The sequence below is a fragment of the Saccopteryx leptura genome, chromosome 13 (genome assembly GCF_036850995.1).
Source record: "Saccopteryx leptura isolate mSacLep1 chromosome 13, mSacLep1_pri_phased_curated, whole genome shotgun sequence".
Taxonomy (NCBI): domain Eukaryota; kingdom Metazoa; phylum Chordata; class Mammalia; order Chiroptera; family Emballonuridae; genus Saccopteryx; species Saccopteryx leptura.
Window position 1 is genome coordinate 8,429,663 of NC_089515.1, and position 54,419 is coordinate 8,484,081.

A 54,419-nucleotide genomic window follows, 5' to 3' on the forward strand; every position below is an offset into this window, starting at 1 on the left:
CCTCCCTCTCCCACCCCCGGTCGGTCCAGCGCTCTCCGGGAAGAGTGAACTGGAATGTGGCAGGAGAACCAGGTCGACTTTTCCAGAGCCTTCCACTGACCCTCGTGCGGGCCATTCTGATGGAAAATCACTCCATGGGCTCCCTGTGCCTTTTCCACTTGGCTGGTTTCTGAGATTTTCCAGCCCAGCGAGCAGGGGACTTGGATGTGCTGCATTTGCGTGACAGGAAGGAAATAGGATCGTGGTGAGCCAGAGAGCCCCTGCAGGGGTGCGAGAAGCCGCCCCAACCACGAGGGGGGGGGGCCAGAGCTGAGACCTGAGTGACGAGCAGAGGTCATCTGTGTGAGGGTCGGGGAGGTCCGTTCCAGGAGGAGGAACAGAAAGTGCGAGGGCTCAGCACAGGTGTGGGGTGGGGGGAGTGTTTCGTGTGGTTAAGCAGCAGGATGCAGCTTGACCTTGTGGGGTGTGTGGAGCAAGTGAGACCATACTTTGAGGACCACAAGGTGGCAGAGGGGGGACCCCGGACCTTGTTGGCCAAGGTGAGGCGTCGGGATCGCGTTCATCATGCTCCATTCAGGTTGCCGGGTAAAAACAGGATGCCCGGTGAAATCTGAATTTCAGATAAGTTTTGGGACATGCTTATTCTTAAAAAAAAGTATTCATGGATTATCTGGAATTCAGATTTCACCAGGCATCACGTATTGGTATTTGCTGAATGAACCCCCAAGTCCCCTGTGGGATGCAGCGGAGGCTAGAGCACCGAGTGACAATTTGCTCTGACTGGACACCCTGTTTGGGTTGCTTGGCGGCCGCCGTGTGGGGCGCGGGCGGCACTGGAGCAGGAGGAGGAGGGTGGCACCAGAGAAGGAGACAGAGGCCGCTGAGCCAGGCCCGTAGCCGCTGGACGCGGCCAAGCAGGGGTGGGACACTCCTCCACGCAGGGCCTGCAGTCCTGCCCGGGCGGCTGGTCAGCACCCCGCTCCTGGGCTCACAGAACTTTGAGACACCTGGGAAGCCTCATGACACCCCGCATCGCGCCTGGCCACCTCGCTTGAGGGCTCCCCAGATGGACTCAGCACGCGCAGGGCAGAGAGGAAGAGGAACCCCAGATTCTCACACAGCAGCTCCAGTGGATGAGCCACGTTACAAAACATGAGGCAAGTCACACTGGTGCAGGGAGGGCAGGTGTCTGTGAACAAGGTCAGTGGACCGTCTAGGGAACAGCTGTCCTGGGGAGAACTTGGGTGGATGCCAACGGGCAGGCCCTGCAGTGGCCCGAGGGTCCCAAGGCCTCATCAGTGAGCTGGCACCATCCCACATTCGTCCAAATGCAGTGGCTTGTGCTTAACCCCTGCCCCTTGTGCGCACGTGCATGTGCGCGCGCGCACACACACACACACACACACACGCTGGCTCGTTGCATTCTTTCTTTGGAGGAGTTTCAGAAAAACTTTGAGTCTTTGGCTTAACCTTCGGTGACACCTGCTGCCTGCAAGGCCCAAGGGACAGAGTCCCTCTACTACCACTTGGGCCAGAGCCTAGGTCAAGGCTGAGGTGGGCCAGTGGTCCTGAGATGCCGCCTTTGGGTGCCAGAGCATGCCTGGCAGTGCCCGCTGAGCTGCCGCCATGCCAGGCTGCATGTAGAAGTGGGGCAAATGCTCCCTGCGCCCTTCTGGGTCCTGCCTGGTCACCAGGCCCCCGGAAGCGCAGCTTCTACCCATAAGGCCATCTGTCCCTTGGAAAACAGTTCCTTCAGCTCTGCCCACTGGGCTGTGGCTCAAACCTGGGTGACCAGGTACACAGCCACTCACAGCCCTCCACGGAGGCACGGTCCATCCCGGCAAACGAGCTCATTCCGACAGACACCTGCCGGCCGCCACCGCGCTGGCTCGTCGGGCACGCGCCCTGCGTCGGCCTCCCTGGCTCTGGACCCTTACAGTCAACTCTTCCACTTTGTCTTTAAAGAGCACCTGGATTCATGTCCTGTGCCTGCTGTCACCAATTACCACAGGCTGAGCGGCCTGAAATAGTACACGTTTCATCATCTTACAGTTCGGGAGGCCAGAAGTCCAAAATCGCTTCACGGGACTAACATCAAGGTGTGGGCAGGGGTGGTCCCTTCGGAGGGCTCTAGAGGAGGGATTGCTCCGTGCCTCCTCTGACCTCTGGAGACGGCTGGCGCTCTCTGGCTCGTGACTGCATCACCCAACCTCTGCTTCCATCGCCTTGTCCCTCCTCTCGGGTCTACGCCTCCCTCTTAGAGGGCACCCTGTGATTCCATTGGGCCCACCTGGATAACCCAGCGCCCCTCCCCGTCTCCAAATCCTTAACCATCACACCTGCAACATCCCCTTTGCCATGTCACGTCACAGGCACAGGTTCTAGGATTGGGACACGGGCATCTTTGGGGCCTCCCCTCCGCCGACCACACATCCCAACTCACCCCTCGTTTCGTTTTCACCGTGGCCAAGAACGGCTGAGAAACCGAGGCTCAGGAGGGCCAGGTGACCTGCTGAAAGTCACTGGCAGGGAAAAGCCGGTGGCATCCAGGTCTGTGTGATTCTAACGGGACTGAACAGACAGACGGAGCACGAGGAGGACCCGGCGTCGGCGACGCGGAGGAGGGCTGCTCTTCTGCGCCGTGGTTTCCGCTCCTCCTCACAGCCCGGCCAGCCTCTGTCCCTCTTCTTTCTTCCCAGGGGTCAGAGTTGAGTGTCTGAGCACAAAGGGAACACCTGCAGGCTGTCCTAGTTCAAGGAGCGAGTGACCCACATGGGAAGAAAGAGCCAGGCAGGCCACAGCTGGGCCCCAGTCTTCACGGCAGCCCCAACATGGCTCATACACCATGCGCCCGTGTTTTGGTAAATGCTTTTCTCAATTAAGCCTAATAAACTTCCTGTTAAGGAGATGCCCCATAGCCTGGGGATCTTCAGTCTTGATTCAGCAGCCAAGAAAAAGGGGAAGACCTGGGACTCACCTCTTGGACTCTTAGCCAATGGAAAAAAGACCCTGGAACCATATTATGTCACCGTAAAGAAGGCGTTGTTGATTCAATATGTAGTTGGTGTCGGAGGGGACAGCAAGCACAATTCACTCCCAGGTTATCTCAGAGGCACATAAAGGAACAGTTGCACCTGTCTGGCATGGAACGAGCTCAGGCCACAGCAAGACACTGAGTGACTCACGCAGAGCTGGCTGGGGAAGCCAAGCTGCTGGCCGTGCTGTGCAGTGATGCCGAGATTAAAGAGAAGTTAATCATTGTGTTCGAGACTCCCTGAGCCCTTCGGGCGTGCCAGGAGGACACATGACAGCTCCCCGGCTGCCCGATGCCAGCCACGCGTGACGCCTGGCTTCCTGCTGGTTTTTCTTGATGCGGCACCAGGACCTCCCCTTTCTGTAAGGGCGGCCAGGGGTAAGCCAGGCCCCTTTGTTTGGGTGAGAAATGGGTCAGGGGAAGATGTCCCTGGGTGGCCAAGAAACCGGGAAAGCCTGTTTGGTGGAAGTGTCTTCGCTGCCACTCACATCAGCTCTGAGTGGATCGACCTGCTTCTCAAATGGGTCAGCAGCTGGCCAGTGGGAAGTGCGGGGACATGGAGGAACAGAAAGGCTCTTTACTGCTGGGAGACAGATAAATTGTGACATCCATTTTTAGAGAACAACATCGAATTGAAGTTGCACATGTCTTTGGACTCATCTATTGCACATTAAAATATATCTAAAATAGGTGTATGTTAACAAGATCATAGAGACTTTGAGAAATTGCTTTGTTTTCTAAATTACCCGTGTATTCTGGAGATCTTGCTGGTAGCGTACTTCGACAGGAACTTAACAATGGCGCAGTGTTACAGATGAACCGTATTTTAATTCCTGCTGTTGGACATCTAAGACCATGTTCATGTTTTGTATTATAAACAACGCCACAGAGAATGCCTTGGTAGCTAAATCATTGGCTATTTCCTGGATTTTGTGGGGGGGGGGGTTTGTTTTATTTTAGTTTTAAATTTTTTTTAGTGAAGTGAGAGGCAGGGAAACAGAGACAGACTCCCACATGTGCCCTGATTGGGATCCACCAGGCAAGCCCCCTACCAGACAATGTTTTGCCCACCTGGGGCCGATGCTCAGCAATCAAGCCTTCTCAGAGCTTGAGGCAAGGCCATGGAGTCATCCTGAACACCCAGGGCCAACTTGTTAGAACCATTCAAGCCATGGCTGCAGGAGAGGAAGAGAGAGAGAGAGAGAGAGAGAGAGAGAGAGGAAGAGAGGTGGAGAAGCAGATGGTTGCTTCTCCTGTGTGCTCTGACTGGGAATCAAACCCAGGCCAGGCCGATGCTCTACCCCTGAGCCAACTGGCCAAGGCCAGGTTTTGTTTTTGTTGGTATAAACACCTAAAGGGGATTTGTTTCATTAAAAGGATCTGTATTTCATTATCTCTTACTGGGCGATACACCGCCCCAAAACTTAGTGGCTTCAAACAACAATTAATTATTTCTTCTGGTTCTAAGCGTTGGCCGCAGAAATCCTTTGCGGTGTAGTCCTCATCTGAAGTCACTTACCCAGTTTCTTCTGCTGAAGGGCCCACTGGGCTGGAGGTTCCAGGTGGCCCGACTCACATTTCTCTGAGCCCACTCAGCGGCGGCCTTTGGTTTTTCTTCTCGTGGCCTCTCAGCCTCGAGCAGGCTGGTCTGGGCCGCTGCCCATCCTGGTCCCACAGTTCTCCAAGGGCAAGAGAGGAAGGTCTGGAAACTCACGTGATGTTACTTTTGCCGCATTCTGTTGCCCCAAGCAAGCCGTAGGGCGGGCCCAGATTCAGGAGGGTGGAGAAGTCAAGCCTGCCTCTTGAAGGGTGCAGCAGCAAGGCCAAGGGGCGTGGACACGGGACGCAGAATCACTGGCGCCATTGTTACAACGACTGGCCTCCCGCAGTGGTTTCTTTCCGAAGCCCTTTTCTAACATGCTGTCCAACTGTCCTCAGAAAGGCGGCCCGGGTTTGCACCGCCGCCCTCCAGGATCCTTCGGGAATATTTATTTTTAAACAAACTGGCGGAGCCACTTCTGGAAGAGTGGATACCATCTGTGGCTAGCAGAGGAGCTTTCTGTCCCAAGCAGCCACTGCGTGGTCCCTGGGGACCGGGCCGCATAGCAGGAAACAGGCCCAGAGAAGGAAAAGAGTTGGCCAAAGGTCACACAGCAGCCATCTTCAACAAGCACTAAATGACTCCAAGCAGCAAGCGAGGAACAGGAATAAATTGCATTAAGCACCTATGATGCATTGGCTCTTTTAAAAATCACACGTCAACTTATTTAACACGTACCACAGGTTTTAGTGCCAATCTCAGTGTAGGCTCCGAAGTGTGAGAGATTAGGTGACGTGCCCAAGACCACGCAGCTTGTCAGGAGCAAAGCTAGGACTCAAATCCCTGAATGCCTGAATTCAAGACCCAAAAGAGTCGCTGTGTGCAGAGCGAATCCTGGGCCATCTCGGGTGGAGGGAGGGTCTGGGGACGTGGGTCAGATGGAGGGTGATGGGAGAGGCACACAGCGAGGGGGTCATGGACACGGCACATGAGATGTCATGCTGGCTGGCCCTTTCGTGGTCACTGCTCTGGGTATTGTGACTGTAGGTTTTAAATTCTAGGCTAAGACATTTTCACTTGTGAGCAGAGCTTGTAAGATCGTCTTAAGAATTTTTGTCTCATCACTTGGACTTCCCAAGTTCAGTGACTTTGTGACGTCAACACGGGATGTTCGAATGACTCAGCCTCCCCTGGAACGTACACAAGTGCCTGCTCAGCCACCAAGCAAGGAGGACGCGCCCAGCTGCCGGATGGCCTTTCAAGTTGCAAATTCCTGCCACGGTCGTCCTGGTTCTCCTTTTTGAGGCGGAGCCCGCCCCCTAGTGATTATAGCAGAATGGTTCACACACAGGAGGGTGCCTCTTTAAGGTTGTATATTTCATACTTTGGAAATCTGGTTTTAAAAATAAAATCAGCCATAGTGGTGAGATAGAGTCACAGGTTTTGTTACTGGATTTTTAAAAATTATTTTTGCACCAGGTAGGGAAGACAGTTCTGTGTGTGCAGTGGAGAAGGGGAATCCTTTTGTGGAACTGACATTTTCAGACTGGAGTACCTTCTGGGTGTGACCGCAGACTGCCTGCCTCCGATTCCTGGTGTGTCCCAGACGGCACATCAGCCTCTTGAAGTTGGGGCCCCAGGCTCTGCTTTGCACCAGCTCCCTCGTGATTTTGGTGAGCCTAGTCCCAGAGCCTGGGGCTAGAGATGAGCCCTCTCTCAGCAGTTTGAACATCACCTGTGCACCGCTGTCCACCTGCAAGGACACTGCCCATCCTCCACGGCCCATGTATGTGCACATCCTTAGTGAGATAACTCTCACCGTGTCCCAGTGTCCCCGTCGGAATCAGATGCGATTTCACGCGTCACAGGCCATCTAGCACAGCCCAGCGTACCGCTGATGCTCAGCGCACAGTTCTGTCGAGTGTATAGTAGGTATTCAACACATACTTGAATTAAGCACCCCAAAACATTGGCCCCAGCTCTGCCACTTGGAGGCACCTTGGACTCCTAAGGGTCTTACTCTCTGGGGAGCAGCATCCCCGCTCAGCAGACACAGATACTACCCGTCCTCATGGGGGACGGAGGAATTCAGTGAGAGGTCCTGTGCCTAATGGCTCAGAGGTGCTTAGTGAGCATCTTCCAAACAGAATCGTCACTCCAGTTTGCCGGGTCCTAGCTTCCCGCCCCATACGAGGAGGAGGTGGGAGTGATGTCCAACGCCCCTCTCCCTGACACCCCAAGTCCCCCGCCTCGTGTGCCTTCCCAGGGCTGGTGAGGAAACAGAGAATGCAGTCCAGTCCTCGGGTCCTTACCCCGTCCTTTCTGGGCGGCCTTCCTCCCTATACTCCAGCTTGGGGGCTGTGGGACCCCTCAAAGTTTTGCTGTTCCCCTTCGGGAGACATTTGTGTTGCTGCTGCTTTGCGAGTTTCTCCCATGCTTGCAACTCTGGGAGCGTGTTCCAGGTAGCTCAGCGAGGCCAGTGGTCCCGCTTGGAAAGTGGGCGATCGTGCAGGTGTCAGCAAAGCTTCCGAAGGGCCTGGGCGCTCTCGGGCATCGGCAGGCTTGTCTTCCAGAAGGTTTTAGTTCTTATCTTCCCTGCCATCACACAGGCTGGGAGGCTGGCCTCTCTCTAGAGCCAGCAACGGGCAGCCCCCGTCTGCGTAGGCACAGGGCCCCGAGGGGCCGTCCCCTGCAGTGGGGCCTGCGGTGCTCACAGCCAGGGGGAGGCGGGGAGGCTGGTTTACGCCCTTCTCCTGGACAAGGAAGCAGCGTTCACAGAGGGCCAGCGACAGTGACTTTTCTGACTTTAAACAGTTTTCCAGTTTGAAGGTGAGGCAAATACATCAACGCCTCCTCTCCTAAACACCATGCTGCTCTGTTAAAGAAAACAGCCTGTTGAACTCTTGTGAAAAGGAAACAAAAGTCAGGTTCTAAGGAAGGACGCACCGCATGATCCCATTTAAAAATGATTCCAGAAGGTCACCTGCCAAACTGCCGAGGAATGGGGGTCCCAGCTAGTTTTATTTTCTTCTTTGCTTTCCCTCGTTTTTTAGTTTGACAAGCCTTTATTATTTTACAGAGGTTAACATTTCATTTAAAAAAAAAAAAGAAACTGTCCTACTTACTTGAAAATAAACTTCAGCTCCCGTGGAGGGCTCTCTGAAACAGGAAGTTGAATAAAGGGTGCAGGCGCAGGCCAGGGCACGCCGTGGGGCTCTGCTTATTAAACGCTTGCACTGAACGCCCTAATTAGCCGTGATGGACATTGGGATAGTGTGTACCTTTGAGAGGTAGGGGCTGGCAGTGGGGGCGGCGAGGTGAGGCGTCGTGGGTGCTGTTCGTGCTTTGTTTTAAATCTGGGTGCTAGTTATATGGGTATGTTCGCCTTATGGTAATTCACTGAGCTACATCATAGATTTTTTTTTTGTACTGATTTTGATTTTTTAAAATATTGCATTGAAATGCCCCATATCTGGATTCCTGAGTATTTTTTTTTTTTTTTTTGTACTTTTCTGAAGCTGGAAACAGGGAGAGACAGTCAGACAGACTCCCGCATGCGCCCGACCGGGATCCACCTGGCATGCCCACCAGGGGTGACTCTCTGCCCACCAGGGGGCGATGCTCTGCCCCTCCGGGGTGTCGCTCTGGTGCGGTGACCAGAGCTACTCTAGCGCCTGGGGCAGAGGCCAAGGAGCCATCCCCAGTGCCCGGGCCATCCTTGCTCCAATGGAGCCTTGGCTGCAGGAGGGGAAGAGAGAGACAGAGAGGAAGGAGGGGGGGTGGAGAAGCAAATGGGCGCTTCTCCTATGTGCCCTGGCTGGGAATCGAACCCGGGTCCCCCGCACGCCAGGCCGATGCTCTACCACTGAGCCAACTGGCCAGGGCCGGATTCCTGAGTATTTTGACCCAAGGGGAGAGCCTCACTTGCGTCTCCCTAAACCTGGCCCTGCGGGGGTGGGAGGAATGACTGAGGCCATGTTTTCCAACAGTTAACACCATCGGGCCACCTTGCCAGCTCATCCAAACCCTTTGTATCAGGGGCTACTCTGGAAAGCAGGAACGACCCCAGGGGTTTTAAACAGAATAACACAGAGAAATGATGACACAGATAAAGGAAAGCCAAGAAGACCAACAGGGGAGAGGGGCCACCCAGGTGGCAGTAGCAGGGAGTCTTCCCCCCAGAGCTGGAGGGACAGGGGAAGGAGCTGGCGTTACAACCTGATGGGCGCTGGAAGGTGACGGGCACTGCCGGTGGGAGCCGGGGCGGCAGAGCGAGCTACAGCCACAGAGGGGGCACAGTTGGTGCTGGGAAATGCCCCCCATGGCCCAGACGGGGGGACTCCCTGTTCCTCCAGGCCCCCTGTGCTCCCGGCACCTGTCACCTCTCCCCACTGGCTGGACCTGGCCAGAAGCAAGATGTTGAGGCTTGCAGGAGCAGGGTGAGGATGCACCTGAGAACAGACCCAACACCCTGCTCCTTTGCTCCAATTCCTCCACTGTGTAACCTTCCACCGGCCTCTCTCCCTCCCGGGTCGCCCTGCACAGGACATCGGTCCTCTGCTAGAAGGGCTGATGCTCCATCGCTTCTCCAGTGACACCGGATAACACTCTGTGGTGGACACACCATAAGGTGACCCTTGTATGAACCTCTACCCTTGGGTGTGGGTGGAACACGTGACTGACTTCAGCCCAGAGACTACGGCCAAGGTGATGGGATGTCACCCCCATGATTACCTTATGTAATACAAGACTCTTCTTAGCAGATGAAGAGTGAGAGACTCTCCTGCTGGCCTGAAGGATAAACAGCCATGCTTGGAAATGTCTCCAGAGGGAGCCATGTGGCCGGGAACCGCAGGGGGCCTTGAGGACCTGGTGGCTTCTCCCCATAGGCTGTCCGCAGGCCCCCAGTCATACAGCTGCAAGGGAGGGCGTCTGCCAACAATCTCGTCAGCCTGAGTGTGGGTTCTCCCTGTCGCATTTTCAGATGAGAGCACAGCCCGGCCGCCACTAGACTGTGGGCTCGTGAGACCGTGAGCAGGGGACCCAGCGACACTGCCTGGACTCCTGACCCACAACAATTATGTAATAGTAAATGTGTTGCTCTAAGCCACTGAACTGTAGCACTTTGTTTCACCGAAATGAAAAACGAATCCGTAAAGTGGGGGAAAAAAGACTCTCTTACTTTTTCCAAACCACAGGGTTCCGTTTAAAACGGTGGACTGGTCAGCAAGGTAAGTCACTCTGAACCTTACCACCGCCTCTTTCCCTTCCTACCTCTTGTCCCGGCTGAGCCCAACGGCAGGGACCATCGCCAGGCTTGTGGGCCTCTCCCCCCACCGCAGTGGGAGGGTTTGGTTACTCCCGGGGCCCCCATCCAAGGGCCCCAAGAATGTGAAGTCAGGGCCGGGTTCCAGGGTCTTCGGGGTCAGTGACGGCCCATGGACTCCGTTCCGGCGCTTTCCACCCTCAAACGATACAAATGCGGTCGCTATGATCAAAACGTGTCCTATGTTGAAACCTACCCCTCAGAAGGGATGGTATTAGGAGGTGGGCCTCTGGGAGGTGTTTGGATCACGAGAGCGGAGTCCTCCCCAGTGGGATGAGCACCTTCATAAAAGAGGCCCCAGCAAGCTCCCCTGCCCCTTCCACCGGGCAGGGACATGGCGAGAGGTCGGCCGGCCGGCCATGAACCGGGACACCACACCACATCGGCCAGCGTCTCCATCTTGGACTTCCAGACTCCAGGACCGTAGGCGATAGATACATTTCTATTGTGTATAAGTCGCAGTAGCTCTGTCCCGAACGGACTACGACAACAAGCAGAACGAACGTGCTGTGGAGACCGTCACTAGCTAGGAAACAGCGGAACACTGCAGCGGCCTCTCTAACGTCACTTTATTTTCTTGTATACAGACCAGCGACAGAAGAAAAATAAAGTAGGAGCCTTCAGGAAATTGTCAAGATGCTGGGAAGATGAATGAAAAGCTGACATAGATCGGGATGCCCACGGTTTTGATTTTCAGGACCTAAACAAAGAAACAGAACACAGCACAGGGGGCTTTTAGGATCCACACAGGTGCCCCCTGAGGGGAAGAGGAGGCCTCACGCCCAGGCAGGGCGTTCGTTCTCAGCTCGGGCTGCACATCGGAACCGCCTAGTGGACTTTCTGGGGTGGCGAACACACGGTACAGCATGCAGAGATGTGTTGTGGAATTGTGCCCCGGAAACCTGGATCATTTGGTTAACCAGTGGCACCCCAATACATTCAATAAAAAGGGGAAAAAAGATGAGCACCAACCCTCTGAAATAAGTGATATGATTAAAATAATTTTTTTTTTTTTTTTTTTTTTTTTTTTACAGAGACACAGAGAGGGACAGACAGACAGGAACGGAGAGAGAGATGAGAAGCATCAATCATCAGTTTTTCATTGCGACACCTTAGTTGTTCATTGATTGCTTTCTCATATGTGCCTTGACCGTGGGCCTTCAGCAGACCAAGTAACCCCTTGCTCAAGCCAGCGACCTTGGGTTCAAGCTGGTGAGCTTTGCTCAAACCAGATGAGCCTGCACTCAAGCTGGCGACCTTCGGGTCTCAAACCTGGGTCCTCTGCATCCCAGTCTGACGCTCTATCCACTGTGCCACCGCCTGGTCAGGCTAATTAAAATAATTTTTAAAAATTAAGTATACCTGCCTGACCTGTGGTGGTGCAGTGGATAAAGTATCAAACTAGAATGCTGAAGTTGCCGGTTTGAAACCTCAGGCTTGCCTGGTCAAGGCACATATGGGAGTTGATGCTTCCTGCTCCTCCCATCCTCTCCCCCTCTTTTCTTCTCTCTCTCTCCCCCCTTTCTAAAATGAATAAAAATAAAATCTTTAAAAAACATCAAGTATAGCTTACATACAATAACGTGCACAGATCTTACGGGGAACACCTGATGAATTTTCACAAGGAAGCACTCCTATGCAGCCCCCACCCTGGTCACCCTGACGCAGAGCATTTCAGTCCCTCAGAACTCCCCTTCCAAAATTCCCGGCCCGCGTCCCGGCCCTCCCCGCTCCTGCCTTCACAAAGGAAATTGCTCTTCTGATTTCCGACATCACAGAGAAGAACTTGGGCAGCCTGCAAAGACACTGATACCTGGGCCCCACCGTGAAATCCCTGGTCTCAGCTGGGTAGCGTGCCGACCTGGGGACCTTGCAAAGGGCCAGTGATTCTGCGGAGCAGCCTGGACTGGGAATGACTCCGTGGTTGGAGACCAAGTCCTACTCCCCACCGGGCAGCAGGGAGGCCCCCACCTCCCAGAATTCATAACCCGGAGCTCCTTCTAGAACTACAGACAAACTCTTGGCAATTTCTGGGCCGCAGCCCGCAGGAGCCAGGCCAGGTACCGAATCTGCCTGGGTGCGGACACGGCCCATGGACGCAGGTGCACGGGGCCCTGGATTTCAGCAGAAGTGACAGGTGCTGTCCGGCCAAGAGTGGAGGCAGCAGCAGCGAAGACACCCCACAAAACCTCCCCTCCTCCAGAAAAACACCCTTTGACATCTATACAGGGGATCGGGTGGGACCCACATCAGACAGGGTGATCTGGGTTACATTTTTGTGTATCCCCAACTTTCTATGCTAGGAGACTGTTCCTTAGAGTTATTTGGGGTGTGATAATCCTTAAGAAACTGAGCAAGCTTTTTCTCTAGGTCCCTGGCGATGAGAAGCCAGTGATCCCCCCAAAAAAGGGGTACAGGAGAGAAAGAGGAAACACGAAATAAGAGAGAAAAGAGAAACACTCACCTCACTTTTGCAGGACAGCCCAGTGAACCGAAACTTCTGCACGACCAGTCTCGTCCGGAACTCCTGCCATCGGCCGTCCACCAGGACCTGGGCTCTGATCTCATACTTGACCAAGCGTTCTGTTCGCAGGCTGACGAGGCCGTGCTCACACACCGAGGAGGGGAATCCCACGTCCGTGGGCCTTAATCTCTGCAAGGAGGGTGATCGCCTTAGGTGGAACTGACACGGGATGACCCAGAGTCAGCGACACCGGGCTCCTGGCACGCTGGCCCACCTGCAGAACGTGTGCAGGGCGCAGGAGGGCATTTTCTGAGTGCCGCCATGCCGACTCAGCCGGCATCGGAGCCCTGACCATGCGCAAAGTACTGGCCAAATGAACCGGGGTTTGGCCAACGCAGGGAAACGTCACTACGTCAAGCTTATTGAATTGGAAGGTCTTCGTGGAACTTGGCCAGAATTAAAAAAACCAACATTGTATTCAGGAGAGCATTTTGACTGGTATTGTGACATAATTCATCTCTTCCATTCAGTGAAATCCATTGTGGAGGGAGTTGCCCGAGTCCCTGAAGACCAACCACAGAGCCAAGGAGGAAGGCGTGACTTGCCCAAGGGCACGTAACAAGGTAGCAGTGAAGCCAGGACTGAAATTCGGGCCTCTTTGTTCGTGCCTTTGTCCATTATCCATTCGTGATAGGAACACACGTGCCCTCCGTCCCAGCTACTGGGATTGGTGGTGATAGGAAAAGGTTTAAGATTCGCTTTCTCAAGGACCCGGGGTCTTCAAGACGTATAAGGCAAGTCCTGAGTGGAACATAGTGGCCCCACATCACAGCTCTCCTGGTCATTGTCATCATCATCCTAGAGTGCTTTTTGTGCCAGGCCCTGTTCTGAGCCCTTTGCACAGATTAATACATTACTACTGCGACAGCCTGGTGAGACAGGTTGTGAATGAACAGAGGAGAGGTCACAGGCTTGACAAGGTCAGATGGGCTCACCCGGCGTTTGACCTCAGATTCTCTGCTCTCAAACACAGCCCTGGCCTGCCTCTCCTGAAAGTCCGGCCGGAGCATTCAGGAGAAGCCAGTCACCCTCCTGACTTCTCTGGTGTCCTGTCCACTGCCCTGCTTTGCCAGTCTAAGCCTGACCGTTCCCTTCCCCCTGCAGACACTTCCCGTTACCCCACGGCAGATGGACCGTCTGTACCGCATCCCCCGTCAGGGCAGAACTGAAGATGAATTGAGCCCCCAAGGTGGCGTCCGAGTCTAGAATCTACCTCCAGCTTCGCCTCTTGTGAACATGAAGATACTCAATCTTGAGACTGTCCTTTCTTCAATGGTCTAACCATCGCAAAATCCCAGGATGGTTGCAAAAATTAAATGGCATCAGGTCTGTGACGGTGATTAGCACCAGGCTTACCGCGCTTTCCATATTAGTTACTAAATAATGAAGAATCAGTCACTCTTCACTTAGCATGGACTGACTCTGAGCCCAAACGCCTGTCTCAGAGTCACACCTTGCCTGCACTCGGACCTCCTTACCTGCAGGTAAAAACTGTAGTCGGCCGTGTCGTTCTTGACTCCCTTCATCTCAAAGAAGAATCCATACATAGCGATCATTCTGGAATGAGTTGTATATTCCTAAATCGGGAAGGAAGCAACAAAGGGACGGGGGGAAAAGTCTTCCGCATTCAAGGGCAAGAGGCCATAGTGCAACAAATTCTAGCTACCACCACAAAAGGGACCAATGGGACAACTGATTTTAAGCACAATAGCAATTTTAACGCAGGAAGCATAGGAAGTGACTTTGCAGATCCTACAGGATAGCACTCAGTGACGATCTCATCTGCTCTACATGTCCTTTATAGCGGGGACAAGAATGAGTTGGACATGGTCTTCGATGACCTGTGGTCTTCAGACCTTGGAAACAAAGCATTTTGCTCCAACTTCATGGGCCTAAGGGACACTCCGTACTCATGGTGTTGCAAAATGCCCTGGCCACGGGTAGTCTACAGTCTGGCCAGACGGGCAGGGGGTGGACCCAGCCCATCCAGCCTGACCCAGAGCAGAGTCTCTGATGATCGATTCAGGATCCCACGTCCCTGACACGAGTTCTCTTGAGGTCACTACTGGGGTCGCTTTAAAGAAGTTGGAGAGAGGCAGTTTCCTGCAGACTCGTACCTATCGGAGGGAATCCGGGGTGCAGTCTGCAGCCCCGATGCCCCTGGGTGACCCAGCACCCAGAGGCCTTGAGCCGAGCTCCCAGACCCACTGTTACTTTGATTCCAGGGACCCTCGAAACAGCTGCTCAGAATAGGTTTACCCTTGTAGCCTTAAACCCCGGCTGGAGTGCTTCCCCGCGGGGAGCAGCTGGCATCTCTCTGTGTGCAGGAGGAGATGACTCACTCACGCCAGCCTTCCCAGTTCTGTGCGATTTTACAGCAGAAATTCGCACCCCAGGGAAACTCCTCCGTCCCTGAAAACCGGAACGACGGGTCACCCTCGTGGGGAAACTTTGGACGCATACATCAGGTTACGGAACGGCCTGTTTCAGGCCCTTGTCTTGAGAATTTTATCTCCTAGGGGGTGGTGAGTGTACAGAGCGGTGCCCTCACTCCCTCTTCTCCCCTGGCCTTCCTACCGGAGGTAAGAAGATCCTACAAAGGTCCTTAACCTAGCGCAGGAGGAGATGGTCCTCCGTGTTCGGTCGGCCCCGCCGTCAGTACCTTGTGGAAGAGCAGCCCGAACCTCACCGCCTGGGTGCTGAAATCGTTCATGTGAGCCATGTCGCCCCCGTTCTCCAGCTGAAAAGGAGATGCACACAGCTTACCGGCGGCCCGAGCGCCTGACAGCACCTTCACGTCAGTCCGTGGACCCTCCCAACCCCACTGTGCCCAGGAGCGTCTGTCTCCACACCCGACATTGAGCCCTTCAGCCGGTCCGGTCCGTACCACCGCGTTTACCGGAAACCTCCTGGGTGCCAGGTACCACGCTCCCTGCTCTCAGAGAGCGCAAAGACAAGGACAAAGTGCCCGAGGAGTCTCATGGGGGAAAGGAAATGTGTATATAAGCTAGCCTGATCTTGGGGCAGCGAATGATCACAGTCCTAAGGTCCAGGGCAAAGACAGCCCACGTGGCCAGCTCCACTTTTGCAGGCGAGGGCAGGCGGAAGTCAATTTCAGGGGGATGGCAGTAGCAGCAGGGGGTATACAAGGAAGGAGGTGGGCGGGGTCAGAAGGACGTGAAGAGGGCAGTGGGGGACTTCCTGAGCTGCCCGCCCTGACTGTCCTCTCTCTCTGGGGCCCCTCCCCACCCCTGCTCTGTCCGGGCGCAGTTCTGTGTGATTTTACAGCAGAAGAGTGGTCAGAGAAGAGTAGTTCCATGGAGTCCTCGTCTCCTGGGCAGGGGGCACTGAGCTCTGTGGTTTGCACATCACAATAGGTATTTGTTGGGCAGCACTGAATTTTAACTAGTGACTCATACATCTTCAGAACTCAAACACTGCTCTATTTTATCCCTGAAAATGCAGGCTTTGGAAATACATAAGAAGTCCAACCGTTTGCACAGACAATTCACAAAGGGGGAAGTGCCACATGGAAAAATATTCATATTACCCAGTAAGAAAGGAAAGGCATGTTAAAAAACGAGATGCTATTGTTCACGTCTCAATTAACAGAAGGGACCTGGACGAAACAAGCCCTACATTGCTGAACACAGAAAAAGAGAGGCACACTCACTTATTACCATGGGGAGGAGAGTAATTTGGCCCCAGATTTGTTCATACGAATCAGGAACAAAAATGCACGTTCCTTTTGGGGCCAGTATTTTCCACTCTTGAGAATCTCCTACAAGAAAATAACTCCAGGTACCGAAAAATAAACCGTTATGTGCAAATACGTTCACCACACAGCCATGTATAAAAGCTAACTAGTAATTAGAAACACCAAACATTTTCTACGATAAAGGAATTGAGAAGTGGCATTGGTTAGAACATCCTCTCGGAGGAAGAGTTTGCAGCCATTGAACGTGGTGGTGTTAGTGAGCCGAATTCATAGTGTATTTTAAAAAAAAGATGTAATAAGATGCTAGCGATGGTGGTCTGTGGGTGATGCTCTGAGGGGATGGATATATAAGGTCTACCAGAAAGTTCTGTGCTTTCTATCACAACAAGTTTTGACACGTAAGCACATGTTTTTTTTATTTTTTATTTTTGTTTTTTTTGTTTTTTTTTTCCTGAAGCTGGAAACGGGGAGAGACAGTCAAACAGACTCCCGCATGCGCCCGACCGGGATCCACCCAGCACACCCACCAGGGGCGACGCTCCGCCCACCAGGGGGCGATGCTCTGCCCATCCTGGGCGTCGCCATGTTGCGACCAGAGCCACTCTAGCGCCTGAGGCAGAGGCCACAGAGCCATCCCCAGCGCCCGGGCCATCTTTGCTCCAATGGAGCCTTGGCTGCGGGAGGGGAAGAGAGAGACAGAGAGGAAGGCGCGGCGGAGAGGTGAAGAAGCAAAGGGGCGCTTCTCCTATGTGCCCTGGCTGGGAATCGAACCCGGGTCCTCCGCACGCTAGGCCAACGCTCTACCGCTGAGCCAACCGGCCAGGGCTAGCACATGTTTATTTGGCGCATGTGTGCCTCTCTATTTTTATCACTTAGTGTATACATACTGACATAGCAAATTAACTAAATTTAATTAGTTAGTCTTATGTGTGAAGCCATAGTGTACCCATGGCTACTGATAAAGTTCATTTACGCCACTGTAATTTTTATAAATTTCAACAAGGAAGAAATGCTACAGAAGCATGTCTGTCGCATCCACCATATTGCCCGGACTTAGCACCCTCCGACTATCACTTGTTTTTGTCCTTACAAAATTTTTTGAAGGGCAAAAAATTCAAAAATGAAGAAGATATCAAACAAGCACTGTTCAATTTTTCGCATCAAAAGATAAAACATTTCTCAAAAATGGGATATAAAAATTGCCCTCACGCTGGCAAGAAATTATTAATAATGTAATTATATTATTTAATAAAGTTTATTGACAGTAAGAAAAATTTGTATTTTGTTTTATTCCAAAAACGATAGAACTTTCCGGTAGACCTTATATTTGTACGTATTTGCTTTCTTTCAATTTCTCTGTGTTTCAGACATTTTTCAATAATAAGCACACGTGACATTTGTGTCTGTTGGGGACTCGGTTCGGAAGGCGGCACGGCTGGTGCCCCTGCATCCCGTCTAACCACCCAGGTCAGCAGGATAGATGCTCTGAGCCCCTGGGCTCCAAGGCTGCTCCCCCGCTCCCTGTCCCTGCCAGAGCTCGGCTCTCCTCACTTCCCCTGGCAGAGGACCCGGAAATCCCAACCTCAAAGGCCCCGAGATTTCATATGCAAACACATCTCCAGAAAAAGCAAAGTCAGAAAGGCAGTCGATTTCAATAACTGTTTTCCTGCTGAGCTGGGACTCACCGCTTGGTAATGGTTGGCTATAATCCGGACCAGCCAGGACTCAGGGAAGAAATTAATGCGCTTTAATGTATCCAGATCCTTGCCTTGGAAGAGACACAAAGGGAACGTTTTACTGGATTTATTCATAAGAGACTCGCAAAAGCCTCATCGACAGAGAGAAAAAGGAGGAAGTCAGGACCTGAGGTTCAGAGGTCGGCCCGCCCTTCCCCAACCCTGGGAATCACGAGGTGTGCAGCCTCCAAAGGGGACATAACAGAGCACGTCCCTAAAGCGTCCACAGCCCCCTTCCCCCAGATCCTGCCTGAGGGGGGATGGCTGAGATCCAGTAATCTGTGTCTTCCGAGGGTCTAGGAGCAACATGCACGAAACTGCCTGGCCCCCTCACCCGCGGCCAGTTTCAGAGGTAGCTATTTTATCTGGGTAACTGGAAACAGCTTTGAAACATTTCTCAGATGTCCTCTCAGACACAAAGATCCCACTGGGGGGCCCGCTGGGCTGCCCAAACACACTCCGCAGGATTTCCCTTGCCCTTCCGTGTCCCAGCTGCCTCTTCTGCGGGGCCCGCAGCCAGAGGTGGGAGGACCTCACATCTGGAGCACAGCCCGAGTTTTCTCCCAAACTGTGAACCCAGCCTCCTCCAGGGGCTGTCACACTGGGAGGCAAGGCACAGGGAAGATGGCAGTCATGTGGTCTTTGGCAGCTGTGGGCCTTCAGGACCCATCAGTTCCTTCTGTCCCTCATCACACTGCATGGACGCTCTGCTGATGGCCATTTCACAGACAGACAAACTGAGAGCAGGCAGTGACTTGCCCGAAGTCTCACACAGCTCAGAGGTGACCATGTCAGGTCTTAGCTGACGGCTTTGGAGACCTCTGGCGAGGCAGGCAGGTCCCCAGCAGCCTGCCCACAGACAGGCGCTCACGGGCCAGGCTCACCTCTGGTGATGCTGTGCAGACGCAGGCTGACGAAGAGCGGCATCAGGCCATGTCCCACGTCCCGTTCCAGGAAGCAGCACTTCTTGGGGAAGCTTGGCAGGGGCACAGAGAGGAAGAAGAGGCCTTCAGAGAGCTCCTTTCTGGAAGGAGCGAGGGCTGGCGAAGGCCACACCCGAGAGATGAGTGGTTTCACCAGCCGGGGTCGGCATGCCTGGTCTCTCTGGGGGTGGGGTAGGGAGCGGGTGGATGTGGCGAGCTGCTGGGGTAACCTTTGTGAAGGCGGACCCCGCTCGCGATGGGAGACGAATGGTTCTATTCCTCTCTCTGTCCGACGCTGAGCCATGCACATAGTAGGTGCCCAGCGAACAGTAATTAAAGGACTGATGGGAACACAGGTTACTTTATATAGAGAGGATTTCAAGATACGTTTTCCCACCTGAGTCTCCCAAGCTTCCCCTGGAACCAACAGAGAGGACTGGTATCATTGTCTGCACTTCACAGACGGAAAACAACACCTTAGCCAGGACTGGAACTCGGGACTTCTGACGTCCCCTTTACACACGGCGCCCTTCGAAGAAGTGGCTGATGTAGGCGTGTCCTAAGTGCTGTCTGACAGAATTAGAAAGGGAAGAGGCCGGAGGAGCCACCACTGGTGCCAGCAGCCAGTTAGTTTCCCGAGCGTTTCCGCGACAGTTGGTGTTATCGCTGAGTTCCACTAGTTTCCACCCGGGGCGGGAGGTTAGGCGGAGTCGAGAAGACCAGCCGGCCCCCCAAGAAACACATACACACAGACATACACCCACTGCTCTGGTTGGGAAACCACTCGCTTCATAAAAGGGCTGCTTTTCACATGGGGGGCGGCACGGGGATCATGCTTTCCGAGTCCCTTTGGAAACACAAAGTCATGCTCTCAGGGCAGACCCTGCGGGAGACCGGCCAAGGCACTTTTAGATTATTTTTCCATGAACTCAGAGTGATGTCCCAATTGCGCCCTGTCCTGGCCAGACTCAACGCACCACCGGCCCCACGTCCTGCCCCTGCTGGAGGTGCCCGCCAACCTGCCCCCAGGACCCTTCGTTCTCATAGCAGCTGGGGATCCCTGGGCCTCTCCCACTGCTCTCTGTGCCCCTGGTCCCGGGGAGAGATTTAGGAGTGCTGAGGGGTTGTGGAGCAGAGAGGGGTGCAGCGGCAAACAGGTGAGACAACTCAATGATTGTTCACTAGAATCCACCGGGTGCCTGTCCCTGGAGGTGCAGGGGTCAGGCATGAACACAGGGAGCCTGGTCCTCACAGGAGGGAAGAGTTACTGATCCTGGAACCAGCGCCCCACTCCTCAGAGCAGGTGGAGGTGGGCTGGGGTGGGCCATGCCCCGAGAACACAGGTTTCTTAGCTGGACGAATGACACTCATCTGCCCTCTTACCCCGACCTGGGTATATTCCTCCTCTCCGGCCTCTCTGTCACCATTTACTGGAGGAACAAGCTAGGCGGCCTCATGGCTGGGCAAGGGTGTCAAAGAGGAAAGAAGGGGACAATCTGGCACCGTCCCCCAGCCTAGCTGAGTGCTCTAGGGAGCGAGACCATACCCTGACAAGGGTGCCCACAGCCTGGCGCTGCCCCCGAGCAGTGAGTGCTTGCCGGGGCTGCAGGGTTATATGGTTTCATCCAGGAGGACAAGGCAGTCAGGAGGAGAGCATTTCCCTGCTGCTCAGAGGCCTCTAGCACCAACTCTGCAGCTGTGTGGGGAGGATGCTGGGAGCATAGGACAGAACCCAGGTCCCCGATTATCCTGTGAGAGGCACTGGGACCCGACGGACCACCAGCCAGAACCTCTCTGGACAGACCTCTCCCAAAGGATTCGGGAAGAGCTTTGTTGAGTCAGGTGATTGGATGTTATGACCCCTTTGGGTCACAAGGGAGTGGCATTGATGGTGGCTGATCTGGAGAGGTCACAGGTCAGCTTATCCATTGCCCAACAAGGTCCCTGAGCTTGGGTCTTGGAGTTAGACAGACCAGGTTCCAGTTCTGGGCCAGCTGCCCATCAGTCATGGGACCGGGGGCCTCCCTGAGCTCCTCTGTCCAGCGGGGACTTGAGCCACATGTGTCTCCCCAAGTAGTTAGGAGGAATACAGTGACAGGGCTTAGGAGGTGTTTGGCACAGTCTCTGGTACCCAGTGACTCCTCAATACCAGGATTACCGCCATTGTCCTCTCGTCCCAGGGAAATGACCTAGACAGAAGCTGCTCAGTGCCTGGCATTGTCCTTGGTGGCATTCATACCACTGCCACCCTCTAAATGGCTCAAGCCCTGGGCCATCTCAAAGGATAAAATTGGTGGCCTCAGCTGCTGATTTTCTAGAATCTCAGAACAACCAACCCCCTGAACCCGTCAATGTCACCCTGCCCTGAGAGCCCAGCCTGGTTGACTGTCACAGAGCCAGGACTCCACCCAGGCCCCCCGAGTCCAGCCCAGTGTGTTTGTCCTCTGACCTGGCTCCTGTCAGCCGTCTGCCTGTGGAGACAGCTGCTAGTCAATGACAAGCGCATTCACCAATGTCACACGGGGCGGGAGGAGGCTGCCTGCTGAGTTAGCCACCTCCCTGAGTGGGGGACACAGCTCCCCGGCCTTGAGCTCTGTCTGTGCAGAGACCTCTCTGGGTTTAGCACTGACTTTTCTGAAACAAACTTCAGGCCAAAGTCTCTGCCTCCTCAAGTTCATTGACAAGCCCGGGGGTGTGACCCCTTTGAAGGGGGCCAGTTCACAGGTTCTTTTTAGTTTTTATTTTTTTATTTTTTTTCTGAAGCTAGAAACAGGGAGGCAGTCAGACAGACTCCAGCATGTGCCCGACCGGGATCCACCTGGCATGCCCACCAGGGGGCGATGCTCTGCCCCTCCGGGGCGTCTCTCTGTCGCAACCAGAGCCACCCTAGCGCCTGGGGCAGAGGCCAAGGAGCCATCCCCAGCTCCCGGGCCATCTTTTGCTCCAATGGAGCCTCGGCTGCGGGAGGGGAAGAGAGAGACAGAGAGGAAGGAGAGGGGGAGGGGTGGAGAAGCAGATGGGCGCTTCTCCTGTGTGCCCTGGCCGGGAATCAAACCCGGGACTTCCACACGCCAGGCCAACACTCTACCACTGAGCCAACCGGCCAGGGCCTAGTTCACAGGTTCCTGATGCTGAGCAAGGCACTCAGGTTAGCTCTGGGTCCTGCTCTCCAGGCCCTGGGGACAGATCCCTCCTGAAAGGCAGTGCCTGGGGCAGGTCTCTTCTGACAGTCACCACCTGTCATTTTACCGCAGCTGTCAGCATAGGCTTCTCGCTCCTCCGCCCTGTCCTCCGTGGGAGTCATTCACCTTTTCTGTCCAGCCTCAGACTCAGAGTCCCATTAGTCCCAGCCCTTCGCATTTTAGTGTTAAAATACATATACTCCTCGACGTATAATGGGCTTCTGTCCTATTAAACCCGTCATAAGTTGAAAATGTCCCAAGTCAAAAATGCACTTAATCCATTTAACCTACGGAACATCACAGCTTGGCCCAGACGACGTTACACGTGCTCAGAACACCCCCATGAGCCGACAGTTGGGCAAAACCACCACCCACCGCCGCCCAGCATCACGAAGGAGCATCACGAGCCCCAGGAAGAGAGCAGCATTCAACATCCAAAGTTTGGTTTCTATTGAATGTGTTGCACGTCACACCATCGTCAAGTAAGAAAAAGGGAAGTCGGACACCGTGAGTCAGGGACTGTGTATACGTCCTGGAATTCTGACACACGCTACGACCTGGATGAACCCTCAGGATCTTATGCAAAGTGAAATAAGCCAGACACAAAATGACAAATGCTACTACACAAGTCTACTTATCTGAAGTACCTAGAGTAGCCGAATTCATAGGAACAGAAAGAATGGTGGCTGCCAGGGCTTGGGGATGGGGTAGGAACGGAGAGTCATGGCTTAAGGGTGCAGAGTTTCAACTTAGGAAGATGAAAAAATCCTGGAGAGGATGGTGGTGATGGTTGCACAGCAGCGTGAGTGTCCTCAACGCCACAGAACTGCCCACTTAAAAATGGTTAAAATGGTAAATCTTATGTTATGTATATTTTATCATAATAAAAAAAATTGGGGTTAAAATGACTGTATTCCCCCATGTATAAGATGCACCTTTTTCCAGAAAATTTGGGATCTAGAAACTGGGTGCGTTTTATACAATGGTTGTAGATTTTTTTACTTGCATTTTCCGCTTTTTCACGCTTGTTGAGTTGTATGAATTTTGTGATGAATAAAACTTGAGTTCAATAACTTTATGTAATATTTTTTTTTCCAAATTTTGGGCCCTCAAATTAAGGTGCATCTTATACATGGGAGCGTCTTCTACATGGGGACATACAGTACTTAAGGGTTAAAAATTGCCTTATGTGAAAATAATTGAAATAATAAATTTTAAGGTGAAATGAAAAAACTACATTTTGGGGCAATAGGTACTGATGAAAAAGCAACATAGCTTTTTACAAAATGCAACTCGGTGTGGGAGACCTGGGCACCTTCTGAAACCAGAGGACCAGACGATGGTCCCCGCCGTTCGGTGCCTTGGGCTGAGAGCGGTGCTCAGCCCGTTCTTTGAGTTGGAGGAATCTTTCCATTGACCCTGATCAGCAGGTGGTGGTAACCTCCACGCAGAAAGCCTCTCTCGCCCCAAGTCTTCCAGCTGGTGAGGGCAGAGTGGGGCTCAGGCTCAGGGCTGCCATCTCCTCACAGACAACTTGTTTACTGACTGCATTGTGTCTGTCTGCTGTCTGGATGGCAAACTCCACACAGATGGGGACTGTGTCTGTTTCGTTTACTCCTATTCTCGGCGCCTCTTACGGTGCCTGGCTCTCCATCAGTGCGCACTGGGGTGGATGATTGGCTGGATGAGTGCGCTGGTCTCTGCCCCCACCCCCTGTGGCATCTGTCCTACCATCCCATCCGTCCACCCCTCCACTCACCCACGTGTATCTTCTAGGAACGCCAGTCGTTCCAGCCCCGGTGCACACACAGGCACATGCACGTGCACATGCACGTGTACACACACATATCAGGCTATTCCGTGCTGATTTCCCCATGCTCATAGGGTCCAGTCTTCTGTTGCCATGCCTGTTTGCTCATCCAAGTCCATTGTGACCCAGTTCGATGTCATTCTGAATATGAAGATGAAGATGGTCCCGCCCTTTGCCCCACGGCAGAATGGCGTCTAGAAATCCTGTGATAGTAACTGACGTACCCTTTGGAAGGGTCTCCAGCATCCAGACACTTTAACCCCTCCCACACGTCTACTCGTGGTTGAGGAAGACATTCCGGGGCTGCCCAGTATAAGTAGAACGCCGAGAAGCCACCCGCGGGAAGTGCAGTTAGTACGGAAAAGAAATCGATACTGTTTAGGGACCTTGAAGAGGGAGGTCCAGCTCACAGAGAGCCAAGCAGGAGAAGGGCTGGGGCCGCGCCGTTCAGAGCCAAAGGGGCAGTGAGGAAGGCAAGGGACACAAGAGTCGGTGAAGAGAAATCCTGCTGTCCCCAAATACTTCAACCTCCCTGCCCAGGGCTGGTGGGGCGATTCAAAGAGAGAACAATTTAATGGTCCTCACAGCCATGACTCATAGGGATATTTTAAAACAAATATTCTGGTAAAGAGATCAGAGCTGTCGCACCAGGGTGCCCGGTTTCATGATGATGACTCTGTGGCCACATGTGCAAATGCCATTCATTAATCACCAGAGACACATGGCCTCTGCCCATCCTGGCACTGAGCATCACAGAGTGTTTGCCTCGAGATACCAGCGGGCTCTGGTGCCGGCGTGATTCCCCTCGCATGGTGTATGGAGGCGTGTGGTGCTGGGTTGCCGGGCTGGTGCACACCCACACGGCCAGCACATGCTCTCTCTGCTAAGAGCAGCTCAGAGGAGGAACCCACTCAGCGTGCAACTGAGATCCTGGAAGGCTTCCTGGAGGAGTCCTTGGCCGGCTCCGTAAGGGCTGGATCCGATCTGGACAGGGCACAGGAAGGAGGAGACTCGGCTGCAGAGGTCAGGGAAATCTAGAAGTCGGGATCGTGTGGAAATTGGCTTCCCTAGTTGCTTTCAACGACCTCTATCCAGTGAGGTTGTAAGCCCAGGGTCGGTACCCCCCTTTGTGTGTCTGAGAGGGCCCCGTTTAATGACTAATGCATCATCTAAAGGCACGACTCACAGGTCTGTTAACGACCTGCCCCTCACCCCTGCGATCACAAAGTAAAAGGAAGGGTGGGAGGCGTAGTGACCGAGACAAGGCGTGTGCTGGGGACCGTGGACCCAGGGGAGTGCGCTTTGTGGGAACCCACTGCTTCTTGGTTTGGACCTGTGCAATTTTCTGTATATATTTTATACTTTGATTAAAAATGCACTTTAGAAAAGTGAACAGTCTGCCTGCCTGTGGCTCTTCTCTAGTGGATGAGCTTTTGCAGCTTTCCTGGGGGCTCAGGCCGCTGGGTGGAACGAAGTGGGGGGACTCTACCCCCAGGGAGGAAGGCAACAGCTTTGCAGACATGTTTGTTTGTATGTTTGTTTTCCCTACAGGGAAATGTTACATTTAATTCGGGATGGCCTTTTAGTTTTTTGAAAATAACCATTGCCAGGGAAACAGGCTGTGGATGCCAAGGGGTGGCATGCATGCGTGTGCGTGGGCATGTGCATGCGTGCATGTGCGTGTGCGTGCGTGTGCGTGTGCATGCATGCGTGTGCGTGTGCTGCCTTCCTATACTGATGTGCTTGGACAGCAATAAAAATAAGCTTGAAGATGTTCCTGAACACCTGGGGGGGGAGGGAAACCACCCCTTCAACGTTCCATCTGTGTCCCTGGCACACAGTACATGTGCAATAAATACCTATTTTTTTAAAAAATAAATACCTATTTGAATGAAGGAAACATGGGAGAAAATCAATAATGAAAATGGGAGAGCCTAACGAGGTGGTGGCGCAGTGGATAGAGCATCGGACTGGGATGCGGAGGACCCAGGTTCAAAACCCCGAGGTCACCGGCTTGAGCACGGGCTCACCAACTTGGGCTCGGGGTTGCTGGCTTGAGCGTGGGATCATAGTCATGAACCCATGGTCACTGGCTTGAGACCAAGGTCTCTGGCTTGAGCAAGGGGTCACTCACTCTGCTGGAGCCCCCCAGTCAAGGCATATATGAGAAAGCAATCAATGAACAACTAAAGAGATTAAGGAGCTACAACGAAGAATTGATGCTTCTCATCTCTCTCCCTTCCTGTCTGTGTGTCCCTCTCTCTGTCTCTATCACACAAAAGAAAGAAAGAGAGAGAGAGAGAGAAGGAAAGAAAGAAAGAGAAAGAAAGAAAGAAAGAAAGAAAGAAAGAAAGAAAGAAAGAAAGAAAGAAAGAAAGAAAGAAAGAAAGAAAGAAAGAAAGAAAGGAGATGGGAGAGTAGCAAAGGATTGGACTTATCTGCTGGTCCCACTGGAGCAGGCGCTGTTCCCACCCGTTCACTCCTAGCTTGTCCTGTGGACACCGCTAAGACAGCTGAGCAGAGAGGCATCTGATTCAGTTTGCGCGGTGACTGCTCTAAACCCTTGTCAGATGCTGGGCTGGCCAGGGCCAGAGCAGCCGCGCCGCCTCCTTCCTCGGGGGTCACGTGCCTGGATACCTAATCTTTGTGCAGCTTGTCCCCCGTCCTCCACATCATGACACTACAGTCCCATCTGGGAAGTTCCCGTATTGTTATGACCTCAAAATATCCCCTCTGGTGGCTGCTCCCCAACCCTAGGAGATAGCTTATAAATTGCCCTGTCATTTAAATTATTCCATCAACAGATGCAACTTTAAAAATTGGGCCAAAGCGTTAACTTCCTTGATTCTCATTTCCAAGCCTGTGTACTGTCTCTCAGGGCACCTGCTCCTTTGCCCCATGTTGAAATTCTCCTGGCATGTCCCTGTTAGTGGTCACAGACTAGCCGACCCCTCCTGCTTCACTCATCTGTGAGCTCACTGCCCCTGATGACCCAATTCTGACCCTGGCTGATGGACTTCCCGGGAGCTCCCTCCTCCACCACTGGAAGCTAAGGTGCCTTCTTGCAGCCCAAGCCCTCGGGCCAGCAGGGCGAAGGCCCTGTACTGATGCTGGTCAGCCGCGGGCATCCTTGGGATGGGATGGCAAACATGGAGCTTGGATGCCACCACCGCCCGCTCCCACGTCAGGGAAGATGTCAATAACCTGCTGAGATGTGACTTCACACTGAGCCTAGAGAAAGCCTTCGCCCTCCCTAGTCTGGGGCACCAAGCAGCCACTATCCGTCGACACAAACGGAAGTTTGTCTGTGATCCCTGTCCCTGACATTGCTAGGGATGTGGAGTTCTCTAAACTTCACAACAGCGCAGTCAGACCCAGTTCTCTGCGGGAAACGAGCTACATGATGGAAGCCCATCCTTTAATCTGCTCTTAGATGCCCAGCACGGCGCTGGGCAAGCTTCCTGTAAGCTGCTGCTGGCGCACCTGGGGCGGCAGGATGTGCACACGCGCACCAGGGGTCCAGAGGGACTGGTCAGAGAGGCTGGGAAGAGGAGGCAGAGCAGCTGGGTGGCCTGGGCAGGGGCAGCGATGCTGTTCCCTAGGCTAGTGCCTGGGCACTTGGGGACTTGGGGACATGGTTTGGGAGGTGGAGGCCATAACCAGGGTGCAGCTTATAGGTCCCACCGTTCTGAAGCAGGTGACTGAGCTGGGACGGGGGCCAGACCGCCCACGAGCGTAAACATGAGCCATGCCGTCCTCAGAGTTGGAAGTGGGCCCGGACCCCTACAGGGGGTAGAGCCTCTGAGGTGCAGGCTGTCTCATCTTTTCTCCTGGGGACACAAAGCTCGCTGGAGGGAGGAGAGAGAGAGCAAGCACTGGGGACCCTGGGAGGGGATATGGCCAGGAATGCTGAAATTGGGACAGCGAGATGGTCCGGAAGCATGCAGATGGTTTCCAACGGGGACAGCTGGGCAGGACCGGGGGCCTGAGGGGGGCGGGAGGAGGTCTGGGTCAGAATGAACTGAGTGCCGACCCAAGAGCAACGGAGGAGAAATGATGGTGAGAAATAAAGACACAGAGAGAAGCCTTTGAGACCCCAGCCCAGGAGGAAGGCTGAGGAAACCCCTCCTTCAGTGGAGGGGGGGCCACAGCCCTCAGCTCTCTCATTCCCACTTGTTTCTCTCATACTAAGGACACAGTTCCAATGAATCACCCACATTCTAGCTCATTTCCTACCTCCCGGTTCTAAGATGTTTCCAGTCTGCAACCTAATCCGGAGCCAAACACCGACATTTCCTGGTGTGCATGACTCACAGGGAAGATGTCTCGGCTATTAAAAGTGCGCGCGCGTGTGTGTTGGGGGGTGGGGTGGGGGTAGGGAATGAAAACATTTGGGTTCAAAGCAAATTATATAGAAACGAAGGGAAGTACATATCATTTTGGCGCTGACTACTGCTTTCCCCAAATAACGAGACTGAGAAAGGGGGGCGGGCTCTTTACTTAACGTGGTGCACAGATGTTCCAGGAGAAGCTCCAGGGTTTCAGGACAATGCAAACGCAAGTTGGCTTAAACGGGTCCACCTGCCGACGAACACGTGGAAGGTGTGTTCATCTGCTGAACTCATGTGTGTAAAAGAGACGGGGGGGGGGGGCTCTTGACTTCCTTGAACACGCCTTATCACGCTTGGAGGTCCCATGCCTGCTGAGGTCGGGGCAGACGCATAAACCTGACGATGAAGGCCATGCCACCAGCTACTGCCTGTCTAAGGCAGACATCCTGGGGACTGTCCCTGGCTACAGGGCCACCACACTCCAAAGCCAGCTTGGCTGACGTGAGCACAGCTCACACCGCCGTGACAGAGGACACCAAATGGGACTATAAACTATCACTGCCACGCCCACCCCACCCTGCTCCCTGGCCCCAGTCTGCCACCGCGGACTCCAGTCACAGGCAAAGAGGACACAGCGAGGGGAAGGAACACACAGCAAGGCCACAGGGGGAGGAACTAGCTAATGTTGAACCAGCTAGACTGGCACACGAGAGGAACCCGAACCCTGTTCTGGGAGTGGGCAGCAATGCATCTTGGGATGCGGCGGGTCTGGGTACAGGTCAGGCTCCAGCCCTTATTATCACCCGCAGGACCGCTGATGAGATCGTTCGTCTACCTCAGCTCCATCGTCTGGCAAATGGGGCAATAGAACCAGCCCCTGAGCGTCATGCAGGCTACGTGAGGTTACAAAATAGACGCTTGTCAGAATCACTGCGTTTGGTAAGCATAACTAGATGGCGCTCACTGCCATTGTTATTTTTCACTTAGATGTCAAGGGATACAACTTTGAGAACTGATCAATTTAGAAGGTACAAGAAATGGGATGAGTAAGTCTACGAGAGCTTCGTAGGTTCAAATGCTTTTTCACCTGTCCAGAAAGTTCAGAATTGTACAGGTTATCTAGCGACGTATCAATGAGGATGACTTGGTCTGATTCAGGTGCGTTTTACATGTGAGGTTCTTAAAGTCAGTGTAGCATGGTAATTCTCCCGGGTAAAAGGAATACGTTTGGCATCATGGCTTTTACTGGACACAGAACCAGCTCCCAGAAGCACAAGGTTCTCTCAATATCCCAACACCTACGTATCATTCACCTTTTCCGAGAAATCTAGCTGGTCAAAGGTCTCCCACGATCTCGGGCCCCCAGAAGAACACTGCAGCCTATGCACTCTGAACAATGCTATGAAAAATGGTATCCCTACAGCTTCCCCCCCCCCCGATAATATAAGCAAAAATAAGTGTACTGTATGTGCATGTCATCGATCGACGTTACGTTCTATTACCTGTTAAAAAACGTCAGCATGGTTTCATACGTTGGAACTGTCTGACTTTGTTGGTTCAGTTGCAAGTAGACCCACAAAAGCAGTGTTTTCAGAAGGTGAAATTCACTATAAGTAAACAACCTGGTCAAAATAAAACACAGAGAGGACATTTTAGGCATAGCAAAAAACAACAACAAACCCACAAAACACTGTTTGTAAGAAAACAAAGTCTAAAGTGAGTTTGGGAAGGCGGCAAACAGCACCCCTGAGTCTGTAGCGAGCCTCAGATAAAAGCGTTGCTAAGTGACTGGCTCAAGGTCGCTCGGCTGGCAAACGGCGAGCTGGGACTGGAACTTCAGCGGCCTGGTGCTGGCGCCTGCGCTGTCCTCCGCCCGCGGCGCTGCCCCCAAGCAATGGCCACCCTGTGATGTGCAGGTGTTCCCCAGGCGTCTCATTCGTTCTATTTATTTCTACACAACGATCCCGAGAAGCTGGGATAGTCCTTACTTTCACAGATGTGGAAATTGAGATTGACTGTTTAACATCATAATATTTTGTTCCTCCTTGCTTTTCCACATTTTTATTTTTAATTATCACACTAAAACATAATCCTGATCCCTTGTTTTTGCACCCCCCCCCCCAATTTTGCGCCTGAGGTGAGTGCCTCTCTTGTCACATTCTAGTCCCAGCCCTGGATGAGGACTGAAACGTGATAAACTTGATCAAGGCCACACGATGCTGAGGTCAGACCCGGGCATGGCTCAGTTCTGCTCCAAACCATCTGTGGACCTTCCCACCAGTTCCTTAGTGGCCTGCAGCCTCAACTCTTATCCGAGAAATAATGGTGACAGCGCTGCCCAGAGAATAGAGGTAAGAGGTGACACATGAAGTGACATGTACGAATCTCCTATCACTGCTGAAACAAACTGCCATGGACCGAGTATCTTATTATCTTAGGTTTTAGAGTCAGAAGGACGAAATGGACCACACGGGGCTCCGTTCCTTCTGAGGCTTATGCCGAGAATCGTTTCTGGCTCCGAGAGGCCTCTCTCATTCCTTGGCTTGTGGCCTCCTCCTCCATCTCCAGGCCAGCAGCGTAGCATGTCCCCCTCCCTCTCTGGTTCTGACTTCTGCCTCCCTCCCCCACACTGAAGGACCCTTGGGACTACACTGGGCCGAATGATAATCCAGAATGACCTCCCCATCTCCAGGCCACCCGATCAGTAACCTTAGTTTCATCAGCAATCTTAATTCCCCTTTGCCGTGCAACCTGACATAGTCACAGGGGCTGGGGACATCTTTGGGGACCATTATGGAGCCGTCCGCACACATACGATGGCTCAACGCAGTGCCTGGGCCACAGCAACACGCCTCGTGCATGGCATCTCTAAGCCATGAACGGCGGGGCTGGGTCGTGGCCCACACCTGTGGCAGCCTGAGACTGTCAGGAAGCGAGTGACTGAAGAGCGGCGGCTGTCTCCGATGTCACCTCCATAAAGTAAGGACAGGTCCCCAACGGAGCTTCTCAAACAGCCTCCGGGATCCGGTCACCAAAGAAGTCATTTCAGTGTTTTTCCCATCTCTGACCATGGAGATGGCACCCCTGGCTTCCAAATACATCACCGCCTCTTCACCCACCACTTAAGTGGTCATGGGAGGTGGAGCCCAAGCTGAATCGTGACTCTAAAGGGCACCGGAAACATCACCCTCCCACCTGTCCCACTATTTCTGGACACGGCAGAGCTGGCTCTTTCCTCTTGCTTGTTTTTGGGCCGCCTACAGAAGCATGGGCTCTGACCCCGGCCAGACGGGACCAAATTTGTCACCGTCTGGGCAATCATGGTGAGGCAAGAGGGGAGATGTCATGGAGCCATTTGGTATGATGTCCCCACAAAGAGCTCTGCCAGGACCCCACTGGAACTGGTGAGCCATGTGCCTCTGGGGCAAATCCACTAAACCCCCAAGCTCCCCAAGGGGCTAGCAGCAACCTGGGGGGTGTAATTGAGAGCTCCACGAGTCAGGACCCTGGTTTTATCTTTATGATGGGGGGCGGTAACTGTCAAAATAAAGCCTCCTGCTAGGAGGGGGTGGGGAGAAGGATTTAAGGAGGGACCAATACAAGGTGACAGAAAATAATTTGACTTTAAGTGATGGTTATACAACATAATCAACAGTTCAAATACTATAGAAATGGTTGCCTAAAACCTATGTACTCTTAATTGATCAATGTCACCATGTTAAAAGTTAATTTTCTAAGTAAAATTTAAAAATTAAAAAGAGCCTGACCTGTGGTGGTGCAGTGGATCAAGCATCAGCCTGGAATGTTGAGGTCGCTGGTTCAAAACCCTGGGCTTGCCTGGTCAAGGCACATATGGGAGTTGATGCTTCCTGCTCCTCCCCCCTTCCCTTTCTCTCTCTCTCTCTCTCTCTCTCTCTCTCTCTCCTCTAAAATGAATAAATAAAAATAATTTTTAAAAAATAAGAAAAAAATAAAAATTAAAAAGAAAAAGAAGCCCTTTGCCTTTAGGGTGACAATCAGCACCCTAACAGTTTAGTTCCTGCAGGAAATAGCCATGCTGAGCACATTCAAACACATTTTCATTTACCTAGGAGTTCTGATGGCTTCATCAAGACAGAACTCACAGAGACCCCAAACGTTCCTCCCACGGGTGAACGTCCGGACTGTTCTCAGCACGTTCACGGGTGCTCGTGAGGAGCTGGTGGGCTGTAGCTGGTGTCTGTTCTTTACAAGGAAAACAAATGTGTTTTAACAAGATGCTGTTTGTTCTCTATTTTTTTGTTTTTTTGGGAAAAATGGTCTATAAATCACAAAGGCCCCCTTTCCTTTGGAATATAGACCACAGAGAAAGTCATGAATAAGAAAATATGAACAAGGGTGCTCATTGCAGCATTGATTGTCAGAGCAAAAAAAGGGACCTAAACAGAATAAAACAAAGGGCCATTAGGAAGAGAATGAAGAAAATTGCTGTGCAATTCATTCCTTGGAGCCCTGTACAGCAATTAAATAAAAAATGCTAATTAGACATGTCAGTATCAACATGGAGAGAACACATCACATGATGTTAGTGGATAAAGTAAGTTGCAGAACATGACAGTCACTACGAGAGCGTTTCTTTGAAGTTTCAACCTTTGCAAAGCAGTATGACTCATCGTTTAGGGACGCACATGGGTGTGATAAGAACATAATCTCATGGGTTGGGGTCACACAGTCCACAGCAGACATTTGATTGTCTTTAAGGAAGGAGAGAGTCCAGGAGGAAGGATGGGGGAAAGGGCTGGCAGGGGACATAGGTGACTTCTGCTTTATTGGCAATGTTCCACTTATAACAAAATGTTACTTTAGTTCATTCGGGAGGTGGGTCCCATTGGATTCTGCATTATTCTCCTACCTTTGTAAATCTTCTTTTGCAGTAAAAAAATATGCACATCCTTAGTAATCTTGACCATCAATCAGGAAAAAGGAGGCCGGAGCAGAGCACACCAGTGGGCTGGTAATGACCATGGGTTCTGAGGCCACTCAGACCTGGGTTCAAATCCCATCCCTCAGGCTGCACGTGGGGAGCCTGGGCCAGCCCTTCATTCCCCAGCATATCCACTGCATGGTCACAGCACAGGTCACAGAACCCCCTCTCTGGGTTGCAGTACAACTCAGACTCGATAACCCTCTCAAGGGTCCTGTATACCACAAGTGCTCACCGACTAGTGGGTATTATTGCTACCAACCAGAGAAGCACTAAGCTTTAAGAACTGTCACGTCCGAGCGGGATGCCCGCTAGTTTTCCAGACACTAGTGGAAAAGCGGTGAGATGGGCATCCACAGAGGACAGGGGTGGCTTTTCCTCAGGAACCCCAGGGCCCTCAAGTCTCCTTGTACCAGAGACAGGAAGTCAGGGAGAGGTGGACACACAGAGGGACTGGTCCCCTTGGTTGCCGGGCAGCCTTTCATGGACAGGAATTAGGTAGACTTCTGGGCTGTCCACCCTCTTAGGCCTACAAGGAACTTGGCTTCCAGAAAAACAGATCTTGAAATTAAGTTTTTATAATATTAGAGTTAGAACAGGGTAACCTAGTGGTGACCTCTAAGAAGAAAACTAACTGGAACCTGAAGGGCCTGGCAAATAAATGAAAACCAGCGGCTCAGGAGGTCAGGAGAACTGCATTCACCCCAGGTTATTTCCAAGCGGGTAAGGCAGAACCCCAAGAAAGAGGGGGCCCAAGGGACTTCGAAAGGGGAAGGGTCATGGCCCAGAAGCTGAAGGATCAGCTGAGAGATGGGATGTGACCACAAACGGGGCCAGGAGCCAAGGACCACGAGCCAAGGGAGGCTCCATCCCTGACCTGGGCGGAGGGGGCGGCATTTCTGCACCACCAATATGGGGTCACTTGACTCCCTGGGACACCCCAGTCCTGGCTGAGCTGGTTGCTGGGAAACCTGGCCACTAGGACAAGCGGGGCCGTGGTCCCGTGACAAGGGTCGGAGCCTGGACCTTGAACCCTGGGCTGGAGCCCAGCCCGGCCTTTTATTGACCCTCTTATCTCTGCACAATAATTTTACCTGCTGCACAGGGTCATGGGGACTGAAAGGGACAGGGCGCATGGCACAGCACACGCTCTCAAAAGTGGTCAACAAAAGTACCTCACCCAATAGTTTGTTCTGAATAACATGCGGTTTGTGGAGCCTCAGCCTGGGTAAATTCCTAACACTGTCGCCGGGCATGCATGTGCCCTCTGCGCCCTGCCTCCCTCCGCTTCAGAGCAGGTGGCCCCCAGGCATCAAGTGGGTGAGGGGAGTGTACTCTGGAAGCTCTGAGTCAGGGAGCTGTGGTCCCAGTCACCTCAGGCACGGGGGCTGATGGCGTGCCAGACGGGCACAGGGCTCTTCCCCACCTCGCCCCGAGCGCCCTGGACGGTGTGTGCAGACAGCTCCCAGGGAGGGGCTGGAGGCGCGGGCCGAGTTTCCACATCAGTCATGTGTCCCCAAACGTGTGAGTCTAGACACTTGACATATCGTCTTCTTGATTTCTTTTCCTGCCCGGTATGTTTTCTAATGCCTAAGCCATCGCTAACGTTCTGGCTGAGGTCAGACGTTTTTTCCCCTCTTTATGGTTAAAGGCAACCAGGGCAGCTCAGCCTTTCCAAGGGCGGGGCTGCGTTACGGAAAGTCTACGGGATGCCGGGATGCCGTTTGTACTCTCTCCGCTAGTTTGCACGACCGGTTCTCCCTTGGGGGTTACTGACCGGAGCACCTCGAGATGGGGAGGTGGCCCTCCTGGATTACCATTTGGCCCAGTGGTCACAAGGGTGCACGGGGCGGAGTAGGGGGAGGGGGAAAGCAGGGGGCACAGGGCAGAATGGCCTCCCTGGGGGCCCACCTGCTGGCCTGGGGCCACTCCTGGGACCCGGACTTCTGACGTCTTCTTAGATACTACGGTTTCCCTCAACATCAGGACACTGTTCCAACAACCTCATCTCTCCGTACTCCACAAGCTACAGAGTAACCCTGAACTGACAGCGGTCGAGTCTTTCTAGGTCTGATTTCTGAACTCAGGATGCCTTCTACCCCATAAGCAGAGGGAGGCAGACATTTATTTGCTAGTATACCACAAACGTGTTCAGTAGAATTTAGTTCTGGCTTTTGAAGTCGTCCCCCCCCCATCCCCAGGGAATACAATCTTGGTAACTTGGCAGGGGGCATCAAACATCTTTTAAACAGTCCCAAAGAGGCATGGCAAGGAAACACCCCACGTGAGCCTCAATCAGCGCTGACAGGAGGGGAAAAGGCTTCAATGGGCCACCGTGGGCCAATGGTGTTCGCATGTCACCTCGATGTGAGATTTCCTGAGGTTGATAACCGCTTCGTAATTCTATTTTCTTTTCTTTTCTTTTTTTAAAATTAATTTTAATGGGGTGACATTGATAAATCAGGGTACATATGTTCAGAGAAAACATCTCTAGGTTATTTTGACATTTGATTATGCTGCATTCCCATCACCCAAAGTCCAATTGTCTTCTGTCACCTTCTAACTGATTTTCTTTGTGCCCCTCCCCTCCCCAAACCCCTCCCTCTCCTCCCCCCCACCCCATAACCCCCACACTCTTGTCTATGTCTCTGAGTCTCATTTTTATGTCCCACCTATGTATGGAATCATATGGTTCTTAGTTTTTTCTGATTTACTTATTTCACTCAGTATAATGTTCTCAGTGATTCTATTTTCAAAGAGTCTTTTTATTCAGAAGTGAGTGCGGAAACACCTAAGAGGAAGGGAACAGTTGGAAGCCACTTGCCCCCACAGGGCTCAGGACAAAACATGTGCGTGCCACCAGGGCAGACACCGGACAGGGTGACAGGTCCACAGACCTGCGTTGTGGTATTGCCAGCGTTTTTATCGGTTGGAAATTATTTTCAAATAAAATGTTTTTTTAAATACCAATTTAAAAAAAACCCCAGAAATTCCTTCCACCTGAGTCATTTCACTTCTAGGAATTTAATTTAACGACGCCATAGAGCTGTTTATATTGTGAAACAGTGGAAATAACCTAACAGGATAAATAAGCACTGGGGAAGGTGTCCATGAATTACTAGACGGGTGAGGAGCCGGCTGGGGTGGGCACAGCGTCCCTGCGGGGGCGGCAAGCAGCTCAGCGGGGCAGGGGTCTCAGGAAGCCCCCCCCCCAGTGGAGCGTGGGTGGAGGCGGGGGTTCCAGGTCAGCAGAAGTCATGATTGGAAGTGGGTGACGAGCAGATGCAAGACCCCAGGGCAGAGGTCCCTGCAGGCTGGTGCCCACGGAGAGAGGCCCAGAGTGACTAGCTCCACCTGGGGGCACAGCTCACCTCACAGGGGGAGTAAGGGCGAAGTGGTGTCCTTGAGCAGGTGGTCGTGGGGGCAAGGGCAGTGTCGGGCAGGGCCACCAAGAGTTTGGCTTTTAGCCTAAATTGTCAGAGAGGTCAGACGGGGGTGTCTGGGCCCCCGAGCTGCTCGGGGGCGGAGTCAGGGCTGGGTCAGAAACTGACCCTTTTCCTTTTTCTGCTTTTCCCTGTTTCCCAAATTCCCCATGATGAATGTATATTCATGTTGGCAGGATTTTGTTTTTAATTAGTTAGGCCATTAGCTAATTACCAGGTGGCTAATGAGACAGCGGGCACCCAGAGGGTCCTTACCCGGATGAATAGCCTGAAGGGAACCCCCTCCCTTCCCCTCCCACGCACAGTACCCCACGTTTCAGCCCCCCACGGCTGTCCAGGAGGGGAAGAAGCTTTGGGCGGAGGAGGTGCTGCACACTGAGTACGTTTAGCAGGGATGTGGGTGCTGCCCCCGCTGAGCACCCCCTTCCCCACCTGCTCCCCCCAGGTGCGTGCATGCACGCACGCGCACGCACACGCACGCACACGCGCACACACCCTGGAACCAGCTCTGACCTGGGGGACTTCAGCACTTTGTGGAGCAACTCCTTGGAGATTTTCCGGAGGTAGATCTGCTTCCCCATCTGGGGGACCAAGTTCATTTCCAGCCACTTCTCGCAGGCGGTGATGAGCCCCTCTTCCTGGTACTGAGAAGGCAAGAAAAGCCAGGAGCTAAAGGAATCCCCGAGCTCTCGGCGTCCCCTGCTGGCCAGCGGCAAGGCTGCAAGCATGCCCCAGAAAGGCTCAAACCTTTTCTTCAAAAGAAACTGCAGCTGGTGACCATTTGTTTGAGTGTTTGCTATGCTCAAGGACCTGCACTATGTTGCTTTAAATCAGTGCTCACTGCAATCCTGCTAGGTTGGTTCGTTATGATCCCTATTTTATGGATGGAGAAACTGAGGCTCCAAGGTTCTTGCTCTTGCCTGTGGTCACAAAAGTGCAGAGCCAGGTGCAAATGTCCGACCACAAGGCTGGCATGCAGAAATCTCTGGATCAAGTCAGTGACTGCTCATGGGAGATCCCGCGGGTCCACCCCATGCGGGGCCTTAAAGCCAGTAGTGAGCACATACCCTAAAATGAATGTCCAGAGAAAATGACAAAGGTCTCCCAGGACCAGGGACCTTGGCAGGGTCTTTATACACCTTGTGTGTCCTCAAGGCTATGGTCCTTCTCAGACCAAATAGTGCCTACGAAAGGCTGACCGAAGGCAAAGACGCCACTGGCCAAGTGACTTTCTAACTACAGAGGGAATAAAGGTGAGGACGATCAGTCGTCCTCGACACAATAGGCACTTAAAACATTTAGATGCTATTATAAGAACACGGTGACATGCTGGCTGCATGTGAACCGAGTGTTACAGTCAAACGTGTCTGTTTCAGTGTGAGTGGCCTCATGGAGTGAGGCTAGAATCAGGTCTAAAGTTCCCAGTGTGACCTCTGAGAACCCGGGTCACCCTGACCAGGTTGTCCCCCTCCTTGGGACTCCGTTTTCTGAGCAAGTTAGATCACATCCTTCACTCCCAGTGCTCATGGGGCCCAGGCGGGACAAATTCCATTCACTCCAACAAGAATATCCTGGGAGATTATTTGCTGTTTTAATGAAAAAGGCTGTGCTGTCCCCCGTCCCTACCCCAAGATCAACACTTTTCTACTTTTGGGGAGTTAAAACATCCTTTTAAAAAATTGTTCACTTAGCAGAATAAAATGTTGGCACCCTTCGGTTGGAGCCTGTGGGTAGATATGTGGAGCGGGGCCTGGTGCGTGACCCAGAGTCTGGGGGCTCTTGCGGGTTCCTTAGGGGCTGTGTGCCCTGTCCAGGTTGGTCTCACCTTGCAGCCAGACCGGTAGAAGCTATTGAGGTTGTCTGGTGCGAGTCCGTTAATCATCGTGGTCACACACCTGCAGAGACAGAAGTGCTGTTCCCGAGGCCCCCCGGGCTGCTTTCAGACCCGCGAGCTGCCCAGAGGGTCTCGTTCAACTCTGGGGGCAGCAGAGCTCTCCTGTGAGGAAGGAGCCTCGGATCAGGGATACAGACATTTGCCCAGGGGACCCCCGCTTTGGGCCAGTGGGATCTGAAGACCCAGGGAAAGGCTGCGTCCCAAGTAGGCAGTTGGATTGATGGGCAATTATGACTCTGATCTTTGAATATTTCTCTCTCCCGTAAGATCTGCCATGGCCCTGTGTAACCTTTGTAAAAATAGTAACATTGCTTAACAAGATAAAAAGAAGGCTCTCCAGGAAATGAGTGGGGAAAAGGAGGTCTGACAGTGATGGGAAAAGTCAGCCTGTCTTTGAACAACACGCTTTTGTGTGTGAGACTAAATGGAGACTTTTTAAGCCAAAGATGAACACAGGTGAAATTGATGGAGAGACTTTTTTAAGCCAAAGGTGAACACAGGTGAAATTGGTAAGCATGGCTTGCGTGCTGCTGGGAAGTCACTGCACACCTGACAAATATCTCCCAGGCAGAGGTAGCCCTGTATTTGCATTTCATGCCCGGAAGTCAAGAATCATGACTTGAAAGGAGCGTGTTCCTGGGAGGATGGTTCTGTTGTGAGCTGATAATGTCAGTGCACACACCTGAGGGTCTCGGTTCCCTCCAGGCCGCGCTCCGCGCAAAGGAACCCCGGACGCCCGAGCCCCCGGAAGAGCAGCAGCGTTCCATGAAACGAGTGGGTAGGGAGGCCCCTTCCCCTCTCTCCCAGGCTGGCCCTGGCCATGCCTCACCGCGTTCTCTTACCTCTCATACAGGCTGCTGAACTGCAGAGCGTGAGCGGAGGCCAGCACCCCCGGCATGTCCTCCAAGTTCATGTCCCACTGACTCGTGTAGAGGTTGTTCAGGGCCGTGGCGAAGGCTGGGGAGGCAGCATCCGAGAGAGAGCCATCGGCAGGGGTCTCTGCGCCCCGCGTCCCTCGTGTGCGGGCACCCTCCCTGCCGGATGCTCGCATGTCCACTAGCTGGGTAACCAGAGTTGCCAGTAGGGAGAATGCACCTGCTCTGAGCCGGGAGGTGAGGAATGCTCCGGAGAGCCTGTCCTCAGTGTCTGTGCCTCGGGCGACCTCTCCTAGCCTGGGGCCCATGTCCTATGCAGGGAGGTGACGGCTTCAGTCCATGCTATGTGCACGTAGGTGCGCTCTTCTTCTCTGGGATTGACACATAACTGACAGCAGATCTTCCCTGGAGTCTGAGGTCTTCAAAACTGTTCCAGACTCCTGGGCGGGGCCAGGCTCATTGGGTAGTTTATGAACTGAGCTCCCGTGACTAGGGATCAGTGTGCTCTGAGGACAGCTGGCCCAACCTGGACCTAAGGGATAGTTTCCTGACCCACGACTGATCACGGACCATCACAGTACGTGATGGCACGCATGTCGCATGAACACAGAAGCCTGTGCCTAGGGGGTCAGGATAGGATGCGGAGAGGGTGCACGGCAGGCAGCCCCCAGAGGGAGGGTCTCTGCTGCTGGCGAGGGGCCGTGGCGGGTCCAGGGTGGGCCTGAGAGCTTCTCTGGGCCGTGTGCCCCTGAAGGGCACTCACATCTTCCCTGGGGGTCCTGAGAAGCCCATCTCTTCCTTCTCCTCTGCATCCCCCCCCAAAACGAGCTCCTCTGTGAAGCAGCCTTTTCCCTCCGTCCATTTCCCCCAGCGGTCCCAGCCTCCTCCACGCCCCTGGCTCCACTCCGCTATCTGTAAGGAGGGAGCACTGGACTCTGAGCTTGTGTGTTGTTTTTGTTTGTCTGTTTCTGAAGTTGGGTCGGGGGGGGGGGGCTGTTGGTTCAATGGCATCCTCACAGAATGAAGACAGGTGTACATTACCAGTTCTAGTGACCAGGGGGTCATTGATCTTCAGTGAAATGACCATCTTCTTCATGGGGGGTCTCTCTCTGATCTTCCGAAGCGCTGGCGCTGGTCAAGGAAACGAGATAAGGGTGCCCAGCTGTGACGGCCTCTGAACTGTGCCGGAGGCGGTCTCAGGCTCCACCCACCCCGGCGCGACCTGGGTCATGGCGTGTGCCATGTCCTGCACTCTATGTGGTGTTTGTTGAGTGGATGCATGTTTGAAATGACTGTTCATTGGGAGAAGTTGCAAACATAGCACAGCGTCGCTGTGCGCCGTGTGCGCCGTGCGCAGCTCGCCCCGTGAGCCGCCACTGTGATCATCAACACCGGGCCGCCCGTGCTTACACTGCCTCTCCAGTGTCGACCCGAGCCCCTTCCCCTTCCCCTTCAATGTCGACCCGAGCCCCTTCCCCTTCCCCTTCAATGTCGACCGCGAGCCCCTTCCCCTTCCCCTTCAATGTCGACCGCGAGCCCCTTCCCCTTCCCCTTCAATGTCGACCCGAGCCCCTTCCCCTTCAATGTCGACCGCGAGCCCCTTCCCCTTCCCCTTCAATGTCGACCGCGAGCCCCTTCCCCTTCGATGTCGACCGCGAGCCCCTTCCCCTTCCCCTTCAATGTCGACCCGAGCCCCTTCCCCTTCCCCTTCAATGTCGACCCGAGCCCCTTCCCCTTCAATGTCGACCGCGAGCCCCTCCCCTCCTCTGCCTGTCCCCCTCTGCTCCCCCATTCTCTCGCTAGGTCGGGAGGAGATCGAGGGCTAGGACTGGGCCTTAATCCTCTGTGCGCCACGCGCCCCCAGCTCAGACCGAAGCAGGAGACCCGTGGCCACCTGCCGAAGGACAATGTGGGACTGAGGTGTCCACTGGTGGCTGGCTCCTGAAACTTTGCCCCATGGGCCTCCAAACAGGCTCCCCGGAGGAAGGGAGGGGGCAGTGCAATTCACCACCAGCCTCCCCCATCCACCAAGGGCCGTTCTACAATGTGAGTGACAACACACACTGGTCCCCAGGGGTGTCCCCCACCACCGCACAGAGCCAAAGCCGCTGCACCGGCTCCAAGACCCTCCCATTCGTCCCCTGCTCACGGGGCCCAGAACATGCCTCCTGATAGTTTGTTCCCCGGCAAGGACATGGGGCTCCCTCCCTCCCCCATCAGGGGCCCACGTGACCCCGTGTATGTTAGGTAACACCCCACCCAGGCGGGCTTTATATTTCCTCCCGGACGATCTGCTATTAGCACCACCTGTCGGTCAGACACACTGGGCGGTTGACTCGCCACTCCATCCGTCCCTGAGACCCGGCACAGCTGTGCACACAGGTGCTCAGCCAATACCAGCTGAGGGAATGGATTCCCTCACCAGCCTCCCAAGCCTGCTGTGCTCACGGTTCCAGGGAATGAAAGCGGACATCAGTCAGGAGCCAGACGGCAGGTCGCTCTTTGCAGCCACAAAGGCAGTCGAGAAAGGAAAAGGACAGAGAAGAGAGATCCATCTCCCTCGGGCAGCGAGGCCCCAGAGCTCACCCTGACTGCGCCCACACACGCTCTCTCTCACGCTGTACCTGCTCACTGAGCACCTGCTCCCGTGTTCCCCGAAAATAAGACAGTGTTATATTAATCTTTGCTTCTAAAGACACGCTAGGTCTTATTTTCAGGGGATGTCTTATTTTTCCATGAACAAGAATTCACATTTATTGTTGAACAAAAGATTAACATTTATTAATACACTGTAGTCATGCCATCACAAACATCAGCATAAGCAGCCAAACTCCGAATTTCATCAAGAATTTCCTGTGACTCTATTTCCATGTACAACCATCTACCCCGCTTCCCCGAAAATAAGACAGTGTCTTATGTTAATCTTTGCTCCTAAAGACGCGCTAGGTCTTATTTTCAGGGGAGGCCTTATATTACTGAGCTTGAAAAAAATTGCACTAGGTCTTATTTTCGGGGAAACAGGGTATGTGCTGGGCCTTGCTCCTGGTCTGGGACACGCGTCCTGGGTCTGGTGCAGCTGCCAGCGACAGCTCTGGCCCCGGGGTGTCATCTCTGCACCTGCCCCAACGTGCCCCTGTCACGTCCAGCCTCCAGCAGCGGCTCGGACCACAGCAGTTGCGTCTGCAGGGCCACGTCCTGTCTTTGAAGCGAGGCCATGCAAGACAGTCTTACCATAGTGCTAATGCTAACTCTGTTTTTCCCTCCAAAACCTCACTGTCTGGGTCCCCATGGCCTTTCATTGGTTGCCCAGCAAGAGCTGTGACCTGAGACAGGGGACACGGAAGGAAGAGCTCAGTCCCACTCGTGAAGACTCCAGGACAAAGGCTGCGAAGAGCCAAGAGGCCCCTGAGTGAGCGTGACTGTGGGAATGCCGTCACCACTCCGCTCCCGGCCAGCCGGGAAGGGCTGAGTCACAGGCCTGGTGCCGGGCATACTCGGCAGGTGGGCAGGCAGCTGGGCCCTCCCTCCAGGCTCAGGGCCGGGCAGTGCCCAGGGGCTCCGGCAGCCTGTCTGGCTCTGGAACGACAGGGCCCTGCTGCCCCGTCCTGGAAATGCCACCCCTTCCCGACCTGCCCCGTCCTGGAAATGCCACCCCTTCCCGACCGGCACGCCGGGCTGGCTGGCTGGCTTTGGAGGCCTGGACTTTTCCACGGCACTTGCTGGGCTGATGAGTTGTCCAGAGGCGACGCCATCTGTTGCCCAGAGGAGAAGCTGGCAAGGCTGCCAGAGGGTGCGGGTGACTGGGATTAAACAAGGAGAGAAAGAGAGGGGCGTGGCCTGCTGTTCAGAATGAGGAGGCGTCAAGAGAAGAAAAAGGAAAGCAAAGGAAAAGTGAAATCCATGTACACGTGTGAACCTCTCACCGCAACAGTTTGGGGCCAAACAAGCCCCTGATGCCGGGACTAGGCCTTCCTTCCAGAAAGCCCATCCAAAGACACGACACGACCCACTTTCTCTTCGTAAAGAAGTAGCTGGAGTCTCCGTCTGAGCTGGCTGGATGAGACTACGGTGACAACAGCTGATATTTTCCAGCTGCTTGCTCCGAAACGGGCACAGTTCTAGAACGTCACAGTATGGCTTCCCCCTCCCTCTAGCCTTCGAGGCAACACAGTGAGAACGAGCGTGCCCATTTCAGAGATGGGAAGCTTGAGGTTAAACCCCGTGAGAGGGGCGCACCGGGGGCCTTGCTCTTTTAACTGCCAGGGGGCGTGTGGGTCTCCAGGCTGGTGCCCGTGAGAAAGTACCTTGCAGAAGCTTCTCCAGTGCCTGCACGGGGCTCGCAGTGTCCCTTCCCAGGGCCACGAGGTAAAGCCTGGTCAAGGTCTTGGACTGGAAGAGCTGGGGCAGGTGCAGCTCCCACCGGAAGCCCAGGCACTCGAGGGCTACAACTGGGGAGAGAGCACAAGGCAGAATGGGCAGTTCACAGCCCGCAGGCCGAAGACACACCGCCCTCCCCAAGTTCCTCGGTTCGCCGCAGGGATGGAGCAGGGGCACGGGCAGGCCGCTTCCCTCGGCCTCTCCTCCCCGGAACAGAGGGACAAGCATGACAGCTGGGGCCTCAGGGAGCTTCCTGGCTCCCGGGGGACACGACAGGCAGGCACACAAGGTAGCATAGGAAGCCACAGCCATCCAAGAGGGTGGCCGACCAACAGCAGGCGGTAGGACTGCAGAGGCTCGTGGGCCGCCATCCCACAGGGGGAACTGGAAAAGGCTTCACGGGGAGGGATGTTGGTGGGGACACTCTGAGGGGCCTCACCGTGCCGTCCCCCATCACAGGGTTTCCCAGCCTCGGCTCTGTCCGTACTCGGGGCCGGATGATTCTCTGTGGTGGGGCTGGCTGTCTTGGACACTGTGGGATGCTTGGCAGTCTCCCCAGACTCTACCCACTGGATGCCAGTGGTGTGACAACCACAAAGGGTCTCCAGAAACTGCCACACATCCCTGGGTGAGTAAAATCAATATCCAGGCCCCTGTTGAGCACGATGGGGCTGTCGGGGCCTAACTATTGCTTGTTCGCTCACCAGAAAGGCAACAGCCAAGTGCAATACCAGGGGTCCTCGGGTTACGACACAGTTCCGTTCCTACGACAGTGACGTGGCCTGCATGTCGGTGTGAGTCGAAACACACCCTAGCCTAAGTCACCAACCTATCCTAACACAGTTATAAAATCATCATCCAGGAGGACATAAAAACACAACTCAGCCACAGAAAAAGGAAAAGGATGTAAATACACTGGACTGTACACTGGGCTGTAGGAACAGGAAAAATGACACATGTCTCAATTCTTTTAAAGTTCTTATGGGAGTGAATGTCGTCAACTCGAAACGCCGTATGTGAGACTGTCGTAACCCGAGGACCCTGTACAGGGAACGGCCCGTCACCGGGCAGCAGAGCTCTCTCTCCAGGGCCTCTCCTCACGGGAATGGGGACCATCAGAGAGGCAGCTCGCTCACAGGTGTGACAGGAGATCCCAGTGGGAAGAAGGCTCTCTGCACACAGTGAAGGCTTTCCGTGGGGGAGTCGCACCACGCCCAGGACCGACGATGAGAAGAGAAGGGACTTGGATGGGGGACCAAGGGTGCCAGGCCAGAGGAGGCATGAGCAGCTCTAGGTGAGAGGGCCCTGCAGGATGGGTCTCTGTTAGCACAGAGCTGTTGGGAAGGGGGCGGTGCTCGGGATGTCCCCTCAAACCCCAAATCTCAGTGCCCTACGGGACCCCGAGAGCCACTTAGCACGTCGACTTATTTCTTGGCCTGGCATGATTTTGACTGCATGACCTTGGGTACCTGTTTCATCTTCTGTTATTATTATTATTAGTGTTATTCACCAGATCTATGACCTAGTTTGGTGCTGGGGCTCAGAACCTAAGTTCACGTCTCAAATATTGGATCACTTCAGGGACAGTCCTGTTTTTGCTGGAGTAGAAAGAATCCTACCCCATTGGGGTGATCTGAGGCGGTAGCAGAATTGTACGTCAAGGGTGTCCCCTTACTGGACGTCCACATCTGCTTTCAGGATGGCAGGTGCATGGCAGAGGTCACAGAGATGGTTCCAGAGCCCTGCTCAGGGGCCCCAGTCACCCAGAATGGACAAGCAGGACGGACTCAATCAGCCTCTACAGGGAAGGAGGCTGGCTTTGCCCTTGGGCAGACGCAGACACTCCCTGGGGTGGCATTTATCCAAAAGGGCTCCTTCAAGGAGCTGACCCACCTAGCTTTCTTGTGAGGCTCAATGAGCCTCTTCCCAGCTGGACAGACCTAGTCTGGTTCTTGATTATAACTCAGAAAAGTCCTCTTGGACAAGGGCAGTTGGGACATCACAGTCATGGCCAGTGAGAGCTAAAAGGGACGGGAAATGAATGCCCTGCGCTTCCGATTCAAGGCCCATTTATCTACACCTGCACGCCCCCCTGCACTGTGACCATCAGCATACGAGGATGAGTTTCCCCAGCTTGGTTTCCTTCATTGCACATCCTATGGGCACCTATTACACATTAGGCTCTGTGCAGGGGACAGGGACCGAAACTCACAGACTGGTGACGTGGCCCCTGGGTCTGGGTTCCTTCCACGGAGCCTACGGCGCGCCCTGAGGTCAGCAACATTCCTACTGAAGCCTCTGGTGGCAAGGACTCACCTGCATCCCTGCTCTGGAGGGCCTTGTCCTTCAAATTCTCAGATAAAATTTTCTCAATTTTTGGAATGCGTAACCTCAAGAAAAAATACAATAAAAAAGTCCGGGAGTTAATACCGATATTTTTCTCCAACTGCCACCTGCATCAATCCAGCACAAGTGCTCCTGGGGCCCCATCGATCCACCTGACCGCATCTCACCCTTCGGGAGAGTGTCCGCAGGTCACCATTTGCCGATTTTATAAACGGGGAGCTCTGTCTGCTGGCTTGGTCAGGACAGGAATTCCCACCGTTAGTCTATGGGAAGGCCTCCGGGACGGGGTGTTTAAAGCCACATGTGGCTGCCTACACAACAACGCTTTGGATGAGTGTCCAAAACAATGTCTAGCATATAGTAGGTGCTCAATAAATATCTATTGGAGGAAGGGAGAGGAGGTCTGGGCATCTCTTGGAAGTGAGTGCATGAATATTTCTGTTTAGAGGCTACGCACTCCCCAGTCTCAGAGCCTCTGAACACTGAGCTCAGAATTGACCCCGAACCCGACCCGGAACCCAACCCTGCTCCTTGGGCAGCGTTTCCTGTTTCGGGAAATGGCTCCAAAAGCCTCCAGGCGCCCGGGCCAGCAGGAGGGGTGCTGTCACATCTGATCGCTTGCCTAGATTGGATAACAGGATCTTTTCAATTCATCTGTCTCTCGCTGTTCTTTTTGCTGTGACCTCATTCAAGCTGCCATAGTCTCCCCCGCAATCACTGCTGTAATCACTGCTGTCTCCAGCCTCCCGCATGCTCCCCTCTGATGCACACCCCACACTGCCGCCCGTCAGGGATGCGGATCCGGTCTTGTCTCTCCCCTATGGAGACCCCCCACTGTCTCCCTCAGGACTCTCAAGTAGGGCTGAGGAACCCCCGCTAACCCCCCCTCCCCCGTCCACCCACCCGCGACCCCTGCTCCAGCCCGAGGAGCCCCTGCTACCCCCGTCCACCCACCCGCGACCCCTGCTCCAGCCCGAGGAGCGCCCACTACTACCCCGTCCACCCACCCGCGACCCCTGCTCCAGCCCGAGGAGCCCCTGCTACCCCCCCCGTCCACCCACCCGCGACCCCTGCTCCAGCCCGAGGAGCCCCCGCTACCCCCCCCCCCCGTCCACCCACCCGCGACCCCTGCTCCAGCCCAAGGAGCCCCCGCTACCCCCCCCCCCCCCCCGTCAACCCACCCGCGACCCCTGCTCCAGCTCGAGGAGCGCCCGCTGCCCCCGTCCACCCACCCGCGACCCCTGCTCCAGCCCGAGGAGCGCCCGCTGCCCCCGTCCACCCACCCGCGACCCCTGCTCCAGCCCGAAGAGCCCCCGCTACCCCCCCCCCCCCGTCCACCCACCCGCGACCCCTGCTCCAGCCCGAGGAGCGCCCGCTGCCCCCGTCCACCCACCCGCGACCCCTGCTCCAGCCCGAGGAGCGCCCGCTGCCCCCGTCCACCCACCCGCGACCCCTGCTCCAGCCCGAAGAGCCCCCGCTACCCTCCCCCCGTCCACCCACCCGCGACCCCTGCTCCAGCCCGAGGAGCCCCTGCTACCCCCCCCCCCCCGTCCACCCACCCGCGACCCCTGCTCCAGCCCGAGGAGCCCCCGCTACCCCCCCCCCGTCCACCCACCCGCGACCCCTGCTCCAGCCCGAGGAGCCCCCGCTGCCCCCGTCCACCCACCCGCGACCCCTGCCCCAGCCCGAGGAGCGCCCGCTGCCCCCGTCCACCCACCCGCGACCCCTGCCCCAGCCCGAGGAGCGCCCGCTGCCCCCGTCCACCCACCCGCGACCCCTGCTCCAGCCCGAGGAGCCCCTGGTACCCCCCCCCCGTCCACCCACCCGCGACCCCTGCTCCAGCCCGAGGAGCCCCCGCTACCCCCCCCCCCGTCCACCCACCCGCGACCCCTGCTCCAGCCCGAGGAGCGCCCACTACTACCCCGTCCACCCACCCGCGACCCCTGCTCCAGCGCTTCCCAACAGCCGAGGCCACCCACCCTGCCGCCCTTGCTCTCATTTTCAGGACGCCCAGGGGGCTCTCTCGCTTGCCTTTCCACTCACCATGCCCCCGCTGCCCCTTCCAGATATGCCGAGTTGCCGCTTTCTCAGGGGAGGCTGGGCACATGGCCCTGCCCACTGCCCACCCGGGTGTTACCCCCACTAGAACTCCTTCCACAGAGCCGTGGGGCTGCCTCTTTCCCCAGGCAGCCTTCGCACCGGGTTCCGCAGTCATCCCACAGAGACATTTGGTGTCTGTTGACTGTTGTCACCCTCACCTGGCCATGGTGTCAGTGCCCAGTCAACAGCTGTTCAGTGATCGAGTGACTTGCAAATATGTTTTTCCATAAACACTGTATCCCGCCCACTGAGCAGGGAAGTGAAACCAAGTTTGAGTCACATCCACTGCTTGAAGACAGTCATCCAGAAAACCCAACCAGCCAGGGGACACTTAATGACCATGCCTGATCAGTGTCACCTTTGCCATGCTGTTTTCAACGATCCCAGGAACCTCGTGGGCCAGGGTGCACAGAGGAGGGCTTGGGCGCAGAACCCTGTGTCCAGAATAATGCCGGCCACGTACTGACCTTTCCAAGTGGAGAGGGGTGGCCGCAAGTGACTCAGCCTCAGGAAGGCGGTGAGAGCTGGGCTGTTTACCCAGTGGGGGCAGGGGATCTGACCTAAGCCATCCTCGGTTCCCTTGCTGGCCGGGGTCACACGTCTGGGTCCAGCTGGTCAAGGTCGGAAGTTCAGACCGTGACCTCAGAAAGCAGCAACGGGTTTTGGAAATTACGGGGCGATGCCCATGAGCTCAACTGCCCTCACAAACATCGCTGCCACCAGCCAAGCCGGGAGAGTCCAGACACCAGAAGTGGTGACCGTGCCGGGTGTCGTGGCTCCTTGCCCGGCTGTACCGTTTATCATGGAGGCAGTTTCCAGGGGCTGGGTTCATTTTGGGACCAATGGAAAAGTTAATGGAATCGATGGTGTCTGCGAGTTGTCCTCTCTGTTTGAGACCCAGTGGCCTGGGATGAAGTGGCACGTGAGGATGTGGGGAAGGTCATGCGAGGCGGGGGGCTGGCTCCCCTCGGTCCTGACCCACGATGGAGACACAAGAGGGGCAAGGGGGACATTCTATACGTTTCGTATGGACCCATGGGCTTCCTGCAGCCAGCCAGCCACAGGGCTTCTGGCTTGACACTTGCAAAGTGCCACTTTGATTTCTCTTTGAGTTTGGCCCTGTGGCTTGCCCTGGCTGACAGGATGTGACCGGGCTGAAGGTTTGAGAAGCATCTGTGCGGCTGGTCCTGCCCTCTGCCACCCCCAGAGCAAGAACATGCCCAGGCTGGCCCCCTGTCTCGGGAGGAGGCTGGGAGGCTCCTGGCGCAGAGCCGAGCCTGGATCAGCTGACAGCCAGACGCGCGAGGCAGCCGCCTGCTCAGAGTGGCGCCTCTGGACACACAGCTTCCCAGCACCGCTGGGCAGATAGGCAGGTCGGTTGTGCTGCAGGCCAGGGGCTCTGATTTGGGGAAGGAGCTAAAAGGCACAGTGAAATAGGGGGCCATTGGCCCGCGGAGCCCAGGGCTGACACACCCCAGGATGAAATCACCAAGACCGAGAACTAGAACTACTGCTCAGGCCAGAAAGCTAAGAGCTCTATTTATGGAGCATCTTCTATCTGCCAGAAACAGGCTAAGCATGTTCAATGTGCTGTCTGATTCAATCCTCAAGAAGATAACTCTTCAAGGGAGAAGCAATAATCACCACTTCACAGGTAATGAAACTGAGGTTCAGAGAGGTGAAGCCACTGGCTAAAAGTCACACAGCACGTACATGGAGGAGCAGGAATTCTAACCCTGTCCGGGAGACTCCTCTAAGGGTCCTAAAGCCCAGCACAACTGCCATCGTCCTCAGGTTTCTGTGCTCCACTCACAGCCGCCCACCACCCCTCCCTTAGCTGAGTCAGGGAGAGCTCAACTCTCACGAGCCAACCAGCGTTGTCAGTTTTCTGGGTCAATCTGCCTGCATTCCCAGGCCCAGGCCCAGGCCACGCCTTTTCTCCAGCCTGGCTCTGGCGCTAAGAAACACAGTGAGTTTTGGCAAAAGCCTAGGACATCTTCAAGGCTCTCTCACCAAACAAAATACAAAATAAATTCAAGAGAGTTTATTCAAGGCTGTCAGCAGCCAGTGCAAAGCCAACCACTCATGGGACTCTGATTTTCATGGGGCCATCAGAGAATTTAAACCCCAAACACAGATGGATGTTGATTTACTCAAACCTGTGGGGTGGGGGCCTTTGCCGCAGGACTGGCCAGTGGGTCTAGAGAGAAAAGACTTGGATACTTGCTTTGTAAACACGGAGCAAACAGCTCCTCCGTGGCAGGCGCCGCCCAGGGCACAGGCCATGCCCTGGCAGCGGTGGCCGTGCGCTCAGAAAGCAGTTGCCGGGGGCCCAGGCAGGGCAGTGGGTCAGGCTGGAGGTACCAGGAAGTGAGGGGTCCCTTCTGCCACAGGGCCCCGCTGTGTCCCCAGAGAGGCTAGAAGGACCTCGCACCATGAAGAGGTGATGCCGTAAGCCTGCTGCTCAGAACCCCTTGGGAGGGAGGTGGGGTAGAGCCAGCTGCCCATGGGAACTCAACGGACTGGATGGAAATTCAGATTTGCAAGAGGGGTGCGGACTCAGAGGCAGGACGGGCTAAGTTTTGTTTGTCAACAAATGAGTTGATACACTTATAGCAATCCTGTTACGGTCCAAAATGCCCAACACAAAGGAAAAGCCAGCGGAAGAAAATGGTCAGTCTCACTCTGTACTTTTCTCACCGCCACACGCATTCTCAGAGGAAGGGGTCGCACTGACCTTGTCTCTCCCTCAGGGGTGGTCCCCAAGGCAGGTGGCCTTGCCCCTGGGCCTCGTAACAGCCCAATGAGAGCGGCCCAACCATGGGCACCGCCCAGAAATTTGGTTTATCCCGATTGGGTGTACCCACCATGGGCTCTTTGACCTCCCTACCTGTCTGGGTGCTTCAGAACGTCATCCAAGTCTATGCTCACAGCTCTGGATATCTGGGAGAGCGCCAACAGGTCCCCGGAGAAGCGGTCTCGGGGGAAACGCCACCGGTTGGTGGAGCCGGCTATCCGGCGTTCCAGCCGAGCTCCAGGCTTCTTGGGAAACAAAAGAGACAATAGGTTTTTCAACTCACAGAAATGTCTGATCATCCAAAGAGTACAGCAGAAAGAAAATGAAGACCACTTTTCAAGGCTGGTTAATTTTCAAACACGCCCAACACTTCCCACGAAGCCATCTTCCCAAGGCAAACACAGTGTGTCCGTAAAGTCATGGTGCACTTTTGACCCGGTCACAGGAAAGCAACAAAAGATGATAGAAATGTGAAATCTGCACCAAATAAAACGAAAACCCTCCCAGTTTCTGTGGGATGATGTGGCAGCATGTGCGCATGCGCAGATGATGACGTAACACTGTGAATACAGCGGAGCAGCCCACGGCCATGCCAGTCGAGATGTGGACAGTACAGAGGAAAGTTCAGTGTGTTCTGTGGCTCGCTAAATTCGAATCTGTGACCAAAGTGCAACATGAAAATCGGCGCATTTATAACGAAGCGCCACCACATAGGAATAACATTACTGGGTAGGATAAGCAGTTGAAGGAAACTGGCAGTTTGGTGGAGAAACCCCATTCTGGTAGGCCATCAGTCAGTGACGAGTCTGTAGAGGCTATACGGGATAGCTACCTAAGGAGCCCTAAAAAATCTGTGCGTGAGCCCACATCGAACTGCATTGAATAGGTATGAAACTGGGAGAGTTTTCCTTTTATTTGGTGCAGATTTCACATTTCTATCGTCCTTTGTTGCTTTCCTATCACCGGTCAAAAGTGCACCATGACTTTACGGACACACTGTATACTCAGTGGACAGACCATTTCAAGCCACAGAGTCACTTGGTATTTAGGATCTAGGAGGGGAGGTGCCAGAGGCAAAGATGCCGGGGATAGAAGGTCATTTCTCTGTCTGAAACTCGGAACAACCCATGAGCAGGGATAGGATTGTGCCTCAGGAAACTGCTTTTTAAGTCCTTATCCTAATGTGTGGTCCAGACAGATACTAAACCGAGGAGAGCCTATTGTGGCAAAATACACAGAACATAAAATTCACCATCTTATCCATTTTATGGTGGAAATTTAGTGGCACTTTAGTGCATGACAATGTTTTACAACTGTCGCCACTACTAGTTCACAATATTTTCGTTACCCCAAAAAGAAACCTTGTCTCCTGATCCCCGTCCCCCCCCAGCTCCTGGTGGCACCCCCAATCTGCTTTCTGCCTCTGTGGGTTTGCCACTCTGGATACTTTATATAAATGCTGTCGTGCAATGTGTGGGCTTTTATGTCTGGCTTCTCCTACTCAGCATAATGTTTTCAAGGTTCATCCACGGTATCTACAACATGCGTCAAAATGCCATTCCTTTTTTATGACCGAGTAATATTCCATTCTATGGCTAGACCACGTTTTCTTTAGCCATTCATCAGAGGCGGACACTCAGCCTCTTTCCACCTTGTGGCTATTGTGAATAGTGCTATGCTGGGCATTCATGGACAAGTTTCTATTTGAACACCTGTTCTGGATTCATTTGTGTATGCTACCAGAAGTCGAACAGCTGGGTCCCTGGGCAGGGACTTGTACTTAAGACATTTCCCCCCCCAGCCATTTCTTTCAGGGAGCAGAGGGGTACACAGCATGAAGGTAGACCTCGGCCACTGTGGCTCAAGGAAACCCAGCCAGGACAAGAACACAAGGGACCCGTCAGAACGGGCGCAACTCATCCACAGCCTAGCCAGCTACCAGCAGCGTGGTGGGGAGCGCAGGTAACAGGAAGTGGGCGGAACTGAGTTGTGCACCCCTTGGGCAAGCCATCGGACCTCCTGGTCCCCGTATGTGACATGGGAATGGTGACCATGATAGTGAGGATGAGGATGATGGTGGGGTGGTGAGGGTGCTGGTAGTGATGTGAAAATGATCATATAAGATCCAGTTTGGAAACCCTGCCTTAGTAGATAGTGCCTGGAGTATGGTGGTGGGTGGCTGGAAACATTGGAATCTGAGTGTCCCCGTAACGTCAGATGCGCGTGCCGGTCGGCTCAGAACCCGGCACCTGACACCCTCTGCCCAGCAGAGTCAGCCAGCGAAGCCTGAGGTCCCCCTGGTCCAGGACCCGCCCCCGTTGGGACCGGGAGCTTTGGGCCACACCATTCCCTGCTCCCCTGGGAAGCAGGGCTACTTACCGGATTCAACATTTTCGAGAACGGTAGCGGGGCTTTCACGGAGGTGGGGGGGGTGAGAGGGGAGAGGCCCCTGGAAGACAAAACAGGTAATGCTGATGTTTTTGAACCGTTCCCAAAGGTTATGGAGGAAGCTGGCTGAAAGAAGCTATATTTTGTCACAGAAGTAACGAGTTAAGCCTTGTGGGTGGGTTGTCTTTCAAACCGAGAGAATATCTCGTTTCTTAAGAAGTGCATTCGTAGGCTGACGCTTCTTTACTGTGCCTGGAAAGTGGTTCCGATAAAGCAAAATGGGACATAACCTGTGCTTCTTCACCCTTTCCCGAGGGATGGAGACCAGAGGGCTCTGAGTAGGCTGATCGTATAATTTGCTACTTGTGATGGTCCTGGGGCTCCCGGACCCTTTGTGCCTCCCAGCCTGGAACCCCCCAAAGCCCCTCCCCTGCCAGGTCCACCGCGCCAGTCCCGGGGGGGCGGAAGGTATTCCCAAGTGGGTGGAGAGTCCGCACCCTTACTCTCTGGAGCCGGGGGTCCACCACGCCTGCGTTCACAGGAGAAGCTCGTCCCACGGAGGCACTCGCATCGCCTCCGTCTCCCGATGGCGGGACTGCTGGGGGCTGGTCACCCTCTGAGGCCGAGTCCTCAGAGTGCGCATGACCGCTGGGATCACCGTGCTCCTTCTCCTCTGGGCCCAGGGGCTTTGGCAGGGGAGCTGGCCGCGGTGTCCTTGGGTTGTGGCGGGCACCGTGGCAACGTCGGGGAAGGTTCCGAGCATTCCTGTTCCGGGCCTGGTCTCAGCACAGCTGGGGCCACGGGACTGGTGGCATCTCACAGAGACCCCCACCCGGGGCCACACACTTCTGCCCCAAGCTCTCTGCCTAGGGGAGCAGCGCCATCCCGGGTCCTGTAGAGCCCTGTTTGCTTGTAGCACCGGGGGAGCCGGGAAGATTCTCGGGAACAGCCACAGTGAGAACCAACCCCCGACCCTCATCGGAGAAATGGAAGGTTCTCGGGTCCCCCTCAGCTCTGGCCTTCTGGGTGCTCCGTTTCCACCTCTCGTGTCCAGAGATGGTTTGACCAAAATACTTACAAAGAAACCGGGGACTTGGACATCATCGAGAACG

The 54,419-nt window shown here is 54.3% G+C and overlaps 1 protein-coding gene across 1 annotated transcript; it reads right to left on the bottom strand.

Moving 5' to 3' along the window:
* Window positions 1-10,514: 10,514 nt before the first annotated feature.
* On the bottom strand, window positions 10,515-54,070 carry BTBD16 (BTB domain containing 16). Its single transcript, XM_066355599.1, has 16 exons — window positions 53,865-54,070; window positions 53,299-53,368; window positions 51,013-51,164; window positions 45,993-46,066; window positions 43,604-43,747; window positions 40,341-40,430; window positions 39,267-39,381; window positions 38,356-38,425; window positions 37,044-37,174; window positions 29,627-29,746; window positions 18,763-18,854; window positions 17,828-17,910; window positions 15,087-15,164; window positions 13,903-14,001; window positions 12,365-12,553; window positions 10,515-10,600 (listed from the first exon to the last, which is right to left on the bottom strand). Exons 1-16 carry the CDS (start codon window positions 54,068-54,070, stop codon window positions 10,532-10,534), a joined length of 1,782 nt encoding a protein of 593 aa, XP_066211696.1. The 3' UTR covers window positions 10,515-10,531.
* Window positions 54,071-54,419: the final 349 nt, after the last annotated feature.

Coding starts and splice junctions, on each gene's coding strand:
- BTBD16 (XM_066355599.1), bottom strand. CDS start 54,070: ATGCTCGGAACCTTCCCCGACGTTGCCACGGTGCCCGCCACAACCCAA. Junction 51,165..53,298: donor TCTCGAAAATGTTGAATCCG/GTAAGTAGCCCT, acceptor TTGTTTCCCAAG/AAGCCTGGAGCTCGGCTGGA. Junction 17,911..18,762: donor TCTGCACAGCATCACCAGAG/GTGAGCCTGGCC, acceptor GTCTCTTCCAAG/GCAAGGATCTGGATACATTA.